At 42.3% G+C, this 52,897-nt stretch overlaps 1 protein-coding gene and 1 long non-coding RNA gene across 5 annotated transcripts; both read left to right on the top strand.

Moving 5' to 3' along the window:
* The first annotated feature begins 5,129 nt into the window (after nucleotides 1-5,129).
* On the top strand, nucleotides 5,130-19,778 carry CCNL1 (cyclin L1). Of its 3 annotated transcripts, none has more exons than XM_082689542.1 (11): nucleotides 5,130-7,319; nucleotides 7,631-7,705; nucleotides 8,148-8,257; nucleotides 13,898-14,018; nucleotides 15,098-15,162; nucleotides 16,877-16,976; nucleotides 17,082-17,186; nucleotides 17,285-17,426; nucleotides 17,873-17,984; nucleotides 18,087-18,185; nucleotides 18,901-19,778. In XM_082689542.1, exons 1-11 carry the CDS (start codon nucleotides 7,017-7,019, stop codon nucleotides 19,247-19,249), a joined length of 1,581 nt encoding a protein of 526 aa, XP_082545668.1. In that variant the 5' UTR covers nucleotides 5,130-7,016; the 3' UTR covers nucleotides 19,250-19,778. The 3 variants fall into 3 exon arrangements, with proteins under 3 accessions (XP_082545668.1, XP_082545669.1, XP_082545670.1); XM_082689543.1 differs by lacking the exon at nucleotides 18,901-19,778 and adding an exon at nucleotides 18,730-18,894; XM_082689544.1 differs by lacking the exons at nucleotides 5,130-7,319; nucleotides 7,631-7,705 and adding an exon at nucleotides 10,035-10,107.
* Nucleotides 19,779-19,954: 176 nt separating this feature from the next.
* On the top strand, nucleotides 19,955-41,534 carry LOC309843799. Of its 2 annotated transcripts, XR_014300343.1 has the most exons (4): nucleotides 19,955-21,764; nucleotides 26,188-26,257; nucleotides 33,617-39,042; nucleotides 39,128-41,534. It is a non-coding gene; the product is annotated as an uncharacterized lncRNA (long non-coding RNA). The 2 variants fall into 2 exon arrangements; XR_014300344.1 differs by lacking the exons at nucleotides 19,955-21,764; nucleotides 26,188-26,257 and adding an exon at nucleotides 30,976-32,468.
* Nucleotides 41,535-52,897: the final 11,363 nt, after the last annotated feature.

Below are 52,897 nucleotides of genomic sequence, written 5' to 3'. Positions count from 1 at the left end.
TCATACTTGTATATCCACATCATCTACAAGCTCCGTGAAGGCAGAATATATCATTCATCACCATATCCCCAAAGCCTGGAATAGAGCCTAGTACTCAGTTGTCAACAATAAGAGTTTAAAGATGAGTAAATGAAAGAATGATTACGAACTGTTCAGTTGCCCAAAAGTACCCGGGGCCAGAATTACAAGCATTAACCACTGTCCAACATTAGGTAAATTGCATTTCCAAGGACTGTTAAATGAACGTATGTATAACCATTTCACCCAACAAATAGTATTTGGTGGCAAGTGTTATTGGTATCATTTTAATGGTGAGAAAACTGAATTTAAGTAATTGCCTAAACTTAAGCAAATTAAGTAATTTGTCAAGAGTTGCTACCTATATAGTTATTAAGTGACAGGATTTCTCTCCCAGTCAGTTAACTCCAGAGCCTCCAATACTCTCAACAATTGGATTCTACTCCCTTCATACTGGGAGTTACAAAAGACATAAAATCATCTCCTGTGTTTTAAAAACTGCTGTCAGGGCACCTGGGTGGCTCAGTCTTTAAGTATGTGCCTTGGCTCGGGTCCTGGTCCCAGGGTCCTGGGATTGAGTCCTGCATCAGGCTCCTAGTTCAGTGGGGGCCCTGCTTCTCCCTCTGCCTGGCACCCCCCTCTGCTTGGGCACACACACACACTCTCTCTCTGACAAATGAGTAAAGTCTTTAAAAAAAAATAAAAATAAAACCTGCTGCTAAGTGTAGCCCTTGGACTAGCAGTTTCAGCATAACTCGTAAGGTTTTTTTTTTTAGAATTGAGACTTGCAGGCTCCACCCAGGAAGAGCATCTTAAGTTTAAGGAACATTTCTTAAATAATATCAGGAAATAGCTAATCCTACTGCATTGGTTTTCTAGAGCTGCTATAAAAAATTACAACAAATCTAGTGGCTTGCATCAACAAAAATTATCTTACAGTTCTATAGGACAGAAGTCCCAAATTAGTTTCACTGGGCCAAAATCCTGGTGCTGGCAGAGGCACACTCCCCTGATGTAGTCTGTTTGGAGGTCATACAAACAAGTTCTTACTATTCTTGAATAGGTGACTAAAACCAAGACTAGTTGTCCAATTTCTGACATTAAATACTATAAAGAATGAATCCATCCAAGCACAGTCTGCATGGAATTTTTGCAGTCAGCAAATATTAATGAGTAGCTACTATTTGCAGCCTCCTCCTTGGACCTGTTTCCTAGTGTGAAAAAGAGATCAGACCAGGTAGTAACATTTGTCTGGCTCCCAAAGCAAACCGTTGGTTTTAGTGGCTTTACAGTTCATTTTATCTAACTGGCACCGGCCTTAATTCTTCATCACACATGACAAAATATCAGGACATACCTTCAAAAACTGTCTCAGAGCCTCCGTCTACACTCAAACATCAAACTACTTATCTGTTGCTTTCCCTGAGTTCCTGTCCCTGTGCCACAACTCTGGTTATAACAATGCCAACAGGCCTCCTGTTCTGCAGCTCATGCCTATATAGAACAGAGCCCGTGGGCTATATAAGTAGTCCACCGTAAGGACACAGACGAGCCGTGGAAATATGGCTGGGTACTACATAGTGAACAGGATGAATGGGGACCTCCATTAAAGAGTACAGTACCTCTCTATTAGGGAGAGATGGTTGTGGAGATAGGACAGATACCTGAGGACAGAACTGGCTGCTGGACAGAAAGGAAAAGGCAAAACCAGGCTTCCTATGCCAGGCGTTAGAAGAAAAGAGGGAGTTCAGTTCCATAAATTCTGATTAACTACTTCCAATAGGCACAATGTCTACCAGATTCTGTAGACAATGGAAAATAAATGCAAAAATATTCCTATTATTAAGGAGTTAAGACACCCATTCATGACGTTATCGAGTAACAATGCATAACAGTATAAAATCATGTGTCAACATGTATTCCAGAGGTCATAAATATTACGAGGGAACCCCCAAAAAGAAAAGTAATGCAAGCCAGATCAGGTAGAGAAGCCTTCCAGCAAGAGGTAGAGCTTCATCTAGATCCCAAACAACTAGGAAAGATCTGATTAATAGAGAAGAACAGTAAAAACGCTGCAGGCTTGAGAAACAGAATGAGAGAAAATCTGAAATTGGGAAGGTAACTTATATGCCTGTTATGAGACAAGTGCTGCTGGTACTGGTTCAGGCAAAGACATAGATGGGAACAAGGCAAGGTAGTAATTTGATGAGGAAATGAATGAGAAGGCAAGTTTAAACCTTTTTTCTTAAGTTTTATTAATTTAGTAATCTTTACACCCAACCCAATCTTTACACCCACCACCCCAGGATCAAAAGAGTCACAAGCTCTTCCAACTGAGCCAGGTAGGTGCCCTGGTAAGTTTATATTGTACAAAGCCTCAACTGCCAAAAGGTGTCTGATCTCTATTCTTTTTTTTTTTTTAAGATTTTATTTATTTATTTGACAGAGATCCAAGTAGATGGAGAGGCAGGCAGAGAGAGAGAGAGAGAGAAGCAGGCTCCCTGCTGAGCAGAGAGCCTGATGTGGGACTCGATTCCAGGACCCTGAGACCATGACCTGAGCCGAAGGCAGCGGCTTTAACCCACTGAGCCACCCAGCCGCCCTGATCTCTCTTCTTTATTCCAAAGTTTTTATTTGAGAAAGTGAGGTGAGGAAACTGATACTTCAAAGATTAATTTAGAGATTTACCTGGATGAATGAGGAACGGGTGGGAATGGAGCCAAGAAGACCACTTAGAAAACTACTATAATGGTCCAGGCATGAGGAACAATAGATTCAAGAACAATTTCCTTCCTTGAAGGAAGGAACGATAGGACTAGGTGACTAAAATAAAGAATTAAGAACCAAAGAGGAGTCTGAGGTTCAAAATGTTTGGATAAGCAGAGTCACATAAGTTTAAACATGCATGGGGTCCAGTTAGACCCCCTCACTTTAAGAAATGAGACAACTAGGGTTGCTTAAAATCTCAGAACTAGTGCTCAGCAGAGCCAGCAGCAGAATGGCCAGGCCAGTGCTATTATGGGATTTACCAAGCAGTATATGCCTGAGGGTTAATTACATATAAATCATTTTCAGAATAACTATTTTAATGAGGGCAGCAATGAGACCAGAATCTATTGTCATATAACACAAGACTAAATAAAAAAAATCATGTAGCCACATGAAGAGTTCATGTGTAAAGTCAAATATTCTATGATCTCTGCTATAAACAGAAACTTGATTAGCAACTTCCTAAGGTTATCAATTCTCCCTGATCACATTAGCCATGATAACTTACCTCTTTTCTGCCTGCTTTTTACACTTACTGATGACCTTAACATTCATCTTTGTGTGTATCATTCCCTTTATATATTCCCTTAATAAAGGGAATGATACACTTAATACACTTAATGATACACTTAAATTCCCTTTTTTAAGGGAATGATACACTGAGCCTGGGTGGCTCAGTCCCCTGAGCATCTGATTCTTGGTCTTCGCTCAGGTCATGATCTCATGGGTCCTGGGACTGAGGCCCTGTGTCAGGCTTGGCATTCAGTGGGGAGTCTGCTTGAGATTCTCTCCTTCTTCCCCTCCTCCCACTATTCTCTCTCAAATATATAAAAATAAATTATATATATATATATATATATATATATATATATATATATATATTTTAAGTGTAGCTTCTTCTGGTGGGGACTTATACTTCATTTGCCTTTAGCCTCTGGTAGTATACTGATGAATATCAATTGCTGAAGAAAGTAAGGAGACTAATCAATTATTATTTTGGGATTAAAGAACCTGAAAGTTTAAATAATAATAAAAAACATGATCCCCAGAGAGGCTACACAATTTAATGGAATGAGAACTGATTAAAGCAACAAGAATGTGATTCTTCAGTAGTCACAGGAAGGCCAATAATAGTCCATTTGTCTCTCCAGTCATCATCTGAAGCCTGGAGGGCTTAAAACAGTAAAAACTGCAACTTTACTCTAGTTATCACTAATTTCCTTTTAGACATGGGTGAACTCAGGGTCTACTAACAGAACATCTGTTTGTTGAGAAGAATATACAGGGCTACCTGGGTGGCTCAAATGGTTAAGTATCTGCCTTAGGCTCAGGTCATGATCTCCAAGGTCCTGGGATTGAGTCCCACTTCAGCCTCCCAGCTCAGCAGGGTGTCTGCTTCCTCCTCTGCCTCTCCCCCTGCTTGTGCTCTCTCTCTCTCAAATAAATACAATCTTTAAAAAAAAAAGAGAGAGAGAGAAATATACACAATTTATTACAGACAGACCATTCCATTTTTCTTTTGAGTGACAACTCAGACATTTACCTTACTAATGGAACTCTCACTTGCCTGAATAATTTTCCTAATGCCAATGCTTTTACACAATTAAAATGTATGCTTTACTCTTTCCAGTTCTGGAACCTTGACAGCTCTAAATAGGTCTTCGTCTTTCTACAATTTAATGTTGATGTTCTGGAAGTAGGTATGTGGAAAACTACTTTCTTCAAAATAACTCAGAAATAAGTAACAATTTTCTATACCATGATTTTTCTGGAATTTGAGCCTGCAAAGGATAATAATCATTTTTTTTTTTTTTTTAAACACTTGTCCTTAGACAACCTTGTGGAGCAGAACCACTAGACCTACTGCATTCCATCCTCTGGATTAGTCGCGGCTCTTTTTTTTTTTTTTTTAAAGTTAAAATTAAAAGTAACCTCAGTTTGCTGAGTTAATGCTAAACAAATAAGTATTGGCCCACTTCCTCTACCACCTTTGTTAAAGCTGAAGGAAGAACAGTGAAAATACTCATAACTATTGGATATAAATTAGGGTACAATCAGAAGGAGTTTGAAATAGGCCCAAAGCATAGAATAGTCAGGGTGTTTCTGCTCTTCTGGAAATCAGTGTCAGACACGGGAGGCGGGGAGTGGGAAGTCCTGGGAAAAGATATTAGGAACAGAGCTAAGAACCCTACCACCTCCCAGAACTCCCTCTTACACTTGTGAACTTGAAATATCGTGGACCTAGAGAGTAAAAATATATTTTAAAATATATCAAGACAACACCAAGAGCTTATTGAGGGGGCAGGGTGGGAAGAACCCCCAAAGAAGAAAAAAATTTCCATTAAGAAATATCTTAAAAGTAAGTTAAATTATATTACTTTCAGGTCATTAAAAATACAGGTGGTGATTTCACTGAAACTCAATGTCAACAATTAGGTTTTTTTTTCAGTTTGGAACAATGACAGAGTTCCTATGTGTCACTGATGCAAATCTCCCCAACACTACTATTTTACATAACCACAGTAGGTTATGACAATCAGGAAAATAGCGTATCATCAACTAGTTTTTGAGATTCCGAAATTTTCAAAATTAATGGAATTTTTAAATCCCTTGTGAATATTGGGAAGGGAAGTTTCTTTGGAAACAGCCTGGTCAGAAAGGTCAATGAGATGATGGGCAGAGAAGTTAAGCGCTCTAGTCAGCACCAGGATTTTACACTCTCTTGGACCAGTATTTCTTACGCCTGCCTGAAGATTTGAATCACTGTAGGATGGGCAAAATCCAAACACTGGCTGGGCCCACCCTAAACTAATTACATTATCTTCTGCAGGTAAGGCTCAAGCATCAGTATGTTTTTAAAACTCCCCAGAAGATTCTAATTTGCAGCAAGAGTTCAGAACTGCTCATGTTAAGGATTTACTAAATAAAACTGACTTAATGCTTTTTTTAAAATGAGGTTTCTGAGTATGCTTTGCTTCAGTGATATCACTAACAAATATCAAAATACATTCAAATTTCCTTTGCTATGAAGAGCCAAGGTTCAGTGCACTTTTTATAATTAAAGTAAGCCTTAAACCGAAGCTGTTAATAGAAAGATAACGGGACTTCTCATCCCTAGCCAACCATCTCAGAGGTTCAAGTGTGGGATAAAAAGATAATTGGAGTAAACCAAGATCTACTCATTTTTTCCTGACTCTAGTAGTTTGTAACAGTATTTTTATTTTTCTTCAAATTTGAGGAAATTCTGGGAATCGCTAGCTAATATCCCAGAAGAAAAAAAAAAAACACAAATGAAACCGATTTTTCCTATTCTGCTCAACTGTGGTAACCAATATGAATACATTGATCCCCGGATAAAATCCAATTACTTCTGTAAAGTTCTCGCCCTACTTTTGTAAAGTAGGGATTTTCCCAGATTACTCCAACTGTGGCGAAGTCACTGACTCAAGCCTGAGTTTCGCAAGCCAACAGGCGAAAGCAGCCTCTCTCCAAGTCATTAGGATGCCTTCGCCTTACTCCGATACCACGGGTAATTATATGTAGAGCTTTGGTGGTGGTGGGGAGACAATGTAGTTCACATTCGTGTTATCTAAAAAATACTGAAAAGCAGCCCTCTTCGGTCTCCCTGAGGGTCACTTTAAATTACGAATTTGGTCACGCACGACACCCGAGTAACCGCTTCCACTCGCCAATGCAGGCTAAGGTCGGCCCTAAGTTTCCCTTCGTACCGGCTGAACTGCGCCGCGCAGATACCACAAGTTAGGAGAAGGTGAAAGACGGGAGCAAAGCGACACACGTTCTAGACAAATTACCGAAATCGCGCAGGAATTATAGCAAACTCTGCCAACTTTACCTTGGGGACAAGATAGCTTGTAAAGCTCCCTTATTATACTTGTGTCTAATACGATCAAAAACGCGATGGCTAAGACCTATTTTAGCTAAAAAAACGACCTCCTCGACCACTCCGGGGCCCCGGCCGGGAGGTCACCAGCCGACAGGAGAGTTGAACACCGCTGCCCGCAGCGACCCCGCCGACGCAAGCCTAGAGAAGGCCTGAAGGGACTAGTTGGCGCGCACCAGCCGGGCGTGGTGACGTCAGGGCGGAAGCGCACGCTGCGTGAAGCGGCCCAGAACCCGGCGGTCACGGGAATATCCGTCGCGCCGAGGACGCTGGTTAGTCTCGCTCCGGGTTCCGGCTGCGTTGGGCGTGCGTGCAGCTCGCTGAGACTATGGCGTCCGGGCCTCACCCGACCGCGACCGCTGCCGCCGCCGCCTCGTCCGCCGCCCCGAGCGCGGGCGGCTCCAGCTCCGGGACGACAACCACGACGACGACCACGACAGGAGGGATCCTGATCGGCGACCGCCTCTACTCGGAAGTTTCGCTCACCATCGACCACTCGCTGATTCCGGAGGAGCGGCTTTCCCCTACCCCGTCCATGCAGGACGGGCTCGACCTGCCCAGCGAGACCGATTTGCGCATCTTGGGCTGCGAGCTCATCCAGGCCGCCGGCATTCTCCTCCGGTTGCCGCAGGTCAGTGCGCCGGCCCTGGGCCGGCAGAGTGCGCCCTCCCTCCCCGCTGTCCCTTCCGCTGCATCCCGGTTTCACCGTGTCTTGGCAGGGTGGGGATTCCTCCTCGGCCTCTCCAGCCACGGTCCCAGTCGGATCCCGGGCGTGTCGAGGGCGGGAGGGCGCGGAGGCGAAGGGAGGACCCGGTAGCGAGCAGTTCGCGGCGGGAGGGGGAGGGGAAAGGGGAGCGGGGAGCGAGCGGCAGCACAAAATGGCGGCGGCGCCTGGTGCGGTCCCGCCTGACCCCTGCGCCTCCGTTCTTCTCTCGTCTGCAGGTGGCGATGGCAACGGGGCAGGTGTTGTTTCATCGTTTTTTCTACTCCAAGTCTTTCGTCAAACATAGTTTCGAGGTAAGCATCGCGGGGGCGGGTGTGAAGGGATTTCTTCATCCGGAAGCGGGGAGGAGGGGGTAGTGTCTCCAGCCAGCTTTTCTAGAAAGGGAGTGGTTAGTTTAGGCCTTTGTACCTAGTTCTCGCCCAGCAGCAGGGACTTTTGGAATGTGTTTGAAAACTAGAAAGCGTATCTTGAGCCTATTTTCTCTCTTAGCAGAAATAGACTTAGCTTGACTCTAGATTGAAAATTAAGATTATTTAAGCAATAAAAAACATAGTATTAGCAAATCTGTTAGGCCTATAGCCTAGAAAAGCCAATCGTACTTTTATTTCACCAAAAGTCCCAGCTGTGTCCTAACTTTTTTTCATCAGAATTAGTTAAATTTTGAAGGGGTGTACGTCTTCCTAATTGTACTTGGTGTAGTCTAACAACATTTTATTGGATTGTGGGTTCTTTCAGATTGTTGCCATGGCTTGTATTAATCTTGCATCCAAAATTGAAGAAGCACCTAGAAGAATAAGAGATGTGATTAATGTATTTCACCATCTACGCCAGTTAAGAGGAAAAAGGTAAGATTGGCATTATTGAACACAGTATTTCCTGCTGCTACTGTATTGTACACCAATCATCAAATCAAAACATTCTTTCCTCTCGAAACTGATGCAAAGGAAAAACGGCTTTAATTTAGGTGTTAAAATTCACATAGGAACTCACTAATACTTAAATTAATTTAAAACAAACCACAATTAACCAGCTATCTAAAGTTTGTAGAGGCAGTTGCATTTATGGACAATCCTAACAGTGCTGTGAAGCCAGTCCTGTGGCTTAAGATTAAACAAGAAAGGGAATACGTTTGGCTCAAGTGTGAGTGTATTCTGTAAGTTATTTCCCCTCCCCCCTCTCTTGGAAGACTGAAGGCTGGAAGTGTGAACACTGCAGTTCAAGTTAATATTGTGGCAAAGTTTTGTGTAGATTATGTTTTTCTACTCGAAGTCGAGTTAATCCTTTATCAATTGAGGTTGGCTTTTGTTAGAATACTTCTCAACATTGAACTACGATATATCGCATAATACCGGATCTGAAAGGACTGCAGGATGATAAAGGTTGAAGTTTGAAGTCAAAGGGATTGAACAGGTATTTTGTTTTGGTCAGATACAGTATCAGTGAGTGGGGTAGAGAAATAACTAATTGATTGGGTTATATTTAGATAAGGCCTATTTTATTCAATCTTGTAAGAAGTAAGAAAATAGAGACCGAATAGTGTTATCTTACAGATTTCGTGGCTACATGACAACACTGTATGTGGACCTGTGTGTTCATGTGAGGCAGTGCCAAAAAGTTTTAGTTGCAGGGCTTCCTGCATCTAGAGGTGACTTCTAGTACACGCTGCAGAAGGATATACTTGGTGTAGGTTAGTTTTCGTGTTAACTTTTTAAGAAATTGTGGTGATGTTAGATAAACTTACACTGTGGGAGTTAGTTATAAAAGGATTTTAAGTTGTTGGGGGTTGGGTGTCAGTTAGTGGCAAATTAGTAATCCTTTGTGAGTGGTCGTTACTGGTTGAATCTGTAAGTTGGCAGTAATGGAACTATCCAGAGACAAACAGTAAAGTAATCTTTAGTCTAGTTACAAAGTTTGAAACATTGCTATCCAGATGGTTTTCACAGCATTTTTCAGTTTTCTTACATTCTTTTTCCATCTCTTCTCCTTCATCCTAACCATATCCAGGGATAGACTAATTTTTTATTTCATTTTAAAATATCTTTTAGCTTCTTGGTGAGGAATCCCTGGAAATTGGGAAGATTTCAAATTGGTATTTAGTATGGTTTGAGCTAAAATTTGTTTTTAGATACTTAGCTGATTCTTCAGGGTGTTAAAAACAAAAAGACAGTAGTGGAAAGGCTTTTTATCTTTAGTCAAAGGATTCTGTGTTTGCCTAAAGGAGTTTTCTGTCCATATTCTTCGAATCATTGAGCCAACTATTGTATTATCATTTAATAATGATTATCTACTTTGAAGTTTTTCCGTGAGACTTAGAGTATTCTTCCGTGATGTCAGAGTAGGTCTTAACCATAAAAACCTTGGAATCAAAACATCTCATCTGACTGACCGTTGTGTCTGATGTAATAGTGTGTTTTGGTCATTATTACAGAGAAATTGACTTTGTCTCAATCTTACAAGTCTGATTATAGCATGAAATTTAAAAGGAGTTGTTAATTGCATGGAAGCCTTTTTCTTAAAGCAGGATGTAAAAGTGTTTCTATGCATATTACAAGTTAACTCAGACACATAACTTGTATATGTTATTAACTTCAACTCTTTTTTCCCTTGCAACCGACTATACAGCGACCAGCTACATTTACCAAAGCCTGGGTGATGTGGAGTGGTACATAGAGATGAAGCTGTCGTCATGGCAACAGTGAGTGAAGTATCGAAAATCCCCAAGGAGAAGCCAGTGCTCTGAGAATAGGTCACTGGAATCGGGGACTAACAGGTTGGCCACTGGTGAACCATTTAGACGAACTCCTGTTTCTTGTTATAAGCTTTTGTCTTTGCTGTCCAAGTTATTAGAACTGTAGTTTGGTTTATTTTTATGCAGAGTAATACCACTAGAAAGTACTATCAGTATCATACTTCAGTTAAATAGCGTATCAGTTTATCTTAATAATGCTGTTTTAATGTGGTTTATGTACAGCTTTAAATTGTAGTATGGTCTTGGTAATTACAGAGGAGGCATCATTTTTGTAGCCTTTAGGTTGTTTTTTAGTCCTGATTACACATTTGAATCACCAGAGGAGCTTTTAGAAAGTACCATTATCCAAGTTTTGTCCTGGGTTATTTGATTCCTCCCTTTCTCCAACTTTTTGTAGTTTCATAATTAAGCTCGGAATAAATGGGTGAATCAAAAAAGGAAAATAGCCTTTTTAGTAGTTTCCAAATTTGGTTTTGATAATGCAGCATATTTCCAGAAAATTAAGCATTTTCTGTAATTGTAAGGAGCCCACATGCATCCTTTAAGGCTTCTCTAAAGGAAGATAATCTTTCAGGCTGATGGAACCACTCATTGATGAATACGGTGTGGTATTTTCAATAGGTATATAAATCATAGATGAAGTTGGAAGGGTATTAAGTGATCTTGTCATTTAGTCCAACTTCTCTGTTTATTTTGTGGCTTTAAAGGTAGTGGCTTTCATCTGTTTAAACACTGCTAAAGAGGGAGTATTCCTTTGGCATAGGTATTAACACATTTCTGTATATTGAAAAACAGTCTGGCTCCTTATAAACTACTTAATCTCATTTTTGAATAGAGTCTGTTGAAGAGCTAGTTCCAAATATTCAGTCTTTGTATCACATGAGTGAGAGTGACCATGTTTGGATTTTCTATTTCTAATTATTTTTTTATTTTTTCCTGTTAAGTTGTATTTCAACTAGATTGATTATGCTGAAGGAAAAATTATTCTGAAAGACCAGAAAAAATTTCCAGTGACCAAAGCCCAAGATTTCCTATTAAAACTAAAATCTGAAAATTGTTCTTCTCATTGAAATTTAATTTGGAAAATCTGACAAACTCAAAAACGAGAGAGGTGGAGTTAGGTTTGGTTGGTTGTTAATAATGAAAATTATTTTTTCTCTGAGTAGATGAAAGTTCTCTTTTTAAGACACTTAAGAATGTCATCTCCTAAATCTTACTGGAAAGTTTACCAATTTGGAGATGAAGCCTCAGTTCAGTTTTATATGCTTGTTGCCATAGGCAGTACTAGTTGATACTTTGTTAACATAAGTAAGGAAACCATTTGCTTAGACAGTTTTCTTTAAGCTTTCCTTACTGCTGACTTATGGGGACACATTTCTCTTTCTGAAACAAAGTAATCTTTATAAGGTAGTTGTAAATTACATGTTCATTCAGCCTTCCTTGATTTAAAACCACTTCTTAACAAAATGAAGATAACAAATTACATCAGTACAAAGTTAAAAAAAAAAAAGTATACCTATCAAAACTAGGTGACAGAAGGCCTAAGCAAGAAGAATATTATAGTTGAATTATAATAAATAATGAGTTTGCTTTTCTTAGTTGAGTTTTGGTGTCACTGTGATTTTGATATATAAAGAAGGGAAAGCAAAAATTGTGGCAGAATAAATGGAAAATAACAATTCACTTTAGCTGAATTAATGAATGAGTAAGCCTGATTTGGGATAGTAGCCATTATTCAAACAAGTGTTTGCTGGTTAATTGCAGAAAAAACGAATTTAAGAATTTGAAGGCAACTCTTAAAGCATGCTTATTAGTAAAAGGTATAGATGAGTTTGCTCAACACAAAAAGAGGGAAAGAAAATTAATTTTGTAAAATTTTATTTTTAGGACTGTAATGGTGCAGTTTATGGTCTGAATGACAGGGGGGTAGAGAGTTAGTGGCAGGCAGCTATAACAGTGGAGATACTCTCTTTCCTAATAACCTGTTGAAGGAAGGCCATGAAATAACTAGTTTTGAGAGTCTGAGGTGTGGGTTTGACTTTTTTCCAAATTTCCTTTTGGGTGATAAACCCTGAGAAATTATAAACCTGAAGATTTTTAGGGTACAGTTTCACGGGTACATTGATTGCTCTGAAGTTAATTTTTTCCCAAAGAGCAGTTAACTTGTAGTCTATTGTTCTGATCAGATAGATTCATTGTTACATTTTTATGGTAGAAATCGGTCCCCTGTCCAGTTGGTGGCCTCATTCCTCATACGTTTCATAGCTGTAATGGGAATTGAACTGAGGGGAGCCAGTTTTTCAGCATTGTTAATTTAAGTAAGCTAGTTTCCATCTCAGATTTGCCAACTCTGTTTAATGTAATTCGATAAAAATCGTATTGTATGAAATAAATAATTTGAAATAGTCTAGTGAGCATTCTAGTTTTTATAATTTTAGATGGGGGTAAGAAAGGAAGATAAATGAAAGATTTTTAGATAGTATGTCATTGCAGGGCTAGTTATTAATGATAGCTCATTTCAGTTGCTTTCTAATACTCAAGTGGATGTATTTAAATATGAGCTTGCATTTTTCTGGATTTGGTGTGCATGGTAAAAATGAGTTGTGAATTGAGGTGTTGTAACATTCTGCCCAGAACAAAAACTCTTGAATATTTTGGCTGAAAATGAATTCAGTATGGCGGAAAATACTTACATGTTCTCCCCATATATATACCTTACAATTTTGTCTTAATGAAAATGTATTTCTTAGTGGTTGGATCTAAAAATGTATCAAATGAAGGACATTGGGAAATGAAAGTCCACAAGCCCTGACTGAAAACAAACTTCTCAGGACTCAGGAAGAAACCAGTTTTGAATTTAAGATTTAAAGCAGGTAGTCTTTTAATTGAACATGCTATTTCCAAAGCATTGAACCATTGGTAGATAGCTTTCTGTGTTACAGCTTTCGAAGCTTTCAGAATTTAGTCTGGCACGGACACTTCAAGTGTTCTTCTGGTTCCCTCATGCTCCTTTCTCTCTTACATTGCATACTAAATAAAAGTTTTTCTGCCTGATAAGGACAAATCAGACCAAATTCAAGTTTAGTTTTCATTGATCACTTTTAATTTTGAGTCTGATTTTTAAAACGTTTCTTTTTTTAATTGGGCTCTTTAGATTTTAGATTTTCTTTGACGGTGGATTCTTAGAAAAATTTGTTTAAGCAGAATGTCCACTTAGAATCTGGATTAGCTATCTACCATTTTTTCCTCTCTGATTTTTACTTTGGCCATCACCTAGCCAAGAGTTGCTATTTTAGAAAATGAGTAAAATCACTGTAATCTATGAAGTCTTTATAGTAAATATTTTCAAGAGCTAAAAATTAGTTTTGTCATCACAAAGTGTTTATGAATAGAGACTAATGGCATTTGTGATGATAAATCAACAGTCACTTAAGTTTATCTTATATACATCACACCTAATAGATAAACCTGTGTAAAAGATCAGCAACGGCTAGATAGAAGCTTTAGAGTGACTTTTTCACTGTAGGGTAGAGCTAGTTCCTATAGAAACTTAGTTAAGTATATGTTTAATTAGCATAACTTGGACAGCATAAGATTAATGCTTTAACTTGTTTGCAGGAGTTTAAAAAGCTGGTTTCTGTTGCCAATAGTTGGTTGGAAGGGAAAATGGAGATGCCACAAATAAAATTTTTTGGATGTGCAAAACAGTTTTGATTTTATTTCTTACAAACTATAGGACTCCAAGCCCCCTGATCCTTGATCAGAACTACATTAACACCAAAAATCAAGTTATCAAGGCAGAGAGGAGGGTGCTAAAGGAGTTGGGATTTTGTGTTCATGTCAAGCATCCCCATAAGGTGAGTTGTAGAATGCAGAAATTACATTCGTAAGTATTAGGGTTTTTCTTAAAATTGTGTCTTACATGAATTTGTTATGGTTATTTTTTAGAGGTAACCATGGTTTTAAAAGGCGTTCTTTATAAGTTTACCAGTAAAATGGGAGTCAAAAAGATTTGGGTTCAGGTCTTCACTCTTCATTGTGTGAGCATAGAGAAATTCTTTTTCCCTCTGTGGTTAACCCAGTTTCCCTACTTAGAAAACAGATAGTGAAATACTTTATTTCTAGGAGTAAATAATACACATCTGCAGAAGTACATGGGACACTACCTGTCACACAGTAGAATGAAAGCGTGGTGGCTGCTCTCTTGTTACCATTATTGTATGTTTATAGATTTCTCCAGTATCTCTTGGCTGGATGATACATCATCATTAGAGCACAGTGATTACAGTAGGGGTGCTCTGGGGATAGGACTATCTGTGATAGAAACTTGTCTGCCATTAGCTCTGGGACTCTGGTAAATATATCTGTCCCTCAGATTCTACATCTTCAAGATCGTAAAATGGGAATAATTGATTATACAGGTTCAGAAAGCTCTGACTTGAACTGTAGTGAAGCTACTTATATGTAGTATTTACTTATACTCTTAAACATGATTAGCTTCACTGCAGAAAGTGTAGTGTTTATTTATTGTAATACCCACAGTATTACATAATATCACACTCATTGTGTAACTTTAAAAACGTAGTCTGCATGGTTTTTAGACATAGAGAGGTGTACCTTGGAAAATAAGTGAAATAATCCCTACCACAGTGCCTGTCACATACTCAAGTGTTCATGAGAAATTAGGTATTGTCTTTAATTGATTTAACTCTTTCCTGTGCAATTTTGGCTCACATTTAAAGTTTTTAGATAATCTAGTAGTATAATAACTCACATTGCCTGTAATGTGCCTTTTAGGTTGGTCTGTATTATCTGTGCAGTTTGTAGAAGAGTTAAAACTTGCATCTAACATTTCAGTTATTTAAATTCATTAAACTCATTACTCTTAAAAAATGCACCCATATGCTAAATTGAGTTTTTTTCCCTTGTCCTTCAGATCATTGTTATGTATTTACAAGTCTTAGAATGTGAACGTAATCAAACCCTGGTTCAGACTGCCTGGTAAGTTGCTTTTTTACATTTCTTTCCTAGCCAGGAAAACAGAAGCAGAAATAAAGTAAGTTTCATTTTCCCTTTCCAAAATAATGAGAGGAGTTTGTTTTGGTGCGTTTTGTTTTTTTTTGTTTTTTAACCAAAAGGTAAATAATGCTTATTTCTGCTTCCTGTTTTCTTGGCTTGACTATTTGCTTTCAATGGAGAACTCAATTTAACTTTGTTCTTTTTTCTACTCTTTAATTAAAGGGTAGTCCATGATGGTAAGTCATAGAACTCTGCCCTCTGCACTTCAGCCCATGACCTCAGGATGGCCTGATTGGCTGCCCTGCTCTCCAGCCAATCCAGTGCAAGCTCTGATCCGAGATTCACTGAAGTGGTCCATATCCATCTGGCAGCATCTTCTAGTTCTGTCGGGGTGTCAAAAGGATTTGTATATTTGCTTCTAGAAGTAACTATTCAACATGCCTATGTATATAATGTATACCTGTAACTATCAAAATGAATAGTTCATTTTTGATAGATTTGTTGTCCAGCCATTATGAATTAAATGACTTTTTTTGTTAGGAATTTGACTTAGATTTCTATTTTTAGTATGTATAGCATGGATTCTACCAAAGGAAACTACAGCTTGCAGCTTAAAATGGGCACCATTCCTATATTGGATGAAGTACAGCTGCTGGACTGTTGAGGCAATAATAGAAGTACAGTCTTTAAAAGAAATGTTAATATTAACATAAGCACTTTAGAACTTTGAACTTTTGACATGAAGATGTTTGATTTGAAGGGCTGGCTTATTTTAAGGTAAAATAAGGAATTTGGTCCAGCTACAACTACTCTTTTCAAGACTGTTAATGATGTGCAGGACTTAAGTTAATTTTTGATGTTCTGGACTTAATGACTTACCATGCTTCTTTAGGATTCAGTAAATATTAGTAATATTAGAAAAGTTAATTGCTTTTATAAAATGCATGACATTTTAAATATATGCTCTATAAAACATTTAAGCAGTTATTTCACGGGTAAGGATTTTTAAGAAATAGTCTTTTAGTTTAACCTTTTAAACAATTTGTGAAATTTCTTTAATACTTCAGGGATATTGTCCAGCAATTTATTAACTGCAGTAGTTTATTGCTTTTGTTTATACTTAGTCACAAAAAAAGGTATGTAAACAAGGCTGTTTTATGTATTTACTGCTCTTCCCTACCTAAGTTTTCTGCAGTAGCTGAGATTTCTTAATATAACTTGGTGAGTGCTTACTGAAAATGCCTTTTTACCCCTGTCACAGTATTTTGAGTTTTTGAAAGAACTTGGTTGACACTGCTTTTCATTGTGGATAAAAGGAGAGATGGTCAATAATTAATGGCTCGAAGTATTGTTGGAGTGGTTTATCATTTCTGAAACAAGTTATGTCAAAATTGATTTTGAAAGCATTGCTTTTCATAGAACTACATGAAAACTTATTTAAAGTTCTATTTGGAATAATAATGTGGAATTATTTTAAAGAACTTTGGTCATAATAGGAAAAGTGAAAAATGGTTCTAGTGTTAAATTCTTATCTCTTACTGATTTTTGAGTTAAGAATTGTTATATGCTAGAATATGAGGATATGAATATAAACATGAGAAGAAAAAAGAATAAAGTAGATTGAGTCTCCAATTTTTATGTAAGCTTCAGAAGGACTGTGTTTATGTACAAAGCTTATGGTTGAAATGTTTTTCAGGAATTACATGAATGACAGTCTTCGAACGAATGTATTTGTTCGATTTCAACCAGAGACAATAGCATGTGCTTGTATCTACCTTGCGGCTAGAGCCCTTCAGGTAAGGTATATATAGTCTGTTTTGTTCTATAGGATAAATCTCAAGAATTAACATTCTCGATAAAGACTGAAATTTGATCTAAACCATTCTGTTTTTATGGTTTAGATTCCATTACCAACTCGTCCCCATTGGTTTCTTCTTTTTGGTACTACGGAAGAAGAGATCCAAGAAATCTGCATAGAAACACTTAGGCTTTATACCAGAAAAAAGGTAGTAGTTTACTCATGTTTGTGTTAATACTTTTTCAGTACTTAAGAGTTTCAACTCTTTTATAAGGGAAAAATACTAACTTCATTTTTTTCCATCAGCCAAACTATGAATTGCTAGAAAAGGAAGTAGAGAAAAGAAAAGTAGCCTTACAGGAAGCCAAATTAAAAGCAAAGGGATTGAATCCCGATGGAACTCCAGCCCTTTCAACCCTTGGTGGATTTTCTCCAGCCTCCAAACCATGTAAGATATATTCAGAATTAAAATGATTTGAGCACTGCATGTGTGTGGTTATTAGAAAGCTTTAGCGCTTAGGAGCTCCTCTGTGGCTCAGTCAGTTGAGCATCTGACTCCTGATTTTGGCTTAGGTCATGATCTCAGGGTCATGAGATCCAGTGTCAAGGCTCCATACTCAGTACAGAGTCTGCTTGAGATTTTCTCTCCCTCTGCCTACCCCTATAGGTAAATGAATAAAACTTCTTTAAAAAAAAAATAGCATTATTTAATGGTGGCATAGAAACCGTGATATGAGAAGCTATTAATGTTTTCTTTCATGATAGTTCAAGACTAATACTTGAAAGTATGGTACTTTGAGTTACATTTAGAAACAACTTTTTGGCTCTCTGTTAAATCCCAACAGGTAACATGTCTTTTTGTTTTTTGTTGTTTTTTTGTTTTTGTTTTTAAAGCATCACCAAGAGAAGTGAAGGCTGAAGAGAAGTCACCAATATCCGTTAATGTGAAGACTGTCAAGAAAGAACCTGAGGACAGACAACAGGCTTCCAAAAGCCCTTACAATGGGTGAGTATACTTGACTTAGAAAACCAGTCTAAAGAATCTTCTTTGTATTTATTTTCTAACATACTAAACATGTATCTAAAATAATGATTTTTTTTTTTAAAGTGTAAGAAAAGACAGCAAGAGAAGTAGAAATAGCAGGAGTGCTAGTCGATCAAGGTCAAGAACACGATCACGTTCTAGATCACATACTCCAAGAAGACAGTAAGTAAATACTCTTGAAGAGAAAGCAGTCATATTTGGAGTGAAGTTCTTGCTTTTTAAAAAAATTGAACCTAGATATTTTCACAGTTGGGTTAGATTTAGTTTTTTAACATGAGATACATTATGAGAAAAGGAGTTTAGAAATATGTCCTGCCTATATGTGGCTTTTTATTTTGGGGTGGTGTAGCTAGCCAATTCTATTCTGTCTTTGCCCATTTTTTTGAAGTGTAGGGGCTGGCCACAAAGTGCTGTGGAAAGCTATGATAATTCTATTTATAATGTGTGAAAATGGTGGTTTTGTTCAATTTCAGTTAGAAAATACTAATATTTTATTAACTGTTAATTAACAACAAAAACTCAAGTTGATCATAGCCAGAGTCTCTCCTGGTTAGCTTTGTAATTAGATTGATAGCTGCTTATGTCTGTTTGGTGGCTCTTTGAACATTTGTGAGATACTCAATAAAAAGCATAGCTATCCAGGATGCTTTGTAAAAATTTTGGCATATAGATACAATATAGTACATTTAAGATTTCTCTAATATAGGCTGCATGGGAGTTAGTGGGGAGTAGGGAGATTTAATGGAAGTTTTCCATCTGACATGTACTGCTACATGCTACAGGTCAGTAGATTTGTTTTGAACCTGTTATAAGCACCACCAAAATAATCTGCTCTCAGCAGAAGCTGAATCTAAACCTCAAATTTTTATTATCTAAGTTATAATAATAGGCGGAGCCGATCTGGAACATACAGCTCAAGATCAAGAAGCAGGTCCCGCAGTCACAGTGAAAGCCCAAGAAGACATCATAATCATGGTTCTCCTCACCTTAAGGCCAAGCATACCAGAGATGATTTAAAAAGTTCAAATAGACATGGTCATAAAAGGAAAAAATCTCGTTCTCGATCTCAGAGCAAGTCTCGGGATCATTCAGATGCTGCCAAGAAACACAGGCATGAAAGGGGACATCATAGGGACAGGCGTGAAAGGTCTCGCTCCTTTGAGAGGTCCCATAAAGGCAAGCACCATGGTGGCAGTCGCTCAGGACATGGCAGGCACAGGCGCTGACTTTCTTCCTTTGAGCCTGCATCAATTCCTGGTTTTGCCTATCTACAGTGTGATGTATGGACTCATAATCAAAAATACTAAAAGTGAACTGATTAGGATTTGATTTTGTAAAACCCTCTAGGTTTCTAGAAACACTGAGGACATTTCTTTTGGAAAGAACTATGTTTTTTCTGTTCTTATTTTCTTTTATTTTCCTTTTGGTTTTTGTTTTTGGGTTTTTTTTTGTTCTTTTTCTTTTTCTTTTTCTTTTTCTTTTTTTTTGCACATTAAAATGCCCTAGCAGTATCTAATTGAAAACCATGGTCAGGTTCAAATGTACTTATTATAGTTGTGTATTGTTTATTGCTATAAGAACTGGAGCGTGAATTCTGTAAAAATGTATCTTATTTTTATACAGATAAAATTGCAGACACTGTTCTATTTAAGTGGTTATTTGTTTAAATGATGGTGAATACTTTCTTAACACTGGTTTGTCTGCATGTGTAAAGATTTTTACAAGGAAATAAAATGCAAATCTTGTTTTTCTAAACTGCTTCAAATATCTTATTTAAATAAATTATTAAAAAGAGTGAAATTTTAATAGTAAAATGCCTGTACTGATTTTATGACCTGTTCTTCTATTAGCTATGGTTTAAGATTATTAAATGCAGTTATTATAATAGCATTGGGAGCTATTGTAAAAGTCTTTGCCTTATACATGGACAAAACAAATGGGAGCTGTGCAACAATGTAATATTAAATGTTACATTGTAGCACTAAACCAGTTTCCAAATTGAAATCTATTTGCACATAAATAGTACTTAAAATTAAGAAATGGTACCATAGGATTATTTTAAGTGAGCTCCCTCTTGAACAAATCAAAACTTTTAAACTGACACTAAATCAGACTTACTGACCTTTAAAGTTCTTTTTAAAATTATATTAGATATTTAGTGATAGTTTTATTTAGGCTAGGAAGATTCAGTAGTAAAATGAGGCTCCACCGGACTTGGCTGGGGCTGATAAAAAGTGTGATCGAAAAATGAAATTTGTTGAAAAAGCCACAGGTCCTTATATTCAAATGAATTCTTAAGTTATTCACACTGAGAGTTATTTTCCCAATAATTTGCAAGTGAATTTAGAAGTCTTTCTAAAGACTTTATTTTAGAGAGAGAGCATAAGCAGCAGGGAGGGACAAAGAGGGAGAGAGAAACTCCAGCAGATTCCACATGGGACCAGATGTGGGGCAGGCCCACAACCCTGCATGACCTGAGCTGAAATCAAGAGTCAGATGCTCAACTGATTGAGCCGCCCAGATGCCCCTGAATCTAGAAATCGTAGAAGGCCATGTGTGATCTCCTTATTTTATAATTAAAACACATCTTTCCATTAATTTTTTAACACACCTGATAGCTTGATAATTAGTCCACTAGACTTGGCTCCAAATGATTTTTTGGTATATTAAAAAAATGAAATAGATCCACAAAGATTTGCTGTCACTAAGGATGTTAAAAAGCAAAAAAAAAAAACAAACAAACAAAAAAATCCTGTTGAAGAGGATTCCAAAGACTTAAAACAGATTCACCAGTGGTGGGCAGTGGGGCTGGAAAAAGAAAAGGCAGCTACATTGAAGGAGACAAGACTTATTTAGATTTTTAAAATGTTGGGTGTGCTACTTAAATAAGTTCTATATCTAACTAGAAACTAACATGACCTTGCATAAAAGAGTAACTTCTGAAAGGGGATGAATAGTATTAACATTCTTTCTAGGGGTGCCTGGTTGGCTCAGTGGGTTAAGCCTCTGCCTTTGGCTCAGGTCATGATCTCTGGGCTTTGGGATCCATCAGGCTCTCTGCTCAGCAGGAAGAAAAGGGAATTCCCCTTCTCTCTGCCTGCCTCTCTGCCTACTTGTGATCTGTCAAATCTTTAAAAGAAAAATGTCCTTTCTATATATGATTTTGTAATACTGCTGAACTATAGCTGTTTCTTAAGAGCCTAAACTATATCTAAACAGGAACGATTTCCTTTACAAGACAGGAATTGAAGAAAGGCAAAGGCAAAAGTCAGCAAAGGCCGTTTGTTATAGTCTTGAACTCTTAATAGTTTTTAAATTTTTATGTTCTTACCCTTGTTGGAAAGAGCACTATGGGGTGAGGTTTGTGAAGATGGAAGAGACAGGGAACACACCTGCATGTGGGGTGAGATTTGTTTTGGCAGAGATGTCTTTTTCCAGGTATCCTAATTTTTGCCTTGTGCAACAGGCAAAAAAAACCCATTTTCTAGGTTTTGTCAAGAAGTTGACATCCTGCTACTGCTCTACCTGAATTTATAAACTGAAGTATATCAATTTTTGAACTTCTATTAAGGAAAATTTCCAGTAGAAGTAGTACAATACCCGTATCTCAGCTCCAAAAGTGATCAGTTCGTGGTCAGCCTACCTTGTTCATACCTACCAATTCATCATTCTACTTTGCACGCTTATTTGGAAGAAAATCCCAGACAACTGATTTCATCCCCAACTATTTCAGTCTAAAAGGTAAGGATTTAAACATAACCACAGTACTTTTATTATACTTAAACTAACAGTAATGCCTAACCACCCAGTCAATATCCATGTTATCTTTACTATCTCTTAATTTATTTTTATATTAGGATGTTCAAGCAAAGTCCACATATGTTACATTGGTTTTAATCACAGATTCTCCCACCCATTTACCCTTAAAATTGTTCTGAGATCATTTTTCATATTCTGGGTTTGCTCACTAACCCTGTGGAATCCCTGGACATAAATTTCTGTCTCCTGTATTACAAACTTCATAGATCTCAAGACTTGGTCAGATTCAGATTTGGTAATTTGTGGTTTTTTTCTTATTTTTTTTACTAGTCTGAAATTTTAGAAGTCTGGCAACCCAGACTATGTGTTACTCTACAAGTGTTACTAGACGGCTGCCTCACTGACTAATGGTTTCACTGAGTTCTTGATTTTTTTTTTTAAGATTTAATTTATTTATTTGAGGGAGAGCATGAGCGGGAGGTCAGAGAGAAAAGCAGACTCCCCGTGGAGCTGAGAGCCCGATGGGGGACTCGATCCCGGGACTCCGGGATCATGACCTGAGACGAAGGCAGTCGTCCAACCAACTGAGCCACCCAGGCGTCCCTTAGTTCCTGATTCTTAATTAGTGCCTGCACCTTGATAGCTTTGCGTGCATATTTCCCAACTCTGTATATGTTCTCTCATTATCTTGTGTTTCCCCTGTATAGCCCTAAATTGTAATGCAGATGAGTTGTTTAGTGTTTGTTCTAATCTGATTCTAAATACTTAAGTCCTTCCATGGTATAGAATGTACATTTGTCCTTAATGATTGGTATCTTAACCTTAAAGGAAGGCTAGTAAATAGCATCAAAATGACCAGCTTTTTACTGAGGTCTAAGTTTTTCTTTTTGTTTTTTTTTTTTTAATATTTATTTGACAGATAACAAGTAGACAGGCAGGCAGAAAGAGAGAGAGAGAGAAGCAGGCTCTCTGCTGAGCAGAGAGCCCAACGCGGGACTTGATCCCAGGACCCCGAGATCATGACCTGAGCCGAAGGCAGCAGCTTAACCCACTGAGCCACCCAGGCAGCCCATACTGAGGTCTAAGTTTTGAGGGTTTTTTTGTTTGTTTTTGAATTTTTTTATTAACATATAATGTATTATCAGCCCCAGGGATACAGGTCTGTAAATCGCCAGGTTTACACTTCACAGCACTCACCATAGCACGTATCTTCCCCAATGTCCATAACCCAACCACCCTCTTCCTACCCCTCTCCTCCCGGCAACCCTCAGTCTGTTTTGTGAGATTAAGAGTCTCTTAATGGTTTGTCTCCCTCCCGATCCCATCTTGTTTCATTTATTCCTTTCCTACCCCCAAAACCTCCCACGTTGCCTCTCAACTTCCTCATATCAGAGATCATATAATTGTCTCTCTCTGATTGACTTATTTCACTAAGCATAATACTGTCTAGTTCCATCCACATCCTGGCAAATGGCAAGATTTCATTTCTTTTGATGGCTGCATAGTATTCCATTGTATGTATGTACTCATCATCTTTTATCCATTCATCTGTTGATGGTTATCTTTCCATAGTTTGGCTATTGTGGACACTGCTTCTATAAACATTTGGGTGCATGTGCCCCTTCAGATCACCACATTTGTATCTGTAGGGTAAATACTCAGTAGTGCGATTGTTGGGGCATAAGGTAGCTCTATTTTCAACTTTTTGAGGAACCTCCATGCTGTTTTCCAGAGTGGTTGCACCAGCTTGCATTCCCAACAACAGTGTAGGAGGGTTCCCCTTTCTCCGCATCCTTGCCAGCATCTGTCATTCCCTGACTTGTTAATTTTAGCCATTCTGACTGGTGTGAGGTGGTATCTCATTGTGGTTTTGATTTTTATTTCCCTGATGCCAGGTGATGTGGAGCACTTTTTCATGTGTCTGTTGGCCATCTGGATGTCTTCTTTGCAGAAATGTCTGTTCTTGTCCTCTGCCCATTTCTTGATGGGATTCTTTGTTCTTTGGGTGTTGAGTTTGATAAGCTCTTTATAGATTTTGGATACTAGCCCTTTATCTGATATGTTGTTTGCAAATATCTTCTCCCATTGTGTCAGTTGTCTTTGGTTTTGGTAACTGTTTCATTTGCTGTGCAAAAGCTTTTTTAAATTTTTTTTAAGATGTTATTTATTTGACAGAGATCACAAGTAGGTGGGGGGGGGGGGTAGTAGGCTCCCGGCAGAGCAGAGAGCCCAAGGTGGGGCTCAATCCCAGGACCCTCAGATCATTACCTAAGCCAAAGGCAGAGGCCGAACCCACTGAGTCACCCAGGTGCCCCTGTGCAAAAGCTTTTGATCTTGAAGTCCCAATAGTTCATTTTTGCCCTTGCTTCCATTGCCTTTGGAGATGTTCCTAGGAAGAAGTTCCTGTGGCTGAGGTCAAAGAGGCTGCTGCCTGTGTTCTCAAGGAGAAAGCTGTTCTATAAGATTTTAAGATTTTTTTTTTAAGATTTTATTTGACAGAGAGATCACAAGTAGGCAGAGAGGCAGGCAGAGAGAGAGAGAGAGAGGAGGAAGCAGACTCCCTGCTGAGCAGAGAGCGAGATGCGGGACTCGATCCCAGGACCCTGAGATCATAACCTGAGCCGAAGGCAGCGGCTTAACTCACTGAGCCACCCAGGCGCCCCAGTTTTAAATATTGTTACCATCAGTTAGTAACCACATTATTACACCCACAGCCTGCATCAAAAGCCATTCTTTAAAAATTTAAAGGTAGTTTCCAAAAACAAGGGAATTTCATAATAATATTCATTGTCCTAAGGGCCGTTTCTTAGGGCTATAATAGATAATGGTGACGTTTTTGTTTCTGTTTTTTTCCTTAAAGACCAGGTTTTTCCAGAATTCATGTTAAAATCATAGGCGGGTTGCCTGGGTGGCTCAGTGGGTTAAGCTGCTGCCTTCGGCTCAGGTCATGATCTCAGGGTCCTGGGATGGAGTCCCACATCGGGCTCTCTGCTCAGCAGGGAGCCGGCTTCCCTCTCTCTCTCTCTCTCTCTGCCTGTCTCTCCATCTACTTGTGATCTCTCTCTGTCAAATAACTAAATAAAATCTTAAAATAAAAAAATAGGCATATTGAGAGCTTAGTTTAGCTGGATGAGAGAAGATGTACATGGGGTTTGATAAGGAAAACCATCACTTCCCCACTGGGGAAATTGGGATGGGGGGCAGTATTCATTGGTTGGGCCTTGATCCCTGCATGTTCCCTAGAGTAGCTATGTGTGTGGCTGGAAGTCACAGTTTGACTTTGTAGCCACTTGAATTTTGTTCATTGCTTTAATGAAAGGAAGATGGACTTCATACCCCTCCACTAAGGGGACTTGGCAAGTTACTTAACCTCATCAGCCCTTGGCCTTATCTCAGAGCATTTTATTTGACTATATATTGGGCAAATATAAGGGTTAATTTTAGCTTGCAATTCAAACAGTTTCTTATATGAAAGCACTCCAGCTACTTAGAAGAGTTCGAATTCTACATTTCCTATGAACACAGTTCAAAATAGAGTAATTTCAGAATGTTACTTTACCAAAGTTATATCTGATTCTGGACAAGATTTTCATGAGAACACTGGTCCAGGTGTTCTCTCAACCCTTCTGTTTTTGCCACTGATGCTTAGTTTACATCTAACCCAGTTCCACGTACAGAGGAAATTGCTACTCTGCCTGCTTTTATATGTCACCCCATTTCTTTCATCAGCTGTCACCTCAACACTATGGTAGCAGCATTTCTGTCTATGCCTTTGCCACAGTCTTTCAGACAGCAGCTAATTTAGTTAAAACATTAATCGTGTTCCTCCAATACATAATGCTTCCAATGATTTCCCCTTCCCTTGGAATAAAATCCAAACCCTTGACTCTAGCTGTACATAATCCAATGTTTGTCAGCCTCTTCATCAACCAACACCTGTTCCTCCTTCTCAGATATGCACATCTATTCCTGAGCCTTTGCATTTGTCTTTCCTACTTGGGATGCTCTCCCAAATCTTATGCCCTGGCTCCATCATCCATGTGCCCTTCCACAGGGGGCTTCTCTCACACCATATCCAAAATAAGCATTTCTTGACACCACTCTCATCATGTTCTATTCCTTAGCACTAATTTTTTCCTAAAACCACTATCTGAAATTACCTTAGTTTTATCATTGACTCTTATGCATAAGATATAAGCTTCAAGAGAGCAGTAAAAAGTGGTTCATTATCGTATGCCCCTCACCTAATCCTACAACTGTGCCTGCTCCCATAATAGGGTGTGTAGTAAATACTGAGGAATGAATGAATTTCACTTACTGCTAATAATGGACGTTTTTAAGCCCTCAACTTTCAATGTGTTCTTTATCCAACTGCCCCCTATGAATGTATGTATTCCTTTCACAGGGTTCTAGGTTCCTGGAGCTCAAAACGGGGACCAGAGACCTGTAAACAACAGCCAAGGAGTAGCAAACTGGTAGGCCATGGCCAAATCCTTGCGCATGTATTTGGTTTGTGCAATGTTAGTTTTAAATGAACTAGCTGCTACATATTTTTATTGGAAATAGTCACATAAAAACCTAAACTTCCAGCTTCTTTTTAAAAAATATATGAGATCCACTATCCCTGGTATCAACTGACTGGCCCCAAGCAGCTCTCTGGTTGGGGTGCACGCACACCAATGCATCATAGTTCCTTCTCTTCCCTCTTAATCACAGCACTGACGCCGCTGAAGCCAGCTGTCAGTTTGCATCCGTCGGTGTGCTGACAGCGGTATTTTTCTTGAATCCTGCTCTTTTTGCTTGTTGGTGCTACCTGCCTGGTCTTTTTGCAGTGGACACCTGACGTCACAGAGGATAATCCAAGACCTACACAAATCTCCACGTCTGTGAAAGTGGCCATATGCATACTGTGCCCAACCTCTCTTTATTGGCTGACCAGTATTCTATGGCTAACCTTTTCAAAATGGAATTTCTCCTTTGACGAGCTTTTGCATTACTGGAGCACTTGTGGAAAAACTCCGCAAGTGGATTCTTCCTGTTTTTATACAGAGTATTTGACACATCAGATCTTTGTCCACAGCACAAGGACAAGGCACATCATAAATCTAAGCCACCATGAGGTTCAATATTTTCCACCCTAAATTACAAAACTAACTTCCTGCTCAAAATGTTTTATTTCCTTGGATCTTCTCAAGCAAACCAAGTCTTATTCATTTAATAATTACTGCAACATGGATTAAGAATGTACAATGACGTCATGTTGAAACTGGTTAGTCCTGGCAGACGATATTTTCCACACAAATGAAATGAAGAGCAAATTAATTTTCGACTTACTTGAAAATAGTCAAATTATAAATGTCAGGTGTCGCCATAATTACACTTAACCTGATGAGGGCTACCATGATAGGTTTCTACCTAGAGAAATAAAGGCAGAGAAAGTCTCAATGGCTAGATATGTGGCAAATATCTACATATAATTAATACTTGCTTGCAGGGTACTTGCTTTCCAGTTGGAGGCCATTTTTTAAAAAGCCAAATAACATCCAAAGTAATCCAAATAATATCCAAAATGATCTTCAGTATAGTTTAGGGCCAGGCAAGCAGTATAATGAGTGCTGAGTTTAAAGAAGGAAGAGGGACCCCTGTGGCCTAAAAGACCCTGGAAAGTTTTCACAGGGAACACGAAACATGCGAGGTGCCTGGGATGGGAAAGAATTTGAAAGGCCAAGAAGGAAAGGCAATGTAATATAGAGGTAGCGCGTAAGGGGGACTGTGGAGTGCGTGCCCGGGTGAACACCAGCCCTGTATGGCCAGAGAAGGCAGGCAATAGTGGACTTAAGGAGTCAGACTGCTGGCGGTCACTGTTTTTATCTAATTTTGTACACACTACTTAATGTCTCCAAACTTCCATTTCCCATCTGAAGAGTGAGTCATTGAGTCTGCTGTATTCAGATAGTACGAGGGTTAAAAGACGTGATGTATGCATGTGGTGCACTTAGCACAGTGTTAGACCTGTAGTGAATGGTCAGCCAGTGGTATCACCATTTTAGCATTGTCAGAGGCCTGTGGATGCCGGACTGTGGTGACTTGTAGACCAGAGAGCCACTGTGTTAAGCAGGTGGGTGACTATTAACTTCCTAGGGTCACTGTAACAAATCACCACATACTTGCTGGCTTAAAAGAAATGGATTCTCTCACAGTTTTGGAGGCTACAAGTCTGAAATCAAGGTGTTAGCAGGGCTGTGCTCCCCTTGAAGGTTCTAGGGAAGAAGCCACTGGTGGCTCCCAGCTGTCCCTGGCATTCCATGGCTCGTAGCCATGTCATTGCATTTTCTGCCTCCCTCTTTATGTGGCCTTTTTCTCTCTGTGTATGTCCTCTCCCCTCTTTATAAGGATACCAGTCACTGGATTTGGGCCCCACCTTAATCCAGTATGACCTCATCTAATTACAGCCACAAAGACTATTTCCAAATAAGGTCACATTCTAAGGTTCTAGATGAAATGAATTTGGGGGAGGTGGGGGACACTTTTCAACCCACTGCAGTGACATAAGAAAACCAAGTTGAAAAAAACTGAAATGAACATGTTTTTTTAACTTTCATTTTGAAATAATTTCAGGCTTACAAAATACAAGTTGCAAAAATGGTACAAAGAATTCCCGTGTAGCCTTCACCCAGATTTCCCAACTAGCTTCATCACTCTCTCTCCCTCTGCATGTGTGTGTACTGGATTTTCCGATACATTTGAGAGTAAGTTGCAGTCATGATGTCCCCTTACCTGTATTTCACTGTATACTCCCTAAAAATAAGGATCTTTATCTTCCATATCCATAGTAGGATTATCAAAGTTAGGAAATTAAAAAAAAAATTATACTAACCTAATCAAATATTACCAGTTTTCCTACCAATGCCCTTTTCTGGTCCAGGATCCAATCTAGAATCACATATTGCCATTAATTTACTTTCTTCTGAAATAGTTCCTCAGTTTGTCTTTCATGACCTTAACCTTTTTTGTTTTGAAGAGCTTTATTTTTTCCAACATTATAGCTTGATACATTTCAAACCTCTAAGGAAAATTAAGAGCAGTAAAAACCAGTACCTTTATATTCATTACCCAGGGTTCATTAGTAATTATATTTTGTTACACACGCATTATTTCTCTGGGTATATATATGTAGCCACATATTTTTGTTTTCTGAACCATTTAAGTTACTTTACCCGTAAATACTCTAACACATATTACCAAAGATCGAGGACATTTGCCCCCATAGCCACAACTCAACTGTCATCACAGGAAATTTAACATTGATACAAATATGTAATATACAGTTATCTTAGAATTTCCCAGATTGTTGTAATTGTTGTTTATAACTGGGGGTTGGTTGTTTGATGCAAGGTCCAAAGTTTATATATTGTATTTAGTTTACTATCTTCTAAGCTGCATTAATCTAGAAAACTCCCCATGATTAGATCCACGTTTAAACATTTTTGGTAGGCCCACTACATAGATGATACTGTGTTCTCAGTGTATCACTTAGCAGGCACATGTCAATTTGTCCCATTATCATTAAGTTTGGTCATTTGACTAAAGTGGTGTCTACCATAGTCCTCCATTATAAAGGTACTTTTAATCTGTACTCTGTGGGGTTATACATGAAGGCTGAGTGAATTCCCTGTTCCTTGACAGTTTTTCACCCATGGCTTTAGCATCCATTAATGGTCTTACTGGAATCAAGTTTTTGTTTTATTTTAGGTTTTACTATAGCAGTTGGAAAATGGTGGTTTTTCTATTTCTAGCTGCTTAAACATTTGTTGGTTGGCATTCTTCTATGAAGAGAGCTTTCCCTTCATCTCTTACTATTTCAAGTGTCTATAAGATCTTAAGATCTTAAAAAAAAAAAAAATTCCTCTCATTGTGACGCTGACATCACCAAATTAGGCCAGTGGAGACTCCTACAGGCTAGCTCCTTTGGCCTTTCGATATGTCCCCATTATGTTACTTTCTCATACAACAAGATAGTCCAGGTTCACCTTCTACTTTCTCTGCTTCAACCCCGGAACAAGCCATTCCTCTAAGAACCACAAGTCCCTGTTAGTGAGGGACCAAATTCTGGCAGAAGGTAAGCTCATTGCTACTTGGTATCATCGTTTCTATGTCTTTTCATATGAAACCTCCAATTCTACTCCATCACTATAGAGTTCTTTTGCTCCTTCCTCCCAGGGTAAACCAGGAGCTTTGTAGAATGCTCTTTAATTGAGGTCTGCCCGGTGTTTCATGATTAGACTCAGGTTTTGTGTTTTTGGTAGGTGTACAACAGAAGTGAGGTTGTATCTTCCTCAGTGCATCAGATTAGGAGGCCCATGTCGATTGGTTTCATGACTGATGGTGTTAACTTTGGTCATCGATGAAGGTGGTGTCTACCAGTGTTCTCTACTTAAATGTTACTAGTTCCCCCTTTAAAGTAATAGAACCTTACAGAAGAGGTGTTTTGAGATCACATACATGCTGTTTTTCATCATCATTCTGCCTACTAATTTTAGCATCCACTGATGTTAGCCTGAAACATTTATTGAAAATGATTTTCTAATTCCAGCATTCCTTCCATATTTATTAGTTGGAATTCCACTATAAGGAAGAGCTTTCCCTTCTTCATTTACTCATTTGTTTATGTATATCAGTGTGTAACCATCTTGTGGGTCATAATCCATTACCATCATTTATTTTGTTATAATTATCTAAGATGTGGCCAATAAGAATTGCTTTTAAGCTAGTTCCTTTGTCCTTTGAGATGAATACTTTTTTTAAAGATTTATTTTAGAGAGAGATAGAGTACACTCAAGGGAGCACAAGTAGGGGAGGGACAGAGAGAGAGGGAGAGACAATCTCAACCAGACTCCATGCTGAGCGTGGAGCCCAATGCAGGGCTCAGTCTAAAGACTCAGACCATGACCTGAGCCAAAATCAAGAGTCGGCCACTTAACTGACTGATGAATATTTTTTTTTTAAAGATTTTATTTATTTGACAGAGAGAAATCACAAGTAGATGGAGAGGCAGTCAGAGAGAGAGAGAGAGGGAAGCAGGCTCCCTGCCGAGCAGAGAGCCCGATACGGGACTCGATCCCAGGACCCCGAGATCATGACCTGAGCCGAAGGCAGCGGCTTAACCCACTGAGCCACCCAGGCGCCCCTGATGAATATTTTTAAGACTATTCTTCACATATGTGACTTTCCAAAATATTCACAACATTTGTACGTTCTCTAGGAGTGTGTTATGAGAAGCCCTTGGGCTGTCTCATCAGCACTGGCTGTAGAGGAGATAGAGTGACTTTTAAAGGTCATGGTCACTCCAATGCCAACGTATAGGGCTTCTCATGACAGTTTCCTTTTGGCCCATGACAACCTTCCTCACCCATGATCAGCTCCCATACTCCCAACAGTCTGTCCTTGCCTTACAAGAACATTTTAGTTTGCAGTAAGTTAGCAGTAAGTACTTCCGCCCATTAGAGGTCACTTTTGGCTAGATGTGAAAGATTTCTCTCCAAATCTCTTACCAGCTGACTGGCAAGTTGTACTCTGAGCACAATAAGGATTTGTCTATTTCCAAAGAAACACTAATGTCTTTAGATGTGTCCACTTAAGCCTCATTTAAATCCTTAATCCAGACTTGAATCCTGGATGACAACCCGAAGGGTACATAACTTTGCTAAGTTCTGCTGGGAGAAAAATAAAGACAGAGATGCCTGTTTACATAAGCACTATGTTTTACATATGTTAACTCATTTCACATCTTTCATAAAAACCCTATGGGGTATGTTGGGAACTCATGAAAGGTGATTTCACCCAGGCAGTAAGTGGCTTAGCCATGATTCAAACCCAAATACTTCGTTCCAGAGTGTGGATCGAAGTGTGCATCAACCTGCGTGGCTTTTCTAGAGTCCCACTGTAATTAAATCTTTCTATATTCAAGCCTGGAAACTTTGGCTTCTTTATAAAGCATCAGAGCTCTTTTGGAGATTAGCGGTGGATGCTTCTTATAAGCTGTGTGCCACTGGGAACTAGTCCAGTGGAGGCATGCCTGTGCCCACACCTGAGCCCAATGTGACCTCTGTGGCTGCAGGCTGGCCAGGTCCTGGGATCAACCCCAGGAACCCAGCAGCTTCACCACCACCCCATTCAGTGTTGCACTCAGACAACCTGAGGCCACCAGTTTGGCCTTTGCCTCCTAGGAGCTGCAGCATCTGGCTTTGGAAGAAGCTTCAAATAATTCTCCAAGGTACTTGATAAGGTTCCCGACCTCTCCTCCTTGGCAGAGAGGGTGGTGAAAGGGGGCATGGGTTCTGGTGTTCGATCAGCCTGCATCAAAAGCCTGGTGCTCCTGCTCAGTGGCCTTGGGCAGAACTGCTTCGCTCCATGAGCCTGAGTTCCTTCATCCCCTGGTAGACAATGGAGACACTTCCCGGCACACGTGTTGTGAGAATTAATGATGTACATAAAGGATGCTGGTGCAGGGTAGCAGGTACTTGGTAGATTTTACTTTTATCACTTCCTTAAAAGTAGAGCCCTATTCCCAATCCGAGTGACTGACTGATGTCGTGTCCTAGGTGGCTCTGCCTTTTCCCCAAACACTAGTGCCTCTCTCTGCTGGTTGTTACTCCTTGAGAAATGAAAACACATCCCTCCATGCCGGTGAGTGTCATCTCTTGTGCCTGGCCTAATTCTCCAACTAGACTCAAGTCTGGGACTGTCCTTTACACGTTTTCATATCCCTAGGCTTTTTTTTTTTTTAAGATACTTTTTATTTATTTGACAGAGAGAGAGAGAGGTCACATGTAGTCAGAGAGGCAGGCAGAGAGAGAGGAGGAAGCAGGCTCTCTGCTGAGGGGAGAGCCCGATGCAGGGCTGGATCCCAGGACCCTGAGATCATGACCTGAGCCGAAGGCAGAGGCCTCAACCCACTGAGCCACCCAGATGCCCCCATATCCCTAGGCTTAACCAAGGACCCCAAACAGTAAGTGGTCAGTAAAGGACTGTTGATGAGAGACTAACAGAAGTTACTTCACAAGGATTTATGGAGTGTTTACCAAGTGTCGGGCAACAGGCCAGGCTCTGAGAAGAGTGAGGTGATTTAATGCCCAATCAAAGGAGCTCCTGCTCCGACTAAAAGCTCCTGCTAAGACCTAGAACAGGTAACGCACCTTTTCGTCCCAGGGAATGACTTCCTCTGTTGAGGAAATCTGCTTTACTGTGTCTCAAACAAGAGGTAAAGCCAAGCCCACAGCCCAGAGCCTTTTCACTGTGGAGAGTGCATATGATGGCACTGAGTGCCCAAGGACCCGGGGCCATTCCGGACCTCACAAGCTGTTTTTGCCGGACCTCACAAGCTGTTTTTGCCACCTGCTCTTTAAGACCAGCCCAGCAGCCCCTGACCTCCAAGGCGAGCACAAGGACACAGCCCAAGCTGTCCTCACCACAAGGGGTCAGTGTAAGACTGCCCAGGCTAGAGAAGTTGGTCAGTGATGGACTCCCTCCCTGGGAGGGACTCATTCCAGCTGTGCAGCATTTGAATGATTTGTTCTTGGGTGGAGTGGATGAAAAGAGAGAGAGTGGGTCAGAAAAACTGAAACTATCTGTTAAATTCACAAGTTGCTACAGTATGAGTTCAAACAATGTTTGACTATTTTTAGTGCAAAGACAGGTGATTTGAGGGTTTTAGAAAACAAAGCACTGTCTGGAAAACCAAGAGATAAGTGAGGAAATACAGTGCATTAGCAAAAACTTTACTTTTTCATTTGCAAAAACAAAATGACTTCCCCTCTCCCCCACCCCCCTCTCAGGAAAAGGAAGGCCTTCAGAAATTAGAAGAAATGCAATTTACTGACCAAGCCTCCCTCTGCAACAGAAAAAAGAACCTTCCCTCTTATCTGGGTTCAGAACTGGCAAGCAACATCGGCGTGGGAACTTCATAAACATTCACGGACCAAAACGTCGACAGTGCAAAGCAACCATTCTGTTATTTCAAGAACCCTTCTAAAATGCCAGTGATTGAAGCAGGATCTTGACTATCCTTTGCAAATCTTGAAGAAGAAAAGCCCCATTCAGCTGGCCACATGGAATAAAACAAGCACAGTGGGTTAACCTCTCCTGGAGCTGGGACATATTCTCAAAGAGCAGAGCAAACTGAAGCAGTGGGTAGGATTTTTAAGTGACTACTCCCAAAACATCCCAAGCAATGGGGATTCAGTGCCTCCACCTTGTAGGGGAAAAAAAACCACCTTACTTCACTTTGCACGGACATGCAGGCTGTGCCTATGAACAGAAATGGCTGAAGCTGGCATGGGGGAGGGGGGGCGGGCTGGAGGGGGCAGTTGGTTTTAGTCAACGTAAACCATCCCGATCGTGATGTATCAGTCGAGCTGAAAGACATTCAGGGAGAACATGGTGAAACCAATGGGTTGTTATGTTGCCGGGTCAAGGTCTGCTTGTTTTGGCCCGGTTACACCTGGCCTTGGCCAGTGTGATCTCGATAAACAGAAAGGAATCCACCTCCATAACCGCAGCCCAGACAGCCTGTGCTGGTGAAGCCGGGGTCTGGCTGAATTGGACTAGGATGGCTTGGAGACCTTCCATCAGAGAGCTGGGCTCTGTCTGCCCCTACAGGACCTCTTCTGCCGGTTCCTTATAAGAAGTACTCTTCCTGTGTCAGTGGTTGGCTGACGCAGTCGGGAGCAGAGGTGGGGCAGCCGCAACTTGGGTGTGGGCCTGGGCTGTCTTCAGCCTGGAACAGGACAGCTCTATCTCCTTACACCAGCTTCCCATCCCCGCCACCATGCTGTCCCTCCCGCCATGAGTAGCCTCACATTTTTCTCAGCAACAGAGGGGTGGTGGGGCGAGTGCCTCCTTCCCATCCCCCAGTCCTCCGTGCTGGATCCAGTTTCACAACACACACACACACACACACTCACACACCCCTACATGAGGATGGCTAACAGCTAAAGCCCACATCAGGGCATCAACCCCCTAGTCAGCCTGGTGATGCCTGCACAGGCAGGGAGTTCCCAGGAAAACTACTTCACTTGACACAGCTTTAGCCCCCTGACCTTGGCCTCATATATAGGCCTCTACTTCTAGTGCCCACCCCTCCCATCTGCCCCTACTACCACCTCTGACCTTATCCAAATCTGCCCTTCCATTTGTCCCTCAGATTCTGCTTGACCGTGTATATGTGCAAGACAGACCCCTCCTGGGAGAGGTAGGCTGTGGTGCTCTCCTCTCAAACCCAAAGACTGGGGAAGGAAAAGAGCATGAACTGAGTCTTTGCTTTGTGCCAGGAGCTTTAGAAGCATGATCTTTCTTAATCTGGCCCTGCTACCTTAGAGGAAGGCCCCATTATTACCATAAGAGCTGGTGCCATGTGGAGGTCAAGAGCAGGGATGCTGCTGCCTGCATTTCAAGTCTGGGTTTGTAACCTTGGGCAGGTGATTTGACCTACAGGCCATGTCACCAGGAAAACGAGAATCAGGTTACTGTGAGCATTACATGAGTTAACTCATGTAAAAAGTGCTAAGAGCAACCCTACAGAAGTGTGAGTCACTGTTATATAGTATCAGCTACTGTGTGTTCAAGATGAGAAAATGGAAGCCACACAAGCACGGGTAGAGCCTAGGTTCTGGTGGGCTCCATACCAGGGCCCTCCCTGCATTACATGCTGCTTTGCTTTGATACTAGTGTGTCACCCCTTTCCAGGGAGAGTTCCCTTTGGCCGACACCCGGAGCCTTAAAAGTGAGTGTGGAAGAGAAACTGGAGAACAGGAGCCACAGAGTCTCGTCTGGGCTCCAGAAGTTGCATCCCGGGGAGCTGAGGATTACCAGTGACCAGCAGTGCTCCCGCCTGGGCAGGAAGGTCCTGTTGGTTGTGGTTCTGGAGAGGGCTGGCCCTGTCACCTGCTCCTTCCTCTCCTCAGAAGCAGGCTGAGACCCCAGGATTCCATCCCTCCTCCTCATCCCTGCCCTCACCCCCATCCTAGAAACGGCGTTGTTTTTCCACAAACTATGGCAGATGTTCAATTTAAACCTAACCCCACCTGCTCCAAAGCACATATTCTCTCCCGTGCTTATCTGGGTCAGTTGCCCCATGCTGCCCAGACGTCTGTGGGAGACAGACAAATGAGGCCACAGGGACTGGCCCTCATGCCTTGGCCTCCACGTGCAGGGGTGGGAGGAAACAGGAAACCAGAGCAAAGGCCAGTGCCGGTGGCAGGCACATGTATGTGTCACTTGGTCACCAAAGTATAAATCCAGTCGATGGGAAACTCATATCGACTCCCTTCAGCCCCAAAGCAGAAAAGCATCCAGAGGTGTGTGGGGTCAGGCAAACTACAGTCTCAACAGTGTTTCTGAAGCTTATATCATGCCTTGAATTGGTACTCTCCCTGTGAGCTTTGTGATCTCTGAAGCTTTCTGGACCAGGATTTACAAGGCAAAGAACCCCCACCTCATAGGCTTTTGCTAGGGCTAACTGCAGTGCCGTAGGCAAAAATGCCAGGGGCTGGCATGCGAGAGAGGTTTGTAAAATGTGAAATTTCCTAGATCAGGTAAGAAACCAGGTATAATTTCACTTAGTTCCACCCCAGAGATGGAGGATCTGGAAAAAGGCTTTCTGCACTCGTGCTGGAATGTACCTGTCTCTTGTGGGTAGAGAAGCAAGCCTTTAGGTCACTTCTCGGCACTGTGGGTGTCAGAGGCTTGTCTAAGAAAACCCAGTCCTGGAACTAGCAGTTCCCATGATGGGTTGTCAACTGCCTTCCTGGGTCCCCCAGGCCTCTGTGACGAGCTGTCCACCTGCCCCTCCACTGTCAGGCCCCCTCTAAGCTTTTCAGGGTCATGCCCCTGGTTCCCTCAAAGCAGGATGATATTTGGCACCAGTGGACAAAATTCTCAGTTGGGCAGTGAATCCCTAGACGCTTACCATCCTGCCTGCTTAGGAGGAGGAGAACAGAGAGGGCACGGAGCAGGAGGGGAGGACACAGGGTGAAAGTTCCAGAAGTCCAGCAACCTTTCACCCCGTCCCAGTGACAGGAAGCTGAATCTAAAAGGAAACTCCTTAGATGCCTGGGAAAAAGCTGGTTAGGGAAGTAAAGAGTTACTGGAATGTTGAATGCTGTGAAGGAATCTGTCAGATGAGAAAGGAAAAGGAAAGTGGTTATCCAGGACAAAGGGCATGAGTTTTCAGTCTACTATTCATCATGACCAGAGAGGGACTGTTGACCAGATTATTTCATTCCACAGGTACAGAGGGAAAGACTTGTTACTTTTTTGTGTGCAGTGGGTTCCTCCCCACCTTGTGGACTGTTCTCATCCTGCAAGGCTGGGGGAACTCAATTCCAAGCACTCAGTGCGGTGAGAAGGTGAGGGCTTTGAAGCCAGAACACCCGGTTTCAAGCTGTTGCTCCCCTCTGACCCACACGTGACCCTGAGACCTCAAATTCCTCACCTGAAAATAAAAGGAATTGCTACCTCCAGGCTGCAGTGAGCAGTCTTGGGAGAACATGTGTGAGGAGGCTTCTCATAAAGAAGGGAACCTCACAGCTACTGGCCACTTGTTCTTTCTTTTTTTCTTTTTTCTTTTCTATTTATTTACCTGAGAGAGAGTGAGAGAGTGAGAGAGAGAGCATGAGAGGGGAGAGGGTCAGAGGGAGAAGCAGACTCCCCACCAAGCAGGGATCCTGACGTGGGACCCCAGGCAGTCACCTAACCAACTGAGTGACCCAGGTGCCCTCACTTGTTATTTCTAATCTGTAGGAACTCTAACTTCTCTCCAGGCCAACTAGCATTGTCTCATTATCAGCAAAGAGAAAGATAGCGATTTATCAAGGCCTTTTATCATCTTTGGGGATTTAAAGTTTTAAAGCCTGAAGAAGAGCCAAGTGCTTTGCTCTCTCACGTGTTCCTCCCCATCCCCAGCATCTTGCGGGGAACATGGGCCTTTTTGGAGAAAGGCCACCATCAGGCCCCAGCCAGCCCCTGGGGAGCAACATGGGGGACACTGAGCTCATACACACTCCCCCTTCCAGTCTAGGGCTGCAGTAGGCACTTTTTTCTTCGTAGTCCACTTGCTCCATTAAAATAGTATCTAAAATTAAATTTTATGACAAATTGATATAAAAATGGGTACGATCCAGGCGGGGCCCATTACTGCATATTCATCAGGATTACTTTTTAGGATTTAATAGAAATTTACTTTAAAAGAAATGCATGCTGAGGAGCACTTTGGGCACTAGGGGGCAGCACGAGCTCACGAGATGCTTATGGGGCCCCGGGTGGAGGGGCGGCCTGGTAAATAATGGGGAAAGACAGAGCAATGACTCCCACCGCTGACTCACAAAGGGCTTTTGCTTCTCACAGAGTGTTGTGTTCGCTCCTCACATCAGCCCCAGGAAGCAGGCGGGTGGGGCTGGAGTTACTGCCCCACTTGGGACAGAGAAGGAAGGCTCACCCTGAGAGGCCCCGTGGGGCGCTGGGTCACACGGTGGCAGAGGCGGGCCCAACTAGAATTTCCTGGCTCCTCCTGCCATGCTTCTCTTTCAGATGTTGAGCTGGGCTGGATACTGAGCAGACAAGGGTAGGACCAGAAGGCCACACTCAACCTCCAACCCCCAAGCCTCCCCTGCCACCACTCCTCACCCCCAACTCTCTGGGAAGCAGCAGCCTTCCTTCTGAATCCAGGCAGAGGAGACCCAACATTCCAGACCCAGGCCCTACCCCCAAGCTCCCTGGGGGCCAAATGTGCCTTTGTTCATTCCCTAGGCTCCGCTGATCCACTGGCCAGCCAGGAGCAGGCCTCTTAGGTGGGAGAGACATTCACTCTGCTCCATGAAGGGTAAGCAATGCCAGAAGCATACAAAAGGCATTCACTGTGCAAAGGCTAAAGGAAGAAATAAGCACTAGAGAGGCACCGAGTGCCTGGCAAAGGCACACAGCAGAGAAGGAAAGACCAGGAACAAAAGCAAACAGAGCACAGGCAGGAGATGATGGGATCTTGGAGGCTGCTTTCCCATGTCCCAGGGGGAACACCCAGCCCGTGGCCTGATGGAGAGCGCCAGCTATGTTTGAACAATAGGCCTTTCTCTCTTCTAGGCAGCTAAGCACACACCCAGGAGGAAGAGAGCCTGGCTCGCGCAGGCCAACTCTGCACTGGGATCTGGACTGAAGGGGAAGCTAGTTTACAACACAGATAATTTGTGTTCAGTTTCCTTCTTTCAAGGTGAGGGCAGTGCCTGAGCCCATGTGATAAATAAAAGGTAGATTTTTTTGCTGGACAAGCAGAAAAGGGTTGTTCACTTTTTCAGGGGAAACACGAGAACCCAACTAAATGGATGTGGCAAAAGTCCACAGAGTTCCAGAGAGCATCTTTGTAATTCAAAGGAGCCAAGAAGGTTCTGGAAACAAGAAGTTCCTGGTAAAGTGTGGCCAGGGCTGAGGCAAGGGGACACAGCATTATGGGGACCCTGGGGGCTCCAGATGCTCCAAGGACAGAGGTGACATCCATCCACCAAACAGCATCTGTCCTCAAGGTCACCAAATAGGCAGGAATCTCTCCCTATGTCAACAGAGTGACACCAGTACTCGTCTGGCAGGCCCACCTCATGGAGGAATGACGACAGGCTTATTGCATGGATGAAGAGTCACAGTTCAGTTGCTGAGTCTCCACAGTCCAACCCCTGACTTCCCAGGGATTGGTGGGTAGAGGTGACAGTCCAGCCCAGGTTGGGAGGAGAAGGACTGAAAAACCTGCTCAAGAAAGGACAGGAACCCTCATCAGAGTGCCAGGGCATTCATGAAGCTATGTATTCAGTACTCTCCTGGGAGGGAGCAGATATGGCAGTTGCGAGCCACGGGGAAAGACTTATCCATAGAAGGCTTGCCGCCAGGGGCAGGCTGAGCCAGACCCGCTGCATTTAAGAACTCCATGATAGAGGGTGACTGACTTTCAGAACTGAAAAGGACTTTTAGGATGGCTGCTCTGATCTCCTCACATTGGCACAGGAAGGGACTTTGGAGGAAACAGAGTCAAATGCCAAGGTGGCCCAAAAGGATGGTGTGACTTGCTAAAGGCCCCACAGAACCTCAGGGAACAGGAAGAAGCAGCCCCAGCTTCCTGATTTATGGCCCAGAGCTCTTGCTGGTAAAATGACACTATCTTGAAAGCAGAAAGTAAAGGGGACCTAGAGGAGTCCTGGGGAGCTGGGTGTTTCATTGGGCCGAGACTCATTGGGCCAAAGATGCAAAATGAACCTTAACTTTGAAGCCAGACTAGAGAAGGAAGTAGGCCACTAAAACACTGCAATTTATCAGAGTAGGTGGAAAATCAAAACGCACAAACCAGCTCAAGATCACGTGACAAGGGAAGGTTGCTGGGAAGGACTTGTGTGACACAGTGTTTGAGGTTTCTTCCATCCCCCTGTTCTGAGGGCTGCTGCTCTAAGAGCCTAAGGCTCTGAGGAGCTAGGAAGGAGTCTGTGTGCTGACTTGAGAGGGGAAATACGGAGGGCTGTGACTCATGCCCCTGCAGCTTCCCTGGGCCACTCCAGCAGCTCTGAGTCAGCAGCCATGTCTGAGATTGGCACCATTGTTCAAGGCCTTCTATGGTGACTCAGCAGAAGGGGACAGGACGATGAATTGCTCTGCTGGGAGAGGCTGGTCAGCCAGAACCTCCCACCTGTGGCATCTAGGTCCCTGCTCTGGGAGGAAAGCAGAAGCCTGCTTGCCATCCTCTGAGGCTCCCATGGTGCAGGCTGTCGGAGTCTCTGTGGCCCAGGGCAGGGCTGGGTGTTAGCCATGTCATTAGAACAACTTCCATTTATTTTCTTGAGGTAAGCAGCCAGTTTTCATCAAGTACTTATTATGCCAAAGAGAAAAGAGCATGGGGTTTAGATTTGGAAGACAATATAGGAGCACGCCTATTTCTATAATTTCACAGATGAAGAAACTGAGGTATGAACAGATTATGTGCTTTTTTAAAAATTTTTTGTTTTGTTTTGTTTAGATTATATACTTTCTCCCAAGATTACTTAGACCTCTTTCCTCAAGGCCACCTTTATGCTAACTGGTAGGTAAGGGTGCGAGGGCTCTCAGAGATAAACTTGGGCCTATCCTATGGCAGGCAGAATAATGCTCCCCACCCTAAGATGGCCTCCCACTAATTCCCAGAACCTGTGAATATGTTGCTTACATAGCAAAGAGGACTATGCAGAGGTGATTAAGGATCTTGAGGTAAAAAGTTTATTCTGGATTTTCTAGGTGAGTCCATCGCTTTCATGAGAGTCTGTCTGAGTGAAAGAGGGACAGGAGAGGCAGAGTCCGAAGGAGATTGGAATTTCCTCTGCTGCTGGCTTTGAAGATGGGGAAGGGGTTTCAATCCGAGGAGTATAGGCAGCCTCTAGGAGCTAGACAGGAGAACAGATTCCTCCCTAGAGCATCCAGAAGGAACACAGCCCTGCTTCCACCTTGACTTTAGTCCAGAAAAACCCATTTCTGACCTCCAGAACTCAGAGAAGAAATTTGTGTCATTTTTAAGCCACAAAGTTTATGGTAATGTGTTCCTGCAGCAGTAAAAAACTAATACATGCCTACCTTTCCATCCCACTGCTATTTAGTCTGTGGCTTTAAGGAATAGGTTTGAATACTAATTTGCCACCCCTTGATGTCAACTCAGTGAGATACAAAAATAAATGATTTGGAAAATTACAGTAAAAATACCACTTCCTGTTCGTTCAGTAATGAAAGGTGTAGATGCTTGATCAAGTTGGACTCAGTCATACATAAAAAATAAGTAACTTAGTATTTCCCTCATCGCCACCCTTTTAGGTCCCTCTGTTGAATTATTCTTCCCCTTCCCTGGGTGAAATGCTGGGCATATCCTCAAGCTTTTCTGGTCACATTCGGGTATTAATAAGCATTTCGTTTCTAGGTATGGAAAGTCCAGGCTAGTCTCACATCCAAGCTGTAGTCTCTGATCTAGGATACAGCTTCTTCCCGCCCTCACTGGGGCCTGAGGAAGATTCTGAATCCTGCAGAAGGGCAGAGGTGTGCTGGGAGAAATGTGGTTAGCTTCCTAGTTTCCCACTGGAGTCTCCTGTTACTCCGCTGCTCATGCTCATGTTTCTGGCTCCGGCCCCTTCCCAGTGGCAAGGTAAGGGGCAGGAGGACTCTCCTAGCTTGGAGTGTGGCAGGCATTCCTCAGGGAGCATTCTGGACATGTCCAACCACACAGTCCCCTGACAAACATCCCAGTCACTGGCTGCCTCCCCACAGCTCTTCCCTCAGTCCCTTCCCTCGGTCCCCACCCATGGCACACTCCAGAGAGAAGCCAGCTCTTTTAGGAGCCCCTCACTCCGTCTTCTGGGGTGGGGGTCTCTTTAGCAGTCATACCCCCCACAGTCTCCATTGGACCCAAGTGAATGCACCTCTTTGCTTTGCCTAGCACTGGGGTGCATACCCATCCAAATGTAGCATTTGGGGAGGAGAGCAGTGGGACTTGTTTAAGGAGAGTCCTTCCCACTCTCCTGCCCCAGGCAGCACCAGCCAGAGCCTGGAGCTTAGATTTTTCCAGGTAAGTTGCTGTCTTGGGAACTGTCCTAGGCAGCGGGACAGTGAGAAGTCACAGTAGCCATCAGTATGTCGAGGTAGGTGAGGGTTAATTATTCCTTCACAATTTTGTCACTAGCTTATCATGAAAGCTCTTTGTTTTTGCACAAAAGATTCATCTAAGGGAAACATCTTGGTGTTGTAGAGGCAAACTTCAAATAAACTCTAGGGTTAGCAGTAGACAACCAGATTCCTTCAAACCAATTCCTAGTTATGGGACATTAGAGCTTCTGGTGCCTTTAAGGGCACGGGCTATAGGCCCCCCAGACCTACACTTAATCCATGCAAGTGTGACAAGAGTTGTAAATATTTGGCTAATCCACTCAACTTGAATAATTTTAATTTTGCAGCATAAAACCCATTTTAAGCATTCATTATGCTAATTAGGAAAGCCCCTGCCGTTGCTCAAAGATAAGGTGACTGTGTATCCTGGGGTAGCTGTTTCTCGAGTACGGGTAAGGCCAGAGCTCAGCAAACACACGCAACATCACCTGCCTGTGTTGGAGCATTTCCGATTCCATTACAGACATCATAACAGGCAGGCTCCAGTCTTTCCCTAAACTCCTGATGACACAAGTCAAGTCCTCCTAAGAAGCCTCTTCCCGCATTCTGTCTCGGGTCTGTGAAGGCATGGGACTCGACTATAGTTTCTGCAGCTCTGCCTTGGTCAACCAGGAGGGAAGACGTCTGTTTCCCTCTTGCGAGACAGCTGCCTTTTTCTAGTGTTCTCTCAAAGCCCCTCCCTGCACTTGGCCCGCAGTGGAGGTTCATGTTCTCAGCACACTGATGACTCTCCTTAAACAAGTCCCACTGCTCTCCTCCCCATCAACTTCCTTCTCTTCCTTCCACACCCTTGTACAGGGGATGGGCTCAGGGTCACGGAGCTGGGTTTTATGGGTCACTGCTTAGCAAATTCTGTGTGGGGGGTCTAGCTTCTCTACATGGAATATGTAGGGGCCACAAAATACTCCTGTTTTTAGCTTTGAGGGTTGACCTGAAATTCTGTAGTTGTCGAACGGCACCCCTGCCCCCAGCCCTCCTCCTGCTACAGAGCAATGGGATTTGTCTTGCTTCCCTTTTAAATTGTCAAGGCTGAGTTTGGTACCTTCCCGCAGTAGCTTCTCCTCAGCCTAGATTTCAAAACCCCCTGGGACCCATCTATCCCTCTGCTTCCCTCCCTCTTCCCCTCTGCTAACTTACACATAGCCTCTCCCTTCTGTTTTCTTCCCTGTTTCACTCCCTGCTGCTGTTCTTTTGCCCTTTGCTTTAACCACTCTGACCTCAGGTCATCTGCTTAATGCTGAGGCAAAGTTATCCCGAAGGAAATAATTTTTTAAAGGTTATAAAATTTACTGTAAGTTTCTCAGCAGGTGGTTACACAAAAGCATGGGGCAAACATGAACATTCTTCCCTATGAGAAGTCACAACAGCAAAACACACAGATGAACAGAACCGCTTTTCTCTTTAATGATGATGAAAGATGAATCGAATGACATCAGATCTACTTCTGATCACAAGTTCCACAGAATCCGGAGAAGCAACGAAGGCAAGTATTCAACACAAACAGGTCTATTTTCAGAAGAGACTCCTGATGGCTGAAGGAGTAGGAACAAGACACAGCTGAAGGAGAGTCCGAGTGCTCTCGGGGTTGCTCTCTACAGAAAAAGTGGGAAGCAGATAGCCACTCCCCTGAGAGTGTCAAAGTGTCACGACAGAGGTCAGAGCAGAGTTATACAGATTCATCAGAAGGGACAAGTTGCTATCTGGCCTGGAGGATCCAACTAAAACCTCCTGAAGTATACTGATACAGGGGAAAGCCTGCCGCAATCACGGGCCAGGGAGCAGGATGCTGGACGCAGAGAGAAGGAAGAGGCAAAGGATGGCCATGGCCATCCTGTGGTGCCCAGGAGAGGAGAGGGAGTGTTACTGCCTGCAGACCTGTGGTTGGGCTACTCTGAATGAAGAGATGATGGTGGATCAGTAGCCAGTAGACTCTGGGTGATGCGCGTCCAGAGGAATTCGATGTTTTTGGTTCATAGTTTCATGATCCCTACCATGAAATATACAAATTGGGTTACCTTAGCTTGATATCCTTCAGCACTTAATAAAAAGACTTCTGATGAAGACCCGCCTTTCTTTGTGACTGGGAGATGATGGGCGGTAGACCCACACCATATTATCGTTTCGGGGGGACAAAGACAGTAGTGACTCACTGCTCAGTGTAAACAAAGAGGTAATACCTTTAGGTCAGCCTCAGTCTTTGGACCTTGTGCTTAGGATGAAAGAGTCTTAGAGAACTTCCTTCCCTTAGAGCAATGGTTCTAAGACCTTCAGGTACATCAGATCACCCAGAAGACTTGTTTTGCTGAGCTCTACTCCCCAGGTATCTGATCCAAGAGCTCTGTGTTTTCAACAAGCAAGCTCTGAGGTTATACTGAGCTGTGGGGCCAGGGACCACACTTTGAGAACCGCTAAGAATTCCCTTTGCCCCCACATCTAGGCTACTCTCCAGACCAAGTGAATCAGAATCTCTAGGGGCTGGGGCACAAGCATCAGTATTTTTTAAAACTCCCTGAGTGCTTCCAAAGGTGACCAGCTATTAGGTATACCATTCTAAGCGAATGATTTCTAAGTGAGAGCCTGACATAAAAACACCATTGTTTGGGCAAGAAAGCACCATTTCCTATCCTGTAATAAAATAAAACAGGAATAACTGGGGAATGGGCGTTAACACTGTTTTATGCTGCTACTGTGCCAGGATTAAATTACTCCTTCCAACAACCATCCCCATTTGACAGATGGATGAGACTGGAGCCCAGTGAGGTTAAGTAATTTATCTGAGATAAATTAAGTAATTTATCTATGTGCCTAGTGACAGGGCTGGGTTTTGAACTCAGGTACCTTGGTCTCAGAGTCCCTGCATGAGGCCTGCACTACAGAGCCCTGCATGCTCAGTCCATAGGAATGTGTTAAATCTCTACTCTCACTCAGTATTTATAGTGAAAATGGAATGAACCCCATCATTTATCAAACTGGGTTAGAATCCTGGTTAGGCTTTACCATGTAATCGTGATATAATTTGAGTGAGTCCTTTAGCCCCTCTGAGCTTGTTTTCTCATCTGGAAGGTGGGTATAAATGTGCCTACTTCATAGGCCTGCTGGGAAGGCTAAAAAAAAAAAAAAAAAAAAAAAAAGCCAAGTCTTCCGTACAGCACCTGGCACTTACCTGAGTTGCAAGAAATGTTCTTCCCTTCCCCTTCTCTGTCAGCCTTTCCTCTAAGGGTCCTAAGAACCCAAAAGAGTTTTTTTGGTTTTTTTCCCAATTGCTCCTTGACTGACTTTGAAAATACAACTTTCCTCACAACTGACTGAACAAATAAATTTGGGGGGGAATGAGAAGTTTTCCTGCTTGATGGAAGGAAGCACAGATGTTAGGCTTTGTTGAACAATGAGGTGCACACTCACGACACTTGAAATTGAGGAAATCTGTGCTACTAGTCGAGGGGAAGTAAGGAGTGATTTACAAACTGCAGTGTTCCAGGGATCCCTGAGCAGCTGCCCTGCGCCAAGGGTCGGGTGCTGGGTGGGGCACCCACAGGTGCAAGGTGTGCTTCAAGTCAGTTGTTACTAATCAAAAAGTACTGAAGCTTGTGACTCACTCAAACAGTAACATGGTCAGCTAGAGAGGCTTTCTGGAGGGGAGGGCGGGAGCAGAGCCTGGCTCACTGGGATGGTACACAATTCTGGGTGGGACTTTGGGAGTCTTGCTAGTGAATGTCACCCAAATGCAGGCCAAAACGAAACGTGATTGCATATGCCATTTAAGCAGATCGCAAGAACATTTGAGGCAATCTAGAATAATTGCCTCTCACTTCTGAGAAGTTTTGAGGGGAATCACTAAAGATACAGTTGCCTCAAAGATGGGATAAATAAATCAAAGGAAGAAAAATCTGGTGCTGGTTGTGGGCCGGCGGGGGTGGGGTGGGGGGTGGGGCGGGGGTTGGAATGGGAACAAATGGGAACAAATCCAGAAAGCCTATGCTAGGAGAGAGTCTTGAAATTGAGCAGAAAACTCAGAAGCTCGGAGACTCCTGGTCATGAAAACAAAAAGTACTGTACAAGACATTCCATGGCTTTCATTAATTAATAAGAGAAAGCAGAGCCCAACTTTATTCTAGTACTAAAGTCCCAAGTGAAAATTAGTGGCAAGGGTTTCTTACATTAGGCAACATAATGTCTATGAAATTTTACAGAGATTTTAAAGTTGTTCTTCACCCGAACATTCCTTAAAATGATGCTGGGTAAAAGTTTAGGGACATAATATTAAATTATCCGAGAAAGCATCTCTGTTGAGCACCAGAGTGATCTAATCAGGAATCTTGTGATTCCAGAAAAGGAAAAGTTTAGAAAACTACAAAGGACCTTACGTATTACCATTGCTGACTGTTTCGACAACATCCAACCCCATTTTATTTTCAATTTTTTTAAGTAGGCTCCACACCCAGTGTGGGGCTTGGACTCACAACCCTGAGTTGGAGAACTGAGCTGAGACCAAGAGTCAAACACTTAAACTGAGCGACCCAGGCATTCCTTTAACCAACCCCCTCTTAAAAAAGATTTTATTTATTTGACAGACAGAGATCTCAAGTAAGTAGAGAGGTAGGCAGAGAGAGGGGGCTAAGCAGGCTCCTTGCTGAGCAGAGAGCCCAATGTGGGGCTCAATCTCAGGACCCTGGAACCATGACCTGAGCCGAAAGCAGAGGCTTGACCCACTGAGCCCCCCTTTCACTCCCCTTTTAAGTGGAAATACAAACATCATCTGAGAGCACCATTTAGTAGCTCCTTAGCAAGGGTCTGTTGAACAGTGAGCAGTCTGATGTGTATGTAAGATATGCGACATGCAGTCTGTGGAAGGGAAAGAGAAGTGCCATTTTGTGCTTGTATTTGGACAAAAGGTGTGGTGGTGAAAGGAGTTTGTGCAAATTCCAAATAGATTTTCAAATCTAGAAAAAGAAATCCTCAGTTAGGGACGAAGTTGTATTTCAAACAAAAACTGAAATAGCTTGCTTTCATTTCTGGAGTCAACAATAGCAAAAAGGGGACCTGTTTTGAATTTAAAAGAATCTGGGTGAGCCAGAGCTAAAAACAATAGAATTACCATAGTCTTCCTAAACTTATTATTATAATTATTAAATACATCAGCTTTTTTTTAAAGTTAAAATTTAAATTCAGTTACTTAACATATAATGTATTATTAGTGTCAGAGGTAGAGGTCAGTGATTCATCAGTCTCATAAAATACCCAGAGTAAACTAGCTTCTTAAGGGTAAAGAGGGCTCTGGGATGGTCAAATTGTGGCCCAGGACACCCTTCATTATGAAACTTGGCCTAAGGGAGCTTAAGAAACCTTTAGAGTTGAGGGCAGGGCTCAGGGGCTCAGCCCAAGTGGCCAGCATCCCAGCAGGTGCCTCCTGGGTCACCTTCCATCTGGAAATCCAGGCCTTTCACGCTGGCCACAAGCCAGCAGCCTGCCACCTGCAGTCCTCTGATGCTGCTTGGGTTGCTGAGCAAACACCGGCTGTTTGCAAAAGTACGAGGTTCAATTTTGTAAGAACAGGCAAACCAAGCAGTGAAGCACAGGAACACAGACACAGGGGCCTCGGCTAGGCTAGGGGACGGAAAGCTCCTCTGCCTGCGGGGGGTCCAATGGCAATGGCAGGTCCGCAGGGCCCCAGGGGGAGGGAGGGCCCCCAGTGGCAGGCCCAGAGCTCTGTTCTCCCCCATGCTGTGCGCCAGCTTTGTGGGGAGACTCAGGCTCAAGTGGACTGTGAAGGAACTGCAGCCTCAGGCTGCTAAGCAGCCCAGAGCTCCGTCCTAGGTCGCCCCTTCCCAGAAGCGCAGTGGGTCCCTACCTTGAGCCTGCAGGTTGGGTGACCCGGAACGCACCAAGCCGCCGCCAGCGCTGGAGGGGGCGTCGCTCGTGCAGAGCTGCTGCCGCCCTGGGACTCCCGCCATTCTGCGAACGGCTTAGGCCCGGCAGCAGCCACAGGCAGAGGGGCTCTGGGCCGGGCTGCCGCTGCCATGACAGCCCGCAGGTCATGCCGGCCGCCTGAGGCTCATTTCCCGCTTCCGCGTGGTGAAGGTACCGCGCAGAGCACCTGCGCGGAGCACCTGCGCGCGGAGCACCTGCGCGCAGAACACCTGCGCGCGGCCCTGCGTGGGAGGGTCCTGCCAACCACAGACGGTGAGAGTGCTTCGAAAATCGCCACCGGGGCCCTTAACTCAGCGACTTACCCCCTCGTGAATCACAGTTCCTTCTTGATGCCTTTCTAGATTAAAGGAGAGTTGATTTTGGCCTTTGGGTTTTCTTAGCTTCTTATCCCTTATCCTGACTCTGTAAATGTTACCTTTGTTTCCCATGCCTAAAAGAATCATGTGACCTGTGGCTTCCTGTTTCTCCTCTGCTGTTGGTAAGTCCCGTGCCTATACAGTTCTGGAAGCCTATGGACATATATAAAATTTTTCTGGACAGGGCCTGCTTCAGAACCACTTTTCTGTTGTGTTCTTCAAACATTTGGAATGGAGTTAATGGTGAAAACAATTTCAGGTATTTTAACCTTTGCATGATAGTACTTTTCATCTTTTTTCAATGTACAAAAGCAAGTGCATAGTGACATAAGCCTATGCAATTTTATTAATAGATTAATTTTATGTAATTTTGTACCCTACATTCTTCATTCAATATTATAACATACATGTTAATATTTCCCCACATCTCTTAAAAGTCTGCATGTAGGGGCACCTGGGTGGCTCAGTGGGTTAAAGCCTCTGCCTTCCGCTCAGGTCATGGTCCCAGGGTCCTGGGATCAAGCCCCGCATTGGGAAAAATCTCTGCTCAGCGGGGAGTCTGCTTCCCTTCCTCTCTCTCTCTCTGCCTGCTTCTCTGCCTACTTGTGATGTGTCTGTCAAATAAATAAATAAAATATATATTTTTTTAAGTCTGTATGTAAATATAATTCACAATGGCCATTTCTCCACTTAGTAGGCTATATCATAATTTACTAAATCATTTCCCTATTGTTATATATCTGAGTGGTTGTCCGTTTTCCACTGTAATAAATAATACTGCAATGAACATCTTTTTTCATGAAGTTTTTTCTGTTTTTTATTTACCTCCTTGGAGTAGATTTCTATAAGACGAATTTTGGGTTAAAGGCTATGAATATTTTCAAAAAACTTTAATGTGCTGGTGTAGAGGGGTAGCACTAAAATAGTTTTGAGCAATAGGAATTTCACTAAATAACTATGATTGATACTTGAAAAGAAGATAGAAAGAGAGAAAGATGGCATGTGGAATCTTTTTCGAGCTTTAAGGCCTTGTTCATAAATATATGAAATAAATTGTGTGCTTTAGAGAGTCTGCGTGTTTAATCAGCTTCACTCTTACCCTACACTTCTGTAGAAAGTCGAGAGAGTATCTGTCATGCAGGTGATTACGGCTTACTCCAAGTACAAACTGGGGCTTCTCAAGAAGCTGCTGTCCCCATACCACTGTCATCACAGTTCTGGTGGCTACAGAAGTAGAAAGGATCTTAGGGATGTCTGCCTACTCTCCTTGTTTTACAGTTGAAGAAACTGATGCAAGGCAGAAATAGTATAGTGGTTCTGAACTCTGGTTTCATGTTAAAATTCCTATAGCGAGGTTTTTAAAACTCCTAACTCTGCTCTCAGCTATTCTGATGTCATTAGTTAGGGGGGGACCCAGGCATCAGTATTCTATAAAAACTCCATAGGTAATAGTAACACAACCTAGGATTCAGAGGCTTGGGCAGAGTAGGAAAGGAATGGGCTTTAGAGTCACTAACATCTGCATCACATCCCAGCTTTGCCATTTATTAGCTGTGAGATTTTGAATAGGTTTATGATCCTCAGAATCCTTATTTGTAAATCAAAGGACTGCATGAGGACCACATGAAACAATGTATGTAATGGGTATTTCAAGGTTCCTGGCACTTGACAAGCATTCAAAAATGTCCTTTAGTGTATACCTAAGATCCCATAGCTAGTTAATGGCAAAACTACAAGGCCAGTTAGAACTGAGCTGTGTACCCAGTAAGGCACTTAATGAATGCTTGAATGATGTTCCTTTGCTAGGATGATCTTTAAACATCAATATGCATGCTACCAAGACCTCCAAACTCTGTGTTGAGTTGAACAGGGTCTTACCTCACAGAGAGAGATATCTCATTTACTAGGTATTAATTTACATTCTACTTTTAGTTCTTCAGCTAAAAAGGAATCTATTTTTATTCCAATTAAACAATTGATTATGACTGAACTGCTAGAATTCATATTTTTATAATTATATAAATGTATGAGAATGTTTATGTAACTCATATTTTAAGCTAAGGACATATCAGTTAAAATGTCCTTCTAAAAAAATTGACATGAATATTATAAGACCCCTCAAGCAATGAGCTAATACTATTTTCTCTTTCACTGACTTCAGCCTAAAGGTCTTCAGCATATTTTCTATCATATTTTTTATAATAGATAGATAAATACAGCTGAATTTAGTTTCAAAAGGCCTAGGATCGAGGCCTGGTTCTGTCATTCATTTTGTGTAACCCGTAGATGGTCATTTTTCTTTGCCCTTTCGCCTTCTCATTAGTAAAATGAGGCCCGTCATGGCATGATCTGGCTTGAGCACAAAGTGAGAATTGTGATGCTGACCCAGTAGGACATCGTTATTAACCATTTATTAAGCACCTCCTGTGTGCCCTACTCTATGGTAGGAGCCCCCTGGGAATTACAATGCTCTTGGCTTTCTGGAGGGCAGCGTGGAGTCTAGCTAGAAGAGAGAAATCCCACATATGATGAACAGCTAAGGACCAATTTCCACCTAAGAGCTGTGATATGTCCAGCCCAAGTGACTCATGTAAGAAATAAATGGGAACAGTTAAGAGATGATAGTCATGGAGAAAAGAGAAGGAGTTGAAATTAAATTTCTGTCTCTTAGCTCTTTCTCTTCAGTCTCCTGCACAATAGTCATGGATACCAACAACCTGAAACAAAACTATTTCAAGTTGCTGGAAGCAGACATTTTCCCAATAGCACATTCCAGCCCTTCACCCCCATGACTTTGCCTGGTTTTCTGCAGACTTTGCAAGCCCCAGTTTTTGTTGCCCCCACCCCTGTTTAGACCTTGTGTGCCTCATACAGCTTTCGACGGAGCCCATACTGAGTAGCAGATTCACAAAGGGTACCCAGTCTGCAAATAGCCGTGTAGGAAGTGTGGCAGCAGGAATGTTTGAACTGTGCCATCTCACAGATGGCCGCTGGGAGGGCAAGTCCTTGCTGAGAGTCACAACCCTTGGCATGGGTGAGCAGCTGATGAGACTGGTGGGCATTTTGGTCTGACCCCATTCTAAGCTACAATTGGAGTGCTTCAATTGCCCAATTGTAACATACTCTTCCAGCAGCTGGGAAAAAAACAACAGTGGCAGCCCATATATTGAACCTCAGAAGTAAGCTGTCTGGATTATGAAGATGGAAGAGGAAATTTGAGAGACTCATAATGAAAGGGTTTAACAAGAGCTGCCTGTGAAAGTGTTGATTCGCAAACTCTTGGAGCACTGGAAATGATTTCCTTAACAACGGAAGGGAAATTGACCAGAGGCGTGAGACGCTCATTCATTTTTCAGATGAGTGCAGTGGCATTGCCAAGAGAAAGAGAATGTCTGCTCTAGCCAGAGTTTTTGCCCTCCGCACAGCCAGATTCCCTGTGCGTTCTTGCACAAATTATTTCATCTCCCAGGGTCTCAGTTTATCCATCTGTAAAATGACAGGTCGATCTAAGTAAACTGCAACATCCTTTTTGACGGGAACATCCTGATTCTGTGTGAGCCATCTTGAGGGTTGCTGAATTATGCAAGGCCTCAAGAGATCTCACTGTGTAAGAGCCGAAGGAAGCATATTCATTGACTTTGACTAAGTGGGGCTCAGGCACCTCCACGTTGCTGTGCCGTGCTGTGCTGGGCTGTGCTCTGCTGTGCAGGGAAAGGCTGACGAGTCTCCACCTCAGGGAAAAGAGAGCTATTTTGAGGCAGGGCTGATTAGAGATAAGGTGTCTCCTTTCTTCACAGTGCTCTGGCCCTGACTCATCCGAAGTTCTTGGGCATAAAGCTTAACCCCAGATGGATGAATGTAAGCTAATTTCCCTGCTCGCCTTGGAAAATAGCACCCAGTAAATCGCTTCCCAAGCCCCAGATTTATCAGCATCCGTTAGGAACATTCTTTGACCTCTCCTTGCTTCAAGAGCTTCCCTGAAGTGCAACCCTTGCTTGTAACCTCTCTCCTTGACATCTCTTGTTTGCTCTTTCCTGTTATTCCTGGAGTCTTCTGGCTTCTATAAAGGGGAATGGCTCAGTAATCCTCTTAACAGCAAAAAAAAATCCAGCCACCCCTGTTAGG

The sequence above is a fragment of the Mustela nivalis genome, assembly GCF_964662115.1.
Source record: "Mustela nivalis genome assembly, chromosome: 1".
NCBI lineage: Eukaryota > Metazoa > Chordata > Mammalia > Carnivora > Mustelidae > Mustela > Mustela nivalis.
This window is presented reverse-complemented; position numbering and strand designations above follow the sequence as displayed.

Excerpts from the sequence above, each read along its gene's own strand:
- CCNL1 (XM_082689542.1), top strand. The coding sequence starts at position 7,017 with ATGGCGTCCGGGCCTCACCCGACCGCGACCGCTGCCGCCGCCGCCTCG. Across the intron at positions 17,187-17,284 it reads GGCTTTATACCAGAAAAAAG|CCAAACTATGAATTGCTAGA; the intron begins GTAGTAGTTTAC and ends TTTTTCCATCAG. Across the intron at positions 17,427-17,872 it reads TTCTCCAGCCTCCAAACCAT|CATCACCAAGAGAAGTGAAG; the intron begins GTAAGATATATT and ends TTGTTTTTAAAG.